This window comes from Mesoplodon bidens (genome assembly GCF_964165515.1).
Source record: "Mesoplodon bidens genome assembly, chromosome: 1".
Classification (NCBI taxonomy): domain Eukaryota; kingdom Metazoa; phylum Chordata; class Mammalia; order Artiodactyla; family Ziphiidae; genus Mesoplodon; species Mesoplodon bidens.
In genome coordinates, this window is record NC_138176.1 from 101,855,419 (window position 1) to 101,927,507 (window position 72,089).

Sequence of the window (72,089 nt, forward strand, 5' to 3'; positions counted from 1 at the left end):
ACTTGCTAATTCCTCATTTCATCGAAAAGATAGCAGCCATCAGGTATCAACTTGTAATTTAATAATATTGTTTTGTCTTCCTTGGATGTACTTTTTACAATGACTTTCCTCTTATGAAAGCTACAACTGTTCAGTTTATGATAGTAATATAAAGTCTCAACTTAAAATAAATATATTTAATTTTTTCGGAGTGAGTTCCATTTGGGGAAAACACTAAGCGAAAAACAATGCAGGTTGTATGTGGATTTCGCAAAAGTCGTGAAAATGGTAGAAACGCTACAATGCCCATTGACCTCTACCCACTGGATGCCAAAGCTTCTCTCCTTCCATTGTTGTGACACCAAAAATGTCTCCAGATATTTCCAAATGCCCCCTAGGAGGCAGGATTGCTCTGGGTGGAAAATCACTGATTTAGAGCAATGTGATCTCTGAGCAATTCTTTTAGTCAGAAGGCAGATAGGGAATAATGGTGGGCTTTGTAGAAGCGACAATGTGAAGAATTCCGGGGATGAAAGCCATCAATCAAAGTGGTATAGCAAGTCAGAGAATGTGGGGAAGGTACATTGTAATAAAGAGAGAAAGTCCCTATGAGGGTTTCTCCCAACCGCTGGCTCATTCAAATATATTAAGATCAGCCATCCTACTTCTAATAAAGGATTCCAGGTCTGAATCCCCAAAACAAGGTTGCTGATGGTCTTTGCCTTTGTAATTTATTTCTCCATCCAACAAGACAGTAGAGGGATATGCGAACTTTCTGGGGGAAAACACAAGCCCGAGCCTGCCAATCTGGCATGCCTCAGTAGGCTGAACTGGCCTGGCTTTTTTTATGAGGTGTTTGGCAGCCTGAGTACTAAATTTCATTCTTTTATGTTTTGGGTGCATATGCTTAGAGGCCTTTGGACAGTTCCCTCTTTTTTAAATAAAGCTAATAAATGCCCATGGGAAGTTTACCTATATCTAAACTGACATACAAAGCTGATACATCAGAGGGGTCAAGCATGAGGATTCCAGAAATTTATATAAACGGAGGAAGCTGGCATGAATTTGGACTGCCTGGAGTTATTACTCAGGCGTTGGCTGTCTTCCAGGCTGTTCATAATTTTAAATAAATTCTGATCTTGATGATGTATACTTATTGATAAAGTTTTCAGAAAGTCATCACCATGCACCCTTTGACTTTGTATCAGTCTGAAATCTCCACAGTTCCTGAGAGAGGTCTGGCATTACATTAGCTATTATCTGTACCACGATTCATCCTTCTATTTGAATCAAGCCTGTGGATAAGTGACTCATTCTGTTCCACTTACCATGGAAGAGACCTGGATGGTTTCAGGAAAACAAGATTCTTGGATCCTGTATCTCAATTCATCACTAATTTTCTTCGGTTCTTTCATTTCTCAAACTCTCAGTTTCTCCTTAATATTAGAAAAGTAAGTGCCTTCACCTATGGATAAGACACTCTTGGCTTTTTCATTTCAAATTCCTGTTCAAAAACATGCCACTTCTTCCGTGAAGATCCTGCTACATCTCACTTGGAACTCTTACCACCCAAATCTTCAAAAAAGTTTGGCTGGCCTACAGGTAGTTTTACAGGATCTGAGAAGCAAGGAACAGGTGCCTGCTATGTTAGTCACTGGCTGTCTTGCTTTCAAAGAACCGGGCTGTATTGTCTCTGAGCCCCGTTCAAAGCCCCTCTGCTCAAACCTCCCTGTTCTCTAGCTTTCTCCACCATTAAAATCTACAATTATTTATATTGTCCTTAATCTCAGTTCTTTATATTTTGTTTGATGATTGTGGTAGGTAGAATAATGGCTCCCCAAAGATATCCACATAATTCTCCGAACCTATATGTTAGGTTACATGGTAAAATGGAATTAGGGTTGTTAATCAGCTGACCTTAAAAGAAGGGTATTATCCTGGATTAGCTAGCAGGGACCAACGAAATCACAAGAGTCCTTTAAATGTGGATGTGAAAGGCAGAAGACTTAGCGTCTGGATGATAAAATGTGAGAAAGAATTGACCAGCCATTGCAGGCTTAGAAAACAGAAGGAGGCCACAAGACAAGGAATGCAGGCAGCCTCTAGAAACTAGAAAGGACAAGAAAATAGATTTGCCCCTAGAGCCTACAGAAAGGAATGTAGCCCTGCCAACACCTTGACTGTAGCCCAGTGAAACCTGTTATTCATGTAACCTGCAGGACTGTAAGATAAGGAACTTACATCATTTTAAGCCACTTGTGGTAATTTGTTACAGCAGTCTTAGGAAACTAATACAGTGATGTTACTCCTGAAAAGGGTAATTAATCACACAGACAAAAAAAAATGATTTGTGAAAGCTCTCTGACTCCCTAACAGTTAAGACAGAATGAGTTAGAATGACATCAGTAGCAACTTTTGCAGGATCTGGAGTCTACCGCGTCGTAGGACGGTTCCACCTGGCAAACCCACTTCCTCTTCACTTTCCTATTCAGTCTAAGTCCAGGCTCCCTCTGTTCCCCAATACCTCCAAGCCTCAATCATTCTCACATTCCCAATCATTCTTTGACACAATAAAAAGTGAAACACTGTTCTAGAATAGACAACAGTAGTTAATAAGCATTTAACATGTTTTTTACTGTAAACTCTCCTCATTTGTGATGTCCCCCATGAATTCCTATTTCCTATGTCTTTCTATCCCCAGTAATCAAGTTCTTTGGAAGTTATTTATTACCAACAATGCTGTGTAGTCTAACAATTTTATTCAGTCAGTCACTTGGCAAACTTTGAATGTATACCTGGTGCTGAGTGGACGCAGGGACAAAGAAAATAGTCTCTCCACCTCAAGAAGTTTACAATTTAATATGGCATAAAATAGGAGAAACATTCATTCATTCCACAAATACTTACTGAACATGTAGTTTACAACAGACAACTCTAATGCAAGACAGAAACTTGAGTTCTATAACAGAGCTACAAACAATAGTGACAGTGAAAAAGAAAGTTCTCTAAATGACAGTGATACAAGAACATGCCAAAGCCAGCTACAGACAAGAACGAGAAGGAAAAACAGAAAAAGAAGAAAATATCTCATGGTCAAAAGATATACAACAAATTCTGAACACTGAAACTCAAATATTTTGCATATAGGAAGGCCTCATACACCTTAACTCAGTGCCCATTTTCCCATATTTTATGTACCATTCTAAAATGTTCACTTATCTTTTATCCCGGCCCACAGATGATTAAAGAGAGAAAGTTGGAAGAGAGAAACTGCTAACAATAGTCACACCAATAGCAGAAATAAATAGCATGTTAGTGTGGCAGCCTCAGAAGGAAAAGAAAAACAATCAAAAACAAATGTTTGCAAAGTGGCCAAATACGTCATAGGCGCGCAGCCTGCACCAATCAATAAACCCTAAGACCATCCCATTCATACATACTACACAGTGACTGGGTTTCCAATGATCCTAAGCAAATGTTCAAGTTCTGTTCCACATATTCTATTTAGGAAAGCAAGGAAGTATGCAACCACTTTTTATAGAAACTGTATCAGAATTTGTTAAGATCTATTTTTTTAATCCATAGAAAATGTTATTTATTTGAAAACATTAATGACATTACTATAACCTTTTGGAAAACCTTGGTAAGAACAAAAAGACAACTGAAATGTCATTAGAAAAGAGGTGGGGTCATAAATACCAATAGAAAAGAGAGTAAATGTTAGAATATATATAACATTTTACAATAGCATATTTGAAAGATTGCCTGATATGAGTAATTTTCTAGGAAAATGGGAATTATACAAAAAAAAATCTCAAAACAAAGTAGAAAACCAAATAAGTTAACAATACAGTGTATTGAAATGTTAAAAATCTTTTAAATTGTGGGGCTTTCTGGAGGAAAATGTTTCCGTGTTCCATGCCCTATGAGCCCACGGGTCACAGACAGCTAAGGAGCATGGGCAGTGGGTCCAAGCAAATGGAAAAAGAAGATTTATTCCAGCACTAAAACATATGAAATATGTCACTGTGTCAGAAGCCAGGCAACAAGGATACCCAGAATATCAGGGCCTGCTATTAGAAAAATCATAGTTCAGAGAAAAAGATTTAAGCAATCATCCTGGGCTGGGAGCTCATTTGCAAATGTCACATCGAAAGTATAACTCTGTTATGAAAAAACTATTTAAGTTCATCACTAATGCCTGACATTTCAGGATGGTTCTTGCCCTGTTTTTACTAATCACACTTGGGGTAGCTCTGTTTTTCATAGGCCCTCTTTATAATTAGAATGCTGAACTTTGTTGAAAAAGTTCCTGGAAAAAGCACTAGAATTTGATTTTCTAGGTAATCTTTAGCAAGTCAGCTAACAGAGGTCCATCTTCAGTTCTTTCCCTTAATATAAATGTAAGGCATTGAAGCAGCCTATGTTTGATGAAGAACCATAAATAATATCAGTGCATTCTGGAAAGAGAAGTTGCTGTGGAATCCCAGAATGGAAGAATCCACCCCTCTGTGCTTCAAAATGGGTTAGGAACATACACTTGTCTTGGTGATCTGGCTCCTACCAAAAAGTGTTCAAATCCCCATACGCAAAAAGCGAACTTTCCACATATTCTGCCTACGCCAGAGAAAAACAAACACCAGCTGACAGATCCAGAATGCATTTCTAGTATCACTAATTATCTCTATCCCCATACACAAAAAAAGAAGGAGCAAATTCTTTAATCATTCTTGTTCCTTACTCTCATCCCAATCTTAAGTACTACGTAGTGAACAATAAAAATAGCTAATATGTATAGACCACTTCCTCTGTTCCAGGCATTTTATAAGGATTATATCATTGAATTGTCACAACACCTCCATTCTGTTGATATTAATCATGTCCATTTTATAGATGAGGACACCATGAGTTGGAGGAGTTGAATACCTTGCTTAGGGCCACACAGGTCAAAAATGGCAGAATCGTACAACAAAATGCCAGAGACTGCCCTCTTAACCACTATAATATTAGTGAACGTGAACATTTTGGAAGCTGTACAATAGCCTGTTTTAACTTATAGACATAGGCACTGGCAACAATTTAAACATTTATCTCCATCTTTGCTAGAGTATTTACATGATCTAAGAGCCTTTACGTGCTCTTAAAAACAATTTGCTGAAAGAAAGGAAAAGGTGCTGAAACCAAAAAAAGGAAAAAAAAAAGTATAATAGGAAAAATATGCTAACTAATCATCCTCCAGTTCTTTCTGCTCTCAAAACTGACCCAAATTTTTAAAGAGGAAATCTTTCCCATTCCCTTAAAATCTGTACTATCTCATTGGTTTTATTGTACATTTCACCCAAGGTCTTGTGTCACCTCAGTTAATAGTCACTATTTAGGGTGTGTGCCATGCCACATGCCCAAGGTAATGAACTGAAGGGCTTCTTGGAAAGAGCATGAACTGATCATTTTCCTTGTCAAAAAAAACAATACTGTTTTGAGTCTTAATTAATTGGAGAGGTTTTACCTTTAGAAGAAGCATATGTTAGTGGAAATAGCACTGGCCCTAAAATCCAAAATTCTGTCCAGAGTGCCATCACTCAAAAGCCATCTCACCTGGGGGAGAATTCATCACCAACTTCTTTAGACTTAAGTTCCTCCTCTACAAAATGGAAATGATAATAACCCCCTTGCTATCTTCCACATTTGTGATAAGGGTCCAATCAATGTAATGTGAACCACACCTATAAAACCCTATGCAATGTAAGGTAGTACTATGATGACGATATACTAAAAATGTGTAAGAAGAAAAGATGGGATGAAAATGTACTGAAAGAGTCATGTGCAATTATAATGTGTCTCTCCTGGGAAACTGAAATATTATAATGGTCACAAGCTATTACTGTAAAGAATCATACCTAGTCCTCTAGCTTTCATGTAACAGCCTTTCACACATTGAGAAAGAGCCTTCAAGTTCACCTAAGTCTTCTCTTCTCTTTGTTAAACGTCCAGAGTTTTCCCAATTATTTCATGTGGGATAGAATTCACAGGACCTTTATCGTCTTTGTCTTTTCACTGAGTTTTGTCAGTGCCCTACTTACAATGAATACAATGTCCCAGATACAGTCAGAAGACCATAGTTATTACTGCCAACTTTGATCTAGGTTACATACTTGCATAAAATGCAAATTTTCATTGCTTTTTGTTGGAATGAACTGAATGTCCCAGGTGTCTTCATCATTTGTGTTTGCCTAACAACACTCACAAAACTTTTTTTTTAAACCCTAAATCCAGGATGTCGCTTTTATCCACCTGAAGTATGATCTTGTTGAGTTCCACCTATCTTTCCAATCTGATGAACTCATTTTGAATGATGATTCTCATCCATCATATAATCTGTCTCTCCCAGGTTTTGTCATCCACAAAATTGATAAGCAAAACTTTTATGTCTTTATACAAGTCATGGGTTTAAAAAAAAAAAAGGTATGAGACATTTTAAACAAATTTAACTAGATTTAAAGCTCTGTTTAAAAAGTTTCTAAATACTGCTTTCCAGCTGGAAAAATCCCTCATTAGACAAAATTCTTTGGGAAAGGATATGAACTAGTCATGAATCTCCCTCCTTATATTCATGGTATATTTCTAGAGCTGTGTTGAATTTCCCAGTGTCTGACAGGTTTTCCAATTTTGATAATACAGACACCATTTTCTTATGTTTGATCTTCTGGATCTTCTTCGTTTCTCCATGATTTTCAAATAATTGCCAAAAACAAAAATTCACTATTACATGTGCTAGGTCTTTTAGTGGCCTGGGATCATGTCATCCATCAAAAACTTGAGGTTTTGTTTTTTAATAGTCTGAGACTGTCAAATGAGTTTTTATTTACCTCAGGTTTCAACCACATATCAAATATTTGTGCTCTAGTTTCCCCAGTCTTAGCACCCTTCCCCCTGAGAAAACAAAATCAAAATCGAATATGAATAGTCTCTGCCTTCTCTCTTCCATCTGTTTGTATCACATTATCTACAACCAGCAGAGAGTTCTTGATTATCTCTTTTATTATTAGAACTCTAAAAGCATCCCTTTGCTGTCTTTCACATTTTTCATAAAACTTGTGGCTTTTTTTTTCCCTGTGTTTGTGCTTGTTTGTCATATTTTTCTCTTCCACCTATATCTGCTCTTTTAAAATCTGCACTCATAAAACTGCGTGTGCACCCACACTTTCCATAACTGAGCATTCCAAATTTCATCCCAAGATACCCCCCACATCCTTCTTGAACTGTCTTCCCTTTCAGAGTCACCTTTCTCTTGTAAAACAATTACCTGGTTGATATCATGTCTGAGCTTTTTGCCTTATTAGAGAACACTATCATAGGGTCATAGAATTCAGGAAAAAAAATTTTTGATAGCAGTAATATAAAAGTAATTTCAAGTATTATTGTAAGTTATTATTAACTATAAATCCACTGGCTTTTAATTAAGAAGGAGAATAGGGGCTTCCCTGGTGGCGCAGTGGTTGAGAGTCTGCCTGCCAATGCAGGGGACACGGGTTTGAGCCCTGGTCTAGGAAGATCCCACATGCCGCGGAGCAACTAGGCCCGTGAGCCACAACTACTGAGCCTGCGTGTCTGGAGCTTGTGCTCCACAACAAGAGAGGCTGCGACAGTGAGAGGCCCATGCACCCCGATGAAGAGCGGCCCCCACTTGCCACAACTAGAGAAAGCCCTCGCACAGAAACGAAGACCCAACATAGCCATAAATAAATAAATAAATAATAAATAAATAAATAAATAAGATGCCTCTCTTTAAAAAAAAAAAAAAAAGAAGGAGAGTAAAAGGAGCAGAAGCATATGTACATATTAATGTAGAAAATATCACCTTAGGAAAATCCTAACTGCCAAATAAACAACCTCAGTATCCAGAAAGAATCCATCAAATTGAAATCACATTCAAAGCGAAATTGTAATATATGGGTCCTTCACAGGGAGCTAGACGGTGTAGGGATTATAGTGGTAAATGAGAGAGAAAAAATCCCTTTCCTAATGGAATTTATATTCTAGTGAAAAGACATGTAAGAATAAGTAAATAAACCATCAAAGTAAACAGATTGGGAATAAGGATAGTGTTCTTTTAGATAAGCTGGTCAGAGAAGGCCCTCTGAAAAAGTGATATTTGAATTTCAATCTAAAGCATGAGAATGGTCCAGTTATGCAAAGATCTGGGGAAAGAGCACTTCAGGGAAAGGGACAGTCAGGGACAGCATCCCATAGCTCAAAAGGAACAAGAGGCATCAGTCAAAGCAAACCTGTTTGGAAAATAAAGTAAAAGTTCAGGAATCCGAAATATTAGAAATCCCTGTGTTTAAGCCTCGAAAACTGCCAAGGAAGGTGATATAAACTAAAAGCACAGTGAAAGAAATACTTGAGAATAAAGTCACATCAAAGTGATCCATATATACATCAACTCTAGCAACTAGCATACCAACAGATACGTTGCTCACACATGACTGCAAACTTCAAATCTATCTTTGATAATTACACGTTTAATGCTTGGGTTGATTGATCACTGGACCAACTCAAACACCAGGTTTCTCTGCCGCTTCTCCACAGTTGCTGAGAACAGCTATCTGACAAGCAAAAATATTACACACCGAGCGTCTGCTATCTTTCCCTCTGTCCTGCCTTCTCAAGAGAATTCTCTGCTGGTTGACACTCAAGTCCTGGGCATTTGCTGAAATGATGAAAGTTATGAGTAGAGAAGGGAATTGGAGACAGTCCAGAAAGAGAAAACTGATTTATATAAAATAGGCCAAAGAATCATCCTCAAAAGTGAAGTGAAGGGCTTCCCTGGTGGCGCAGTGGTTGAGAGTCCACCTGCCGATTCAGGGGACACGAGTTTGTGCCCCGGTCTGGGAAGATCCCACGTGCCGCGGAGCGGCTGGGCCCGTGAGCCATGGCCGCTGAGCCTGCGTGTCCAGAGCCTGTGCTCCGCAACGGGCGGGGGAGGCCACAACAGTGAGAGGCCCGCATGCCGCAAAAAAAAAAAAAAAAAAAGTGAAGTGAAAAATCTAAGAGGTCGAGGAGGCAGTGGGAAAGAAGGGACAGCAGAATGAGGACAAAGCAAAGCTGGGTGGAGTTTTAGAAAAGAGAAAAGAGAGATATGTGGTACCACAGCCATAACAAGTGACCTCAAGGAGGAAAAACACTAAAATTTATTTTTAAGAACTTTTACTGTATATTGTGTGATGAAATTGCTCCCTCTCTGCCTTCTCAAGAGACCATCAGGATAAGCTTGCTTTACTTTTCAAGGTTTTACAGAATATGATTGCGAATGATAGCCCATTCTGTTGCTATTTTACATGCATGTTGGATGTTCTACAAATTCGTGCAACACAGCCTCAGTTGGGTCCCAGCTAGCTGTTGCTTGAAAATATTTCACTTTGCTCCCAACGGATTCTCTTTTCTACCTTCCAGAATGTGGTTTTCAAGCCTTTTCCCTTAGTTCCTGACTTTTTAAAAAATATTTATTTATTTATTTATTTTTGGCTGCGTTGGGGCTTCGTTGCTGCACGCAGGCTTTCTCTAGTTGCAGCGAGCGGGGGCTACTCTTCGTTGCAGTGCACAGGCTTCTCATTGCGGTGGCTTCTCTTGTTGCGGAGCATGGTCTCTAGGCACGCGGGCTTCAGTAGTTGTGGCACGTGGGCTCAGTAGTTGTGGCTCGTGGGCTCTAGAGTGCAGGCTCAGTAGTTGTGGTTCACGGGCTTAGTTGCTCCCCGGCATGTGGGGTCTTCCCGGCCCAGGGCTCAAACCCGTGTCCCCTGCACTGGCAGGCAGATTCTTCACCACTGCACCACCAGGGAAGCCCTCCCCCACATTTCTAACCCTACTGATTCTTAGCCAAGTATTTTGATGATTAATTGAAATAATTGAGGATATCAGAATCACTCACCTTCCAGCCCCTCTTCCCATTCCTTCACCCATCATTTCCTCCTTCTTGTTGGCTTTAGAGGGAACACTGGCTGTCTCCTTTCCTAGTTAACCCCGTACTCCGCATCGCCGTCCCAGCATTTCATGGCTCACCCAAGAAAAGGTGCCATCGGTCCATCCATTTTTTCTTTTCCATACTCTGTCTCTGGGGCAGCCTCTTCTTTTCCTTGTTCTCACCCTGCTTCTTTACAAAATGGAAGTGATCCTTTAGCCCAACAGTTTCATTCCTGCAAACGTATCTTAGAGCAACACTCGCACGATACGCAAACCCGTAATCCAGATACCTTTTCCAGGGTTTCTCCCCCAAAATATTACCAAGGACACAGAGGTTGTCTCTGAGGGACTTTAACTTCTCTCATTTTATATTTGACGGTATTTGAATTTTTACATCCAGGATTTAATTACCTTTTTAAGAAAAACATTAAGGATTTTTTGAGTGCCAACAACCCTTCACCTGTATCCAATTAGCCATCCAATGCTATGGACTCTACTTTTGAGACGATGTTCAAATCTAACCATCCCCTCACATTGTCCTCACTCTTGCCAATGCTCAGCATGTCCCAGATATTAACAGATCAGCCCAGGAGCTCGGTGATTGATTGAGCTTTCCGACTCTACTTCTGTCCTTGGCAATTCACCTTCCACAAAGCTATCTCTTCTAAAATTCTAATTGGACCATGTCCTTGTTAGCCTCAAGGACCTTCACTGGCTTCCCATTACCTCCTAACTAAAATAGAAACTTCTTACAAGGTACGTAAAGCCTTGAGAATATGACCCCAACATCTTTTCATCTCCATTCATCTCCCTTTGTAAAAATTCATTGTGGCCAGACCAGATCTCTCCTTTGAACATGAGCTTCCACTATTTCATCCTTTGCTAGAGCTTCTCCCTAATCTGGAATTCCCGTCCTCTCTGTGTCTGACTACATCCAAACCCTACTCATCCAAACCACACCCACCACCTTGTGAAGCTACACTCATGCCACCCACTCATTAGAATCAACCATTCCTTCTTTGTACTCCAATAGTATCCTGTCTCCAACACTGGACTTATCATACTGTGTAGCATAGTTAGGTATAAAGCCTTACCTCCCTCAAGATTGTGAGTTTTTTGAAGCCAGAGACTAATTTTACTCATGTGTGCATATTCTTTCTACACGTGGCATGTATTAGTTGTTGAATCAATGTTTATTCTGATGAGTTTGATAGAATCACTCATATCAGCTTTGAAGGTAGTTATCTGCTATTAACTTAGCATTATTTTCTATTTTGACTGCTTTAATTTTCAAGCTTTGCACAAAAGTACTACAATTAAAAGCTTAAGTATGCTTTTGAGCTTTGTTTTTAACTTGAGAGGAAAAGGAGCAGAATTGATGAACATTTTGCTCATAAATTTGACTCTTTGAAACTACGTTTAACATGAACAATAACAGCTGCCTTTTACTGAGTATCTATTATATGCCAGGCACTGATTTAGCATTATGCATTCATTATATCACTGCATCTGCTAAAGAAACGTGTGAAGTACAGCAAATACAATTTTATACCCATTTGACATATAAAGAAACTGAGTCTCAGGGAAGTAATCAGTCCCAGATCACAGGGCTCTGTGGGACTGCCAGGCACCAAAGCCAAATTAGCCTGATCCTAGAACCCATGCTCTCTCGAGTCTGTCCCACCATGTCCTCATCTACTGCTCTGGACGGAGAATTATGATGGCTGGGCAGGGACTCCACAAAAGAGAGTAGACTGGAGTGGGCTGGCATCACAGGCTGTGCCCCAGAATGTCCCAAGAAAAATCTTTCGTATTGATTAGCGAAGCATGGAGTAAAGACAGGGGGAAAGTTTGGGGACAGCCATTATGTAACCAGGTATCTGATAATACAAGAAAACCCTTGTCATTTGCAAATTCGTGGTTTGGAACACTTAGTGTGATGAAATCTGCCCCTTCCTATCCAGTGTTCCCTGGTTTAAGCCCCAACCCCTCCCCATCACCTACCTTGAGAAAACCTCAAAAACTGCCCAGAAAATGGCATGGGAGCCCATATACATTTTGGTCATTTTTATCCTTATACTAAACTGCAGATCAAAGGAGGGACTAGGAAATTTACATTAAAATTTTAATGTAAAAGTAGTGTGATTATTTCATGAGTCTCTCAACGTGGCAACCAGGTTTGTGATGTTTTTCCAACCTTGTTTGAAAATGTTCCTGCACTAGATACGAGATGTCTTCAGACTAACACTCTTGAGATAACAAATAGAGAGAGAAGAAATGTTCCGGAGCGAACATTTATAAAACATTTGAGATCACTTGCTCTGTGTTCATTGAGCTTTCATTTCTAGGTGGGCCATTTTGTCACGTGTAAACCAAGAAAGGGCTCTGTTTTATTTCACACAGCCTAAGGCTAAGCTTCTGCTCTATATCCAAATCTAAAGCGATTCCCCTTTTTCCCCTTCTTTAAACTTCTCCTCAGAAGTCCTTCCCTCCTTCCCCTTAAATGTCTCTCCCACAACTAAGTGGGGTGGGGTCGGGGGTGGGAGGAAATCAGAAGATTCAACAGAGAAAAATGCCTCTGAACACAAAGCTAGATGCCAAATATGTCTACTGGAGTAGGATTACCCAACTTTTCCTTATTCATTTTCTGCCTTTATGGTCTTATATGTCTCGTTAGATCATAAGCCCCCAGGGAGAACTTGTGCTTTTAGGATCTATTCAGTACGTAGTACATTACAAATGCAAAAAAAAAAAAAAAAAAAGATGCTTATCTTTAGGAATATGCGATGATGTAAAGTTATAATAGTCATGGAGGAAAAGGACTGACTTATTTCTTGTTAAAATTATCAGCAGTTTCATGTCTAAAAGAGATAAAAGTGTTTTATTCCACATATTAACCTCCAGAAAACCTCACAGGCTAATGGAAGGAGCCTTGGCTGGGTGTCAGAAAATCAAGTTCTAATCCTAATTCTTCCACCGACTCATCCTGTGAAACTGGACCAGTTATTTTACCCACTTAACCCCTTCTTACCACCTCACAGGCATTTCTAAGCATCAAATGAAGTGAATTATGTGAAAGTCCATTCATTAGCTTAAATCAATAATTGATTGACACAGCGGTTGTTATCATTATGCAGTTTGCTTTTTTGGTGATTTCCAAGCGTTTCCCTTTACTCCCTAAAATAACACCAAACTACGAATAATACTGTTTAACAGATACAAATCCACAAAGCACAAAGACAAAGAAACAGCAGGAGATGAGAAATATCAACAAATGTTTGGAAGAGGTAAAGCTAATCAAAGAACCAGAGTGAGAAGAAAGCTGAGTGTGAAGTGGCTAGAGATACAATCAATTCATACCCCCAAACTAGGAAAGGCTCAAGAGCTAGAGGCATTAGTCATCTCCGGAGGGGAGAGTGAGGTAGGGGCTCCACTAAGGGAGTTGAATATGAAATCACTTATACGTGGAATCTAAAAAAATGATACAAATGAACTTATTTACAAAACAGAAATAGACCCACAGACATAGAAAACAAACTTATGGTTACCAAAGGGGAAAATGGGGGGAGGGATAAATTAGGAGCTTGAGATTGACAGATACACACTACTATATATAAAATAATAGATAAACAACAAAGACCTACTGTATAGCACAGGGAACTATACTCAATATCTTGTAACAACCTATAAGGGAAAACAATCTGAAAATGAGTATATGTATGTGTATGTATATATGTATGTGTGTATATATAGATATGTATATATGTGTGTGTGTATAACTGAATCACTCTGCTGTACACCTGAAACTAATACAACATTGTAAATCAGCTATACTTCAATTAAAAATTAAAAAAAAATAAGTCTGAGGATCAGGAGTAATTAGACCTCCTGTAGTCACTTCTACTGTGTATAGAGAAGATCCTGTTTCATGGTAACAGGCATGGTATAGAGAAGGAGATGCTAGACAGAGATCAACAGAGTTAAGTGCAGGTCCAAGTACTGAATGGTACTTCTGCTCCACTCCACAAATTCCTGACCACCTGATACATCCCATGAAGACAAGCATAAAACACGTCCTACCTATGCACGTACCAGTGGTTTAGAAATATGGCAGTAAATGCCAGAAGAACAGCCAAAAACATGAAGAGTGGTTGCCCAACAGGGCTGGGGACCCCTATATTGACAGTAAAATTCTTGAAATACTAATAAATCACTTATGTGTATTACTTGGAAATTTTTAAAAATAATTTTTTAAAGATTTACCTTTCAAAGAAACCAGAGTATAGACTATTAAGAGGAGTGAACATATTTCCCACTTTTGATCTTATTAGCAAAACAAGATTAAATCTAACAGATGGGGACTATATTAAAATTTACACAAAATGACACATGCAAGTTCGCAACATTTTAGGCTAAGTCAGCCCAGTCAGGGCAGAATCACATGTGCTTGACAGCATTTGCTTGATAGTTTATCACCTGTGGAAAGAATGTCTTAGAGACAGGACCATGGGTATTCTGGGACCCGTCCCCGCCGGATGGCCCTGGTGCCAACTTCCTGACCTGCCTTGTCTGCAGAGAACTTGCCCACTAATTAACTCCCTTCCTCTGGCCTCACCTCCTTCTGATTCACTGCTACCCAAGCTATTTCCAAAATGTGGATCTGATCGAGTCACCGTTCTTCTACAAATCCTTTGATGGCCTCGCCTATCCAGCCTGTCTCCTGAGCCTCTCCACCCACTGGGCATACCAGTCAGAAACTACTTACCGTCCCATAAACTTTCCACGTGCTTTCATGCCTCCCTATTTCATGTAAGCTCTTTCCCCTCCCTGCAATGTTCTCTTCTGTCCTTCCTGGCAAAGACTCACTCCTTTAAAATGCCAGTTTAAAAATCATCATCCAGTTTCAACCCAACAGGGCCAATTACTTGCTCATTATTCTATACTCCCTACCTTTATATTCTGTGTTGCAATTCTTTGCTTCAATATCTGTCTCCCCTCCTAGACTAGGAGTTCCCAAGAGCAGGGATCGGGTTTAATCATCTTTGTATCCTCAGTACAAAGCAAAGTGCCAGACACACAGTTAGCCCTCAAGGGGAGTTTGCTGAATGTACCAGTAAGGAGTGAATTAATCTCACATTAATTTGGACCTTGGCCTACCTTATGTTTGAATGTCTATATAATGCTAATGTGAGAAGCTATGATTTACATTCCCTTAGTTGGCTAACATCTGAGCTCCCAGGGCATGAAGTCTAAATATCACCTCAAACACTGGGACCATATGAATGTTCTTCTGCCCTGAGAGATAATAGGGAAGAATACAACCCAGCGGTGAAGCTGGTATGTTTAGCTCTTGGAACAGGTCATTTTTTAATATCCCTCTCCCCCATACAACAAAATTGTTTTCTGACATAAGCATTATTTTCTTGAAGTGCTCTACGGTTCTAGAAAATTACCAATTTAAAATGAAGAATAAATCTTCCTTTTCATTTTCATGATAGAATTCAAATTCAGTAAAATAGTTTATGGATGAACTAGAAGGTCCACTTACCAAACAAAAATATTACACCTTGCAGTCCATACTCAGTTTTCCCTTTAAAATATTAACTACAGACAAAAACTCCAAGCGGTCACAAAGCATGACAGAATTGAAATAACTCAAGTTCCCTTTTTTCTTCTTTATAGTTACATGCTGTCGTGGTTAATTTCTAACCTACTGGGTTTTTGTTTTTTTATTGAAGTAGAGCTGATTTAAAATGTAGTGTACAGCTTTATACATATATATATATATATACACATACATATATTCTTTTTCAGATTCTTTTCCATTATAGGTTACTACAAGATATTGAATACAGTTCCCTGTGCTATACAGTAGGACCTTGATGTTTATCTATTTTATATAGAGCAGTGTGTATCTGTTTATCTCAAACTCCTAATTTATCCTTCCCCTTTTCCTCTTTGATAACCATAAGTTTGTTCTCTATGTCTGTGTGATTTACATTTAACCTACTGTTTAAAAGCAGGAGTATGAAGTACCACTGGGCTGGGAGACAGAACCTGTGCTCCAAGCGAGTTGGAACAATTCCGAACCCTAGTGAACTCACCCTCCAAACCAACATGTGTAGCTGATTTGGCCTGTGGACAGGGCTGACTATATAACCAGGGCTTCTCCAAATTCACTTCTCTGCAGAATGCAATTTTTATTAAAGGAGAGGTAATAAAAACATGTGCAATGGGAAGCTTAGACATATATTCAGAAAACTCAATGGTAACCACAGCAATTGTGGTTACTTAGGGCAACAAAATGTGTGCTTTGGCTGGGGGCTGGGGAGTGGGCCGGAGGCAGGAGTATCTCACCACTGGCCTTGCTTAACATTCTTGGAGCGTGGAGACAGTGAGAAACACGCCAACTCACAGAGGGTTTTATTATTGGTTTTCAACTCTCTGTAGGCAATACATCCCTTTACGGCCTTTCCCCCGGGGAAGACTACAGGAAACCTCTCCTTCCCCCTTCCTCCACTGCATTATAGCCTCTCCCCACTTCCTTCTAAGAGGCGGGGGGGGGGGGCAGGTATACGAGGGGGAGGATCAAAGCTGTCCCAGGGAGAGCAGGGCCAGAGTAGCCCAGCCTGCGGAGTCAGAGCTGAGTTTGTGCAGCCTTCCAAATCAGTGTGACAGCCTCCGCATTCAGACCTCAGCCATCCGCATGCCACCTGCCACAGGGGCCCTGGACAAACTGCAGAGAAGACCAACTTTATCAGCCTCCTGTCTCCCCAGATCCTATTGTATCAGTTTGCTAGGGCTGCCATAATATTGGGTTGGCTAAAAATTTTGTTCAGGTTTTTCCATTACATCTTATGGAAAAACCTGAACGAACGTTCTGGCCAACCCAATAAAATACCCCGGACAGCGTGGCTTAAATGATAGAAATTCATTTTCTCACAATTCTGGAGTCTGGAAGTCCGAGATCAAGGTGTCAGCAGGGTTGTTTCTTCTCAGCCTTCTCTCCTTTGCTCTCAGATGGTGGCTTCTCCCTCTGTCTTCATATGGCCCTCCCTCTGTGTGTGTGTGTGTGTGTGTGTGTGTGTGTGTTGGCCTAATTTCCTCTTCTTGAAGGACATCAGTTATGTTAGATTAGGGCCCACCCATATGACCTCATTTTACCTTCATTACCTCTTTAAAGGCCTTATCTCAAAATACAGTCACATTCTGAGGTCCTAGAGGTTAGGACTTCAATATATGAATTTGGGAGGATACGCTTTAGACTCTAGCACCTGCCCTCTGACCCCAAGGCATTCAACCCAACACCCTCTCCCCCGCTCCAGATCCAAAGCTCACCATTCACTTTCCACACCTGGATCATCTCATTTACCTACTTTTCATTTCCTAAACTCATGTTCTTTGGGTCTCCTATCCCTTTGTCTTGCTGATATGATTAGAGGAATAACCAGCCTTAGCTCACCCAGAATAAATAGCAGGTTTAGAGAAGCTGGATAACTACAGTGACATGATAGCAGAACATACAGTTGGTGGGGATGGAGGTAAGAAGTGTTGGTCTTTCAGGTGCTTTCTGCCCCTTCTACTTCATTTCACCACCATCCCCTTGCTGCCCATCTCATCCCCCAACAAGCACACAGAGTTTTCAGGATGAAAATAAAGAGGCTTCTTTCAATGCCACGTCTCCTCTGCCCCTTCCCACTCAAAGCCTCCCTTACCTCTCTCCTAGGCAGTGGACATGGAGTTCAGTAAAACATGGAATGTCATCTCTTGGAGAGAAAGATTAGGATCACTCAAGAATTACATTGCAAAACACAAGTTCCCACCCTTGTAAGTTCTCTTAGGTATAATGCTTCAAAAGCTACAGTTTGACCCTAAGCACATTGGAATCCTGCCAGCCTCAGGTGTGGCATCTAGTGCCTAAGACGATCATGCCTCTTCACTCTATTTTTTATTATGTAATTAGCAAACTGTAGGGACAGAAAAGTTAGGACTGCATCAAAAAGAAGAACACATTCCCAAACGGGCATTGCCACATGCCACATTATATTTTCTCTCTCAGCCTTTTTGATATCCAAAAAACTACTCTGAAAAGCATATTAAAATAATGAAAAACAAGGAGGAAAAGAAGTGCCGAGTACTTTTGGCACCTTAAACTATAACTTTCCACCATCATATATGCAGTTTTCTTCTTAAGCTTCCTGAGGAAAGGGACTGAGTCTTTCAGTACCATCAGAAACCTTAGCAAAACAAGGTGCTCTGTAGCTATGCAGACCTGAACTAACTTGAATGGAATGAGTATTTATTGGCTGGCCCATAAACACATAAATAGCTTATCGATCTTCACCAGTTAAGTCAGTGACAGAGGATCAGAACAGAGATTTCCATGTGATTATTTCAAACACTAAAACGCTCCAGATTTCTGAGTTTAAATAATTCTTTCCACATTTCAGAAGTGGGAAATTTAAATAGAGGAGAGTTTTTCTTTTATCTATTATTATACCTCTTATCATTATCCCTAAATTCTTTTCCACTCTCAAGCTTGATCTATTCAGCATTTAATTATCCCTCTTGCAACTGAAGTCATCTGTATCCAAGAAAAACATTAGACTCACAATTTAGAGAAGAAAAACATGACATTCTGTATTGTCTTACTTTCAGAAAATAATTCTGTATGCATGTAGAGCTTACTATGAACTAGGGAATAATTTAACTGTCTGACCCTCATATCTAGTTGTTAATTACTTTTTCATTGGCCTCAATATATTTCTATTGTATCAGTGGAAAACTGTAGCAGTCCTCCAGTGACCAAAATTATACATATCAATTGTTATGAATATGAATTAAAAGCTTTGTGTCTTCATGGAAAACCATCTACTTCCTGCTTCAAAGGCACTGAGTTTCAGCGCTATAAAATATTCACTTCAGTTAAATTTTTTTTTAATTTATTTATTTTATTTATTTATTTTTGGCTGCATTGGGTCTTCATTGCTGCACGTGGGCTTTCTCTAGTTGCTGCGAGCAGGGGCTACTCTTCCTTGCGGTGTGTGGGCTTCTCATTGCAGTGGCTTCTCTTGTCACGGAGCATGGGCTCTAGGTGCACGGGCTTCAGTAGTTGTGGCACGTGGGCTGAGTAGTTGTGGCTCATGGGCTCTAGAGCGCAGGCCCAGTAGTTGTGGCGCACAGGCTTAGTTGCTTCGCGCCATGTGGGATCTTCCCAGACCAGGGCTCGAACCCGTGTCCCCTGCATTGGCAGGCAGATTCTTCACCACTGCACCCCCGGGGAAGTCCCAAATTCAGTTAAAATTTTTAATTGATGAGATTATAGGTTCTTTTGCTGCTGTGTTGTTCCACTTCTGGCAAAGACAAATCTTTTTAGATGAAGTAATTGATCTACAACATCTTGTCTGTAAAAGAGCCTATTTCAAAAGAAAATAAATGTTCCAACTCTGACTTCTGAAAAAACACACATTACAGAAAGAAAGCTGTTTGGTTATCGAGGCTTTTAACAACCGAGTGAGCAGAAGCTGGGAGAATCAATCAACCGTGTTTCTTGTGTGTCCAACCCCACCATGGCAGAGACCATAGAGGGGCTTATGAAGAGTTTTCATAATCTTGTACTCACGATGCTTACAGAACACGCTTCAGCGTCCACAAACACACGCACACAAATATAAGACCGTCTGGTAAAGCATTAAGGTGTTTGGAAGAGAAGACACTAACTCTTATTCTTCTGGGCTTTGTCCTTCTCTCTTATTTCCTTCCTTGTCCTTTGAGAACAGAACAGTCAACCAGACAATATGAGGTGAACAGGATTGAGGCCATATTGGGCCTGAATATTATTGTACAAAACAGTCGTTCTTAATCTTAATTGGTTTTGTTACCTCCTGGAATAAATTCACTCATGCCAACCACATAACAAAATATGCAAAAATTTATCAAAGCAAAATTAGTAAGTCTTTTTTTTTTTTTTTTTTTTTTTTTTTTGCGGTACGCGGGCCTCTCACTGTTGTGGCCTCTCCCGTTGCGGGGCACAGGCTCCGGATGCGCAGGCTCAGCGGCCATGGCTCACGGGCCCAGCCGCTCCGCGGCATATGGGATCCTCCCAGACCGGGGCACGAACCCGTATCCCCTGCATCGGCAGGCGGACTCTCAACCACTGCGCCACCAGGGAGGCCCAGTAAGTCATTTTATTTAAAATACGTGTGTATCATTTACCTTTGCCAGGAAGAGGGTCTTCGTTTTGAGGATAACTGCAAATGTGGTTATTCTTTATGTGCTTTGTAAAAAGAAATTCAAGGGGAAGAAATCAACAATTACTGGGTAGCTGGGACACACCAGTAATCCTTCTAAGTGTATGACTCGTATCTTCAAGGTATCACCCAGATACCGATCTAAACAGCCAGGCCCAATTCTCCATCGGAGACTTTCTGAGCACTCTGCCCCTGGGATTCCATTCTCAAAGTACCTGGTGATGATGTGAGCCTTGCACAGTCCCACTTGTGGCGTCCCACTTTCCTCTCCCAGGACCAGGCCTCAGCAGAAACGGGGTCTGGCACCCACCCCTTTCCCTAAGCCCACTGCACAAACCTTTTTTTTTTTTTTTTTGGCTGTGCCACGTGGCTTGTGGGATCTTAATTCCCCAAGCAGAGATTGAGCCCAGGCCCTCGGCAGTGAAAGCGCGGAGTCCTAACCACTGGACCATCAGGGAACTCCCCACTCACCATGTATGATATTGAAAACTTTACTGAATGTTGGACAGATCAGTGGTAATCATATCACGGAACAGCAACAAAACTCAGAAATTAATATCTGACTTTTCTGTTCTTAAACATTTGTCAGCAGACAATGACAAGTGTTGGTGATGGTGTGGAGAAGTTGGAACTTTCATATGTTGCTGATGGGAATATAAAATGCTTCAGCCACTTTGGAAAACAGTTAGGCAGCTCCTCAAAATGTTAAATACAGACTTACTATATGACCTAGCAATTACACTCCTAGTTATATTCCCAAGAGAAATGAAAACATATATCCTGTTAAAGAAGAAATTATTTGACACTTGTTAAAACGGTAAGGAAGATTAGTCAGGACTATTGCAGTAGGGACCAAGACTGTCACTATAGGAGAAAGAGATGGGGCTCAACTCCAAATACAGCAAAGACAGCTGGGGATTTATAGTCAGCGAGCAAAGTGAGGGAGCCAGTGGACGGACAATTATTAAGAGAATACATGAAGGGTAGAGGGAGTCCTGCTAAACTAACTTAAGAGGGTTCCTGCTGAAGGCAGATCAAGGACTTACCCATCAAAAGTGAGGTTGAGGAATCTGAGCAGATATCAAGGGTTGGAGGATTCTTGCTGAACAGACTTAGCAAGATACTTGTTACAACTGGGCTATGCCGGCCTGGCAAGGACAGGGCCAAGGTCAAAGCCTAGTCAAGAAGAGGGATCAGAGGAGCCTGACTAAAACGTTGTCAAGGAGAGGGTTTTGTCCACACAAAAACTCGTACATTAATGCTCTCAGGAGCAGTATTCATAATAACCAAAAAGCACAAACAACCCAAGTGTCCATCAACAGATGAATGGATGAATAAAATGTGGTTTCTTCATACAATGGAATATTATTCCACCAAAAAAAAAAAAAGAAAAGAAAAAATAAAGTGCCAATATGTGCCACAACATGGGTGAACCTTGAAACATGATGCTAAGTGACAGAAGCCAATCACAAAAGATCACATACTGTATGATCCCATTTATATGAAATGGGCAGGAAAGGCCAATCCATAGAAACAAAAACTAAATGAGCAGTTTCCAGAGGCAGAGGAAGGGAGAGAGGGGAGTCACTGGTAATGGGTTCAGGGTTCCCTTTGAGGGTAATGAAAATGCTTTAAAATTACACAGTGGTGATAGTTGCCTAACGTTATAAATATACTAAAAACATTGACTTGCATGCTTTAAAAAAAAGGGGGAATTTTATGGTATGTGAATTATATCTCCATAAAGCCATTATATTAAAGAAGTTCTCAGATGTTTCCACAAGTGAGCCTCCAGACACACACTAATTTGCTCAGTCCTCCCTTCCCCTCTCTTCTTCCTCCCCAGCAACAGAAAAATAATTATCCTCATGTTACCTTGGACAGCAAATCCACTATCTCCAGTTCCTGCTTCCATCCTGAGTTCTCTTCATCAACGCATTCTGATTACAAAACGAGCATTCTGCTGGCACTCTCCTTATACCCCAACAGTCACTAACATGTCCCCCTCTTAAAAAGAGGAAATGACAACTGTTAGATTTGACTTCTATATTTTGCGGGTTAACTCAATAGCAAAAATTTTGTATTAAAATGAAGTGTCTGCTGTAGTTTCAAAGCATGCAATAGGGTTATCTCAAACTTTTAAAAATATCAAAACATGAACAAGAAGAGGAATATCATGCAATAACTACAAGGGTGCTTAATACTTCTGATAATAAATATAACCAAAGGAACACAATAATCATTTATTCGAAATGGGACAACTACAGTCTTAAAGCACTATGATTAAATCTCATTTAACACCTATCAGTATTTATGCCCATTCAGGTTATCTTGAGGACATATTAATAAAATATTAAATGTATAAATAATAACTATACTGAGGGGGAAAAACTGTTATATACAAATCAAATGGAGCGTGACATATGGCTATGTCATAAAATAATTCAGCTGACTACGTACAATCAGCCACAAAATGCTTCTTTTAATGAAATGGCAATGACTCCAGGTGTCTAATTAGACTGTTAGCATGTTAAAATTACAACCATCCAGTATGCTTAGCTTTAGAGAGACTCTATCCTGAACCCTGACTTGTTCCATGTAATCTGAATACTTCAGATGGTGCTGAATTGAAGAACAGGAAATCAGGGATACTGGGATCAGTTAACTCAGAGAAATGTGCCAACAGTAGCTAATAAGGATATATAATCTTATGGAAAGGTCAAATACAGAAGCTGCCCATTAATTATTTTCTTGGTTTACTAAAGAAAGAATAACTGCAAATAGAGTCAAACAATCTGAGAGTTTCACTTAGGATTATATTCTTCTGAAAATAACAGAAAACCCTGCTATATTAACTTAAACAGATAGAGGTCTCCACGACTAGAGTCCAGAAGTAGATAATCCAGGGCTGATAAAGTGGCTCAATGATGTCATTAGGAATCAAACTCATCCATCTTTCCACTCTACCATCCTAGCATGTGGGCCTTTGTTCTCATACTTGTTGCCTCATTGTTACAGAATGGCTACTGTACCTCCAGGCATCACATTCAAGTCTCATACAAGAAAAGAAGGAGTGAAGGCTGAAAGAACTGCAAAACTTTCTCTGAAATGTCTAACAGGTTTCTGCCTGCATCTCATTAGTCAAAACTATGCCAACAGGTATACCCCTTAATGTAAAGTAATATGGGAGGGAGAATTTTTAAAAATCAAGGTCCTCAAGGAAGAAGGATAGAATGGATATTGGGTAGGCAACTAGCACTGGGTTTTACAAATACATTCTTCGTGGTTTGCACGTTTTCTACAAAAACTTTTACATTTTAATTTTTAGGTTTTCATATTGATCATAACATTAATATAATTTGAATATTGAGCTAGATGACCACCTTATAGTTATTGGAGACAGAACTGCAGTGTCATTTGTTTGCCCATGTTTAAATCTATATTAACGGTGGAACTGTTGCTAAATATCATTACTTTAATTGTCATGACCAATGAGAAAAGTAAAAAAAACAGAAGGCGAACAAGATGTAAGTGATGTACTTGGACAAGATATAGATCAGATGACGTTATGGCATGCTATACTGTTAGAAAAAGTAGATAAAATAATCTGCAACATCATTAGACAAGACTGCCTTTGGTGAATCTCTTGAAAATGCACATTTCCAGGCAACGACAAAGAGGTATTTGGAACAGTTTCTTTATTGTTTCCAGTGTTTCAAATCTAGGTAGTCAGAAGAGCCATGCATCTAGAGCAGCACCAGCCCTCTAATTTAGGCATTTCATTAACAACTGTGTATGTTACTGTTCCAAAAGCATAAAAACCCAGAAGTTGTAAAAAAAGAAAGAAAAGAAAAATCGGGCATATGCACATTATTGTGTCTAGCAAAAAAAAACTTTCTTCTGTAGCTTTTTAGTATAGTCCCATGGTGGCTTCTTGGAAAAAAAGGACTATCAACCATAGGTAAAGAGAAAAAAATCACCAACTTCAAAGTCACTTCAAAACTGGCTGAGAAATCTGATGAGCTTCCATCTTGCTGTCCAAGAAGGGTGGCACTGTGTTGTTACTGAGATCTTGCCCGGTCTCAGAGCGTTTTCCCTTCCATGGTAAACAGAACTGGTACAGGCATCATTGCCAAGCATTTTTTTCCTCTGACCAAGATAGCTCGTGGAATCAAACTAACTGTGTCAACCTGCCTGGATTACCAAACGATCATATAACAATGGACAGTGACAGAGCCTCCAAAAGTACAAAGCATAGTGGCTCCAATTTTTTAAATCTAGGAAAGGAAGGGCTTCCTTTTATTTCCTCCCTTTGGAGAAAGCCATTCTTTGAAAGCTCTACAGCCTCCTGGAGCAGTTTCAGTGGTTTTGAACACTCTGCTCTTCTGTTGAAAGCCCCTAAAATTGAAAAATGCCATTATATGAAGAACTAGCCACCATCAGTGGGACCATGCCAAGTACCAGGTTTCAAAATGAACATAAAATGGCAGATTTTTCCATCTAAGAGTCATCTGCCTAATGAGCCCCAAGCCATGTTCAAAATCCCCCCAAGCCAATCAGTCTTTTCTTTCTGAGTTATATTTTAATCTTTTTCTTGGATAAATGTTCGTGAGTCGTCCCCTGCCATGTGCTTCACTGGTGTACAGCCTCACCCTCCCCCATCCCACCCCACCCCCCATTCTTCTGCCACGGAAGAAAGCATGTAAGCCATTTAGAAGCTGTAAACACTCAGGCTTCATGAAAATTTCATATGGACAGTATGAGGGAAAGATGTTAACCAACACACCACTACTTAATTCCTGGTGGAAATGAGCTTCTAGCTGAGAGTTTCAATTCTTCTGGGGTCCCAGAATACACAAGAAGATCCATTTATCACTGTGAGCAACTCTGTGTAAAATCCCATTGACTTTACTCCTTTTATTTTTTAGATTTTTCATACCAAAACTGGTTTAAATCTTCTCGGTCTCTCCTCCTCATCCATAATTTCCTACACAATCTCTTCCAGAGGCTCCAAAGTCTCCTTTATTTTCTCCCTGCTCCTCTGCCCTCTCCCCTTTTTTCACGCAGCTGGACCAATCTGAGTGCTCTCCAATGCAAATCCACCATTTTGGAACCTTTTTTCACTTCACCCAGCTGATCAGCTCAATCTACATAATGGAAGGCAGGGTGTAATACCAAACAGGTATCTGCAAAGTTTACCTGAGGATAGTGGAGGGGGGAGAGGCATTTATATTGAAACTTCATTAAATCTTTGTTCACATATGGCTTTGTAATACCATCTGGACTTCCACTGATCCAAGGGCATCTTTTCCACATGAAGGCCACCTCTCTTCTTTATTCACCAGCCAGCATAATTAAAGTCATAATGTTTACTGTCAACTTGGCCGTCAATACCATCAGACACTGAAAGAGCAGGATTTGGTAATAACGTGGTCAGTCAGAATATGGCCTGAGTCTTGTTTTAGGCTACTATCTAAGTAAAAACTCAAAGTTTAAAAAGTTCTAGTGGATAAGTCACAAATCCCCAAGATTGTGTGACCAGCTTGAGAAACTGTGTGTTAGAGGGTCTCTAAGGTCTTTGCCAGCTCAGATGTTTGCTGTCTCTGAGTGAACTGAGGTAAGTCAACCCAGAAAGATGGTCTGACGCCTGAATGCCACCGTCGACCCTCTTAAACCTTAAATCACTTCTTTCTTCATGGACTCTGAAGTCGAATCCAGAGATTAAACAGCTTTCTTAGCAGAAATAACAGGAGATACATCTCACAACTGGCTCTAAGCAAGCTCTGTGGAGTTTCACAATGACACGTTTCTAAGGCAATGAGAGGGAGGAACGCTTCCATTTTATAAGACTTTGTTCATAGGGCGCCATGGGAAGTGGCTGACCAGTCAGGCTTCTCTACAGGATTCACTGCAGGCGTTGGTGGAGAATCTACCACGGAAACGAGGACAGGCTTCCCATGCAAATACTTTCCACCCACCTGTCCTGGGGCCTGAAATTCATACCATAAAAACTTTGATTATTCCACTTCCAGTTCTTCCTTGTAAACAAATACTCTGGGGAGGGGTGACACTTTCACAAAACATTAGCTACGTCCTATTGCCAAGCCCTCAATGTGCTCTGTTGCTTCGCCACATCACTCCTACAATCCCATGTGCACTCCTCTCCCCTTATCATCATCCAGTAGACCCTCCAGGGTTCCGCTCAGATGCTCACCTCCTACTGGGACCTTCTTCCACTGCAGTTTAGAATGAACCTCCCCACACCAGAAATACAGCTACACGTGGAACAACTCCTACAGAACACCTACTGAACGCTGGCAGAAGACCCCAGACCTCCCAAAAGTCAAGAAACTCCCCACATACCTGGGTAGGGCAAAGCGGAGAGATCCCCACACAGAGGATCGGTGCCGAGCGGCACTCACCAGCCCGAGAGGCTTGTCTGCTCGCCCGCCGGGGCGGGCGGCGCTGGAAGCTGAGGCTCGGGCTTTGGACACAGCGCAGGGAGAGGACTGGGGCTGGTGGCGAGAACTCAGCCTGAAGGGGGCTCATGTGCCACAGCTAGCCGGGAGGGAGTCCGGGAAAACTCTGGAGCTGCCGAAGAGGCAAGAGACTTTTTCTTCCCTCTTGGTTTCCTGGTGCGCAAGGAGAGGGGATTAAGAGCGCTGCTTAAAGGGGCTCCACAGACGGGCGCAAGTCGCGACTGAAAGCGCGGAGCCCAGTGACGGGCGTGGGACGCTGGGGCTGCTGCTGCCGCCGCCAAGAAGCCTGTGTGCGAGCGCAGGTCACTGTCCACACCGCCCTTCCGGGAGCCTGTGCAGCCCGCCACTGCTGGGGTCCCGGGATCCAGGGGCGGCTTCCCTGGGAGAACGCACGGCGCGCCTCGGGCTGGTGCAACGTCACGCCGCACTCTGCCGCTGCAGGCTCGCCCCGCACTCCGTGCCCCTCCCTCCCGCCCGGCCTGAGTGAGCCAGAGTCCCCGAAGAGGCTGCTCCTTTAACCCTGTCCTGTCTGAGCGAAGAACAGACGCCCTCCGGCGACCTACACGCAGAGGCGGGGCCAAATCCAAAGCTGAGACCCAGGAGCTGTGAGAACAAAGAAGAGAAAGGGAAACCTCTCCCAGCAGCCTCAGAAGCAGCGGATTAAAGCTCCACAATCAACTTGATGTACCCTGCATCTGTGGAATACATGAATAGACAACAAATCATCCCAAATTGAGGAGCCAGGAGTCAGTGCTGTGCCTCTGAGGTGGGAGAGCCAACTTCAGGACACTGGTCCACAAGAGACCTCCCAGCTCCACATAATATCAAATGGCAAAAATCTTCCAGAGATCTCCATCTCAACACCAGCACCCAGCTTCACTCAATGACCAGCAAGCTACAGTGCTGGACACCCTATGCCAAACAACTAGCAAGACAGGAACACAACGCCACCCATTAGCAGAGAGGTGGCCTAAAATCATAAAAAGTCCGCAGACACCCCAAAACACACCACCAGACGTGGACCTGCCCACCAGAAAGACAAGATCCAGCCTCATCCACCAGAGCACAGGCACTAGTCCCCTCCACCAGGAAGCCTACAAAACCCACTAAACCAACCTTAGCCACTGGGGACAGACACCAAAAACAACGGGAACTACGAACCTGCAGGCTGCAAAAAGGACACCCCAAACACAGTAACATAAGCAAATGAGAAGACAGAAAAACACACAGCAGTAGAAGGAGCAAGATAAAAACCCACCAGGCCTAACAAATGAAGAGGTAATAGGCAGTCTACCTGAAAAAGAATTCAGAATAATGATGGTAAAGATGATCCAAGATTCTATTTCCAAGATCCAAAATCTTGGAAATAGAATAGACAAAATGCAAGAAACAGTTAACAAGGACCTAGAAGAACTAAAGATGAATCAAGCATCGATTAAAAACACAATAAATGAAATAAAAAATACTCTAGATGGGATCAATAGCCGAATAACTGAGGCAGAAGAACGGATAAGTGAGGTGGAAGATAAAATAGTGGAAATAACTGCTGCAGAGCAAAATAAAGAAAAAAGAATGAAAAGAACAGAGGACAGTCTCAGAGACCTCTGGGACAACATTAAACGCACCAACATTCGAATTATAGGGGTTCCAGAAGAAGAAGAGAAAAAGAAAGGGACTGAGAAAATATTTGAAGAGATTATAGTTGAAAACTTCCCTAATATGGGAAAGGAAATAGTTAATCAAGTCCAGGAGGCACAGAGAGTCCCATACAGAATAAATCCAAGGAGAAATACACCAAGACACATATTAATCAAACTGTCAAAAATTAAACACAAAGAAATCATATTAAAAGCAGCAAGGCAAAAACAACAAATAACACACAAGGGAATCCCCATCAGGTTAACAGCTGATCTCTCAGCAGAAACTCTACAAGCCAGAAGGGAGTGGCGGGACATAATTAAAGTGATGAAGGAGAGAAACCTGCAACCAAGATTACTCTACCCAGCAAGGATCTCATTCAGATTTGATGGAGAAATTAAAACATTTACAGACAAGCAAAAGCTGAGAGAGTTCAGCACCACCAAACCAGCTTTACAACAAATGCTAAAGGAACTTCTCTAGGCAAGAAACACAACAGAAGGAAAAGACCTACAATAACGAACCCAAAACAATTAAGAAAATGGGAATAGGAACATACATATCAATAATTACCTTAAATGTAAATGGACTAAATGCTCCCACCAAAAGACACAGATTGGCTGAATGGATACAAAAACAAGACCCATATATATGCTGTCTACAAGAGACCCACTTCAGACCTAGAGACACATACAGACTGAAAGTAAGGGGATGGAAAAAGATATTCCATGCAAATGGAAACCAAAAGAAAGCTGGAGTAGCAATTCTCATATCAGACAAAATAGACTTTAAAATAAAGACTACTAGAAGAGACAAAGAAGGACACTACATAATGATCAAGGGATCGATCCAAGAAGAAGATATAACAATTGTAAATATTTATGCACCAAACATAGGAGCACCTCAATACATAAGGCAAATACTAACAGCCATAAAAGGAGAAATCGACAGTAACACAATCATAGTAGGGGACTCTAACACCCCACTTTCACCAATGGACAGATCATCCAAAATGAAAATAAATAAGGAAACACAAGCTTTAAATGTTAGATTAAACAAGATGGACTTAATTGATATTTATAGGACATTCCATCCAAAAACAACAGAATACACATTTTTCTCAACTGCTCATGGAACATTCTCCAGGATAGACCATATCTTGGGTCACAGATCAAGCCTTGGTAAATTTAAGAAAATTGAAATTGTATCAAGTATCTTTTCTGACCACAATGCTATGAGACTAGATATCAATTACAGGAAAAGAGCTGTAAAAAATACAAACACATGGAGGCTAAACAATACACTACTTCATAACGAAGTGATCACTGAAGAAATCAAAGAGGAAATTTAAAAATACCTAGAAACAAATGACAATGGAGACACGACGACCCAAAACCTATGGGATGCAGCAAAAGCAGTTCTAAGAGGGAAGTTTATAGCAATACAATCCCACCTTAAGAAACAGGAAACATCTCAAATAAACAACCTAACCTTGCACCTGAAGCAATTAGAGAAAGAAGAACAAAAACATCCCAAAGTTAGCAGAAGGAAAGAAATCATAAAAATCAGATCAGAAATAAATGAAAAAGAAATGAAGGAAATGATAGCAAAGATCAATAAAACTAAAAGCTGGTTCTTTGAGAAGATAAACAAAATTGATAAACCATTAGCCAGACTCATCAAGAAAAAAAGGGAGAAGACTCAAATCAATAGAATTAGAAATGAAAAAGGAGAAGTAACAACTGACACTGCAGAAATACAAAAGATCATGAGAGATTACTATAAGCAACTCTATGCCAATAAAATAGACAACCTGGAAGAAATGGACAAATTCTTAGAAATGTACAACCTGCCAAAACTGAATCAGGAAGAAATAGAAAATATGAACAGACCAATCACAAGCACTGAAATTGAAACTGTGATTAAAAATCTTCCAACAAACAAAAGCCCAGGACCAGATGGCTTCACAGGCGAATTCTATCAAGCATTTAGAGAAGAGCTAACACCTATCCTTCTCAAACTCTTCCAAAATATAGCAGAGGGAGGAACACTCCCAAACTCATTCTACGAGGCCACCATCACCTTGATACCAAAACCAGGCAAGGATGTCACAAAGAAAGAAAACTACAGGCCAATATCACTGATGAACATAGATGCAAAAATCCTCAACAAAATACTAGCAAACAGAATCCAACAGCACATTAAAAGGATCATACACCATGATCAAGTGGGGTTTATTCCAGGAATGCAAGGATTCTTCAATATACGCAAATCAATCAACGTGATACACCATATTAACAAATTGAAGGAGAAAAACCATATGATCATCTCAATAGATGCAGAGAAAGCTTTCGACAAAATTCAACACCCATTTATGACAAAAACCCTGCAGAAAGTAGGCATAGAGGGAACTTTCCTCAACATAATAAAGGCCATATATGACAAACCCACAGCCAGCATCGTCCTCAATGGTGAAAAACTGAAACCATTTCCACTAAGATCAGGAACAAGACAAGGTTGCCCACTCTCACCACTCTTATTCAACCTAGTTTTGGAAGTTTTAGCCACAGCAATCAGAGAAGAAAAGGAAATAAAAGGAATCCAAATTGGAAAAGAAGAAGTAAAGCTGTCACTGTTTGCAGATGACATGATACTATACATAGAGAATCCTAAAGATGCTACCAGAAAACTACTAGAGCTAATCAAAGAATTTGGTAAAGTTGCAGGATACAAAATTAATGCACAGAAATCTCTGGCATTCCTATATACTAATGATGAAAAATCTGAAAGTGAAATCAAGGAAACACTCCCATTTACCATTGCAACAAAAAGAATAAAATATCTAGGAATAAACCTACCTAAGGAGACAAAAGACCTGTATGCAGAAAATTATAAGACACTGATGAAAGAAATTAAAGATGATACAAATAGATGGAGAGATGTACCATGTTCTTGGATTGGAAGAATCAACACTGTGAAAATGACTCTACTACCCAAAGCAATCTATAGATTCAATGCAATCCCTATCAAACTACCACTGGCATTTTTCACAGAACTAGAACAAAAAATTTCACAATTTGTATGGAAACACAAAAGACCCCGAATAGCCAAAGCAATCTTGAGAACGAAAAACGGAGCTGGAGGAATCAGGCTCCCTGACTTCAGACTATACTACAAAGCTACAGTAATCAAGACAGTATGGTACTGGCACAAAAACAGAAAGATAGATCAATGGAACAGGATAGAAAGCCCAGAGTTAAACCAACGGACATATGGTCACCTTATCTTTGATAAAGGAGGCAGGAATGTACAGTGGAGAAAGGACAGTCTCTTCAATAAGTGGTGCTGGGAAAACTGGATAGGGAGATGTAAAAGTATGAGATTAGATCACTCCCTAACACCATACACAAAAATAAGCTCAAAATGGATTAAAGACCTAAATGTAAGGCCAGACACTATCAAACTCTTAGAGGAAAACATAGGCAGAACACTCTATGACATAAATCACAGCATGATCCTTTTTGACCCACCTCCTAGAGAAATGGAAATAAAGACAAAAATAAACACATGGGACCTAATGAGACTTAAAAGCTTTTGCACAGCAAAGGAAACCATAAAAAAGACCAAAAGACAACCCTCAGAATGGGAGAAAATATTTGCAAATGAAGCAACTGACAAAGGATTAATCTCCAAAATTTATAAGCAGCTCATGCAGCTCAATAACAAAAATACAAACAACCCAATCCAAAAATGGGCAGAAGACCTAAATAGACATTTCTCCACAGAAGATATACAGACTGCCAACAAACACATGAAAGGATGCTCAACATCTTTACTCATTAGAGAAATGCAAATCAAAACTACAATGAGATATCATCTCACACCAGTCAGAATGGCCATCATCAAAAAATCTAGAAACAATAAATGCTGGAGAGGGTGTGGAAAAAAGGGAACACTCTTGCACTGCTGGTGGGAATGTGAATTGGTACAGCCACTATGGAGAACAGTATGGAGGTTCCTTAAAAAACTACAAATATAACTACCGTATGACCCAGCAATCCCACTACTGGGCATATACCCTGAGAAAACCATAATTCAAAAAGAGACATGTACCAAAATGTTCATAGCAGCCCTATTTACAATAGCCCAGAGATGGAAACAACCTAAGTGTCCATCATCGGATGAATGGGTAAAGAAGATGTGGCACATATATACAATGAAATATTACTCAGCCATAAAAAGAAATGAAATTGAGTTATTTGTAATGAGGTGGATGGACCTAGAGTCTGTCATACAGAGTGAAGTAAGTCAGAAAGAGAAAGACAAATACTGTATGCTGACACATATATATGGAATTTAAGAAAAAAAAAATGTCATGAAGAACATAGGGGTAAGACAGGAATAAAGACACAGACCTACTTGAGAATGGACTTGAGGATATGGGGAGGGGGAAGGGTGGGCTGTGACAAGGCGAAAGAGAGGCATGGACGTGTATACACTACCAAACGTAAGGTAGATAGATAGTGGGAAGCAGCCGCAGAGCACAGGGAGATCAGCTCGGTGCTTTGTGACCGCCTGGAGGGGTGGGATGGGGAGGGTGGGAGGGAGGGAGATGCATGAGGGAAGGGATGTGGGAACAGATGTATATGTATGACTGATTCACTTTGTTATAAAGCAGAAACTAATTAAAAAAATAAATAAATAAACTTAAAAAAAAAATGGATAACCAGTGGACCTACTATATAGCACAGGGGGCTCTGCTCAATGTTATGTGGCAGCCTGGATGGGAGGGGAGTTTGGGGGAGAATGGGTACATGCATATGTATAGCCGAGTCCCTTTGCTGTGCATCTGAAACTATCACAACATTGTTAATCGGCTATACTCCAATATAAAATAAAAAGTAAAAAAAAAAAAAAAAAAGAACATAGGGGTAAGACAGGAATAAAGACACAGACCTACTAGAGAATGGACTTGAGGATATGGGGAGGGGGAAGGGTAAGCTGTGACAAAGTGAAAGAGCGGCATGGACATATATACACTACCAAACGTAAGGTAGATAGCTAGTGGGAAGCAGCCGCATAGCACAGGGAGATCAGCTCGGTGCTTTGTGACCGCCTGGAGGGGTGGGATAGGGAGAGTGGGAGGGAGACACAAAAGGGAGGGGATATGGGAACATATGTAGATGTATAACTGATTAAATTTGTTATAAAGCAAAAAAAATAAAAAATAAAAAAAATAAAAAATAAAAAAATAAAAAAAGAATGAACCTCCCTCTTCGCTCACTGTTTACACTTTTAATCATACATTGCTTGTAGTTGTTAACTTTTTTCTCTCTCTCCAGCTAAATCTCAAATATGCTGTAAGGTCTTTGAATTCAGAGTTTAAGTTGTTATTCCTTTTTTGTTTTGTTTTTTTTTTTGAATATCCTAGAGCTAAAAGTTAATCACAGGGGAGGAAATCAGGACTAGGTGGGCCCCGTAGCATTACCACCACAGTGGACAGAATTACAGGAGGCAACAGGGGACCCTCCCCACCATCCTGCCTACGGCTCCTCTGAGCTTCTGATTTTCTTTTTCCCTGCAGATTTGGCTGAGAGGAAATGCCAAGGCTGCCCCAATGTGACAACCTAATGCTACCCTGAAATGTTTGGCCCTTTTCTTTCTCCTGGCTTAATCAAGATTTGTCATCAAGAACTACCTAGGAAAATGTATCTGCTACCTTACTGTTTGCCTCACCTTCAAGGCAGATAAGCCATTTCCAGGACAGAAAGGCTAAGAAGCTGCTTTTGTAAAGAACATAACGCTAGCTTGGCAACCGCACATTTGCACAGACCTCTTTCCTCTGGTCAAGAAACAGACCCAGGAACACAAAGTACCGTACATTCAGAAAAGGTCCAAGTCCTTCATCCATCCAAAAAGTCTCTCAGTTTGACTCCCTGACCTGTATTGTGAAGGGTCAGGGAAACTTTCTGCATTAATTATGTATGAGGAATCCTGGGGAAAGATTGAGCCAACAGCCAAATACACACATGCTGTTCCTCGGGCCCCTACAACCCCATCCAGAGCAGTGACTCGGGGAAGCACTTAAGACCGTCCTCAATTTCAGCACAGCCGCATAGAGCGGGGAATGTGAATAAGCAGAGGAAGATCAAAGAGCAAGAGATAAAGCCAGGGGAAGAGGCAGAGGCACAGAGAGAGGCAGATAAAAGAGAAATGAGGGCAAAGGAGAGCAAGGGAGAGGAGGAGGAGGGAGGGAGCCTGGGACAGAGAGAGACACGGCAGTAATGAGGTAGTTCAGCCTATTTCATTTCCTCTCCTTGATATTTAACCATCTTTCCCCAGAGTTCTCGTCTTCCTGGCTGAAGTGGGTGGGACGCACTGGGAGTGAGTCTGGGGCCCTGGGTTCTGGTCCTCACTGGATCTTCACTGGGTCCTGCGAAGGCTTCTCTGAAGTCCAGACACTTGAAAGTATCCACTCCAGTCGGCTCAGCTATTCCAACGAAATCCATTTCCATCAAATTATCACTTCTAACAGTGATCGAAAAATTAACGACTTCTTGAAGGGACTATTGTATTTAAACATTTCTAGCCTGTTGGTGTGATGTGTGTCGGCGAGAAAGAAACATTGACTTGGAGCTGCAGCTAATGCTGGATTTTATAAATATCCTGTCGGATAAATAATGGCTCTCAATGGATCCAATATGATGTACAGTTCTAAAGCAAGCAGGGTTCTGCCGAGAAGCTCAAAGGAAAGTGCTATCACAATACGGTGGGCTGAATAATGGGATTTTCGTTTATCTTTCCTACCAGAGAAAGGAGCAGTGGAGGGGGCTGGCTCAGCAGGCACCAAGGAGAAGGTAGATTGATCATCAGATTCCTCCAAAGGTCCAAGTCTCGAAGGCCTCAAGCTGAGAGTCTCCAGCATACCAAAGAGCAAGCAATGTCCATGTGTGAGTGCATCTGACCACTGGGCAGCCAGGCAGGGCACTCGTGGGTTGCTCCTGCTAGAAGGAGCAGAAGCCCCTCTCCGCTGCGGAGATCTGTGGGCCGAGCAGGAAAAGCCCCAGGGTCTGGGGAGCTGCAATCAGGATCGAACACTGTAGTGACTGGGGCAGTGTAGACAGTTCAACTGTTAGGGAACTGCTGACCAGATCTGCCCACCTGGGCCAGGCAGGATGATAATGCTGGCCTGAGCTGTCTCGCAATAGGAGGTCCCCATAAAGAACGCGCTGCTGCTGCTGCTGCTGAAACTAACCAGGAGAATTTGGGAGGGGCCAAAAGGAGGAGGGAAGAGACGCTCTGCCCTACCAACCTCCCAGAATCCCCCTCGCTGGAATCCGTCTTGGCTGAGTGATTCGCGTACCACCAGGAAGGACCCTGAGTCAGAGCAATTGGCCAGGGACAAGCGGGGAAACTCACCCCCTCACCATAAAACCCGAGACTGTGAGCCACGTGGCAGAACAGTCCTCCTGGGTTCCCTCACCCTCCGGCTCTCCACCCGGGCGCCCCTTCCCAATAAAGTCTCTTGCTTTGTCAGCACGTGTGTCTCCTTGGACAATTCATTTCCGAGGGTTAGACTAGAGCCCTAACTCTCCTGTTAGACTAGAGTCCCCCTTCCTCAACGCGACCACCTATGTTAGGTCTCATCGTCCCTCTTTCCTGTCCTCCCTCCTATCATTTACCCTTTCTTCCATTTCACTGCACATAAGAGAACAATTCTTGCTATGGACTGAATCATATGTTGAAACCTAACCTCCAATGTGAAGGTATTGGGAGGTGGGGTTTTCAGGGAGGTAATTAGGTGGTGACGGTGGAGCCCACGTGGACGGAATTAGCACCCTTATGAGAGAGACTCCGAAGAGCTCCCTCACTCCATCCTCCACGTGAGGACATAGTGAGAAAAAGTCTGCTGTCTGAGAACCAGGAAGCAGGCTCTCACCAACCACTGAATCTGCTCACACCTTGATCTTCAGCTTTCTAGCCTCCTCCGAGAAATAAATTTATGTTGTTTACAAGTCACCCAGTCTGTGGTGTTCTGTTTTAGCAACCTGAACAGACTAAGGAAACCTCATCAGGAAACGCAAACAACGTCATTTTGCTTCCTGTTTAGAGTTCCCACAAGTATTAGGTGAGGGGGGCAGGTAGATGGAGGAATTACAACTGTTGGATGCAGAGGAGATGGTGCTATTGTCTGTGGACTTCAATTACCCATGGACAGTTGAGGACTGACCCTGTTACACTGGCATGCCCACACTTCATCTTCAGAAGACATTTGAAGATGAGAAGTCAGAGGACTTTAAAATCCTAAACAACCTCATTCAAAGTGAAACAGTCACTTAGTCTGGACTTGGCTGAGCTACTCTGGGTTTTAATGTAGCCTTCTATTTAAAGCAATTGAGAATCTCTGCTCTAACAGATAAAAAGAGTTGAAAGATTAATTAAAATGTGGGGCAGAGAATGCTCTACCATATTTCACATGGCGACGTGGCAAAAAGGGACCATGCAAATCAACAGTAATTCAAAAGACCTCATCTTAACTGAAATCATTTTTGTTCAAAAGTTAAACTTTTGAACAAAACTTTTCAGAATAAAAGTCCCACTTGCTAGAAGGCTACCACTGTACTAAATTTCCTCACTTAAGTTAGATGTCCCTATGTTCCTGCTAAGGATTCTTCTAGGCTGCTAGTGACTAGAAGGGAAGAGAAACAATTTTCACACCCATTTTCTGGGTGTGTATTTGGCTGAAGCAAGAGAAACTTCACTTCTCCCACCTTCCCAGACATCGCGACCTTGAGTTTATAGAATGACCGTGGCATCACTGTGTATCTATCTATATTTACAATGCCTTCTGCAAGGCAGCTCTTGCCAGTGGTGTGGCCTTTGCACAGCCGGCGAAGACACAAAGTTTGACACTGCTTCTTGTACCAGGCACGGTCACACTGCAGAACCAGGAGAGATGACTCTTCTACCCTGTACAACTGATGCCAAGGGGCCTCAGTCCCAGACAAACTCTGATGGCTTTCAGAAGAGAAACATGACGGACACATCACTTGCCTGGGTATTTCATGTTTGTAAAGGAATTGGTCTCCAATGGCCCCCTGCCTCCCAGGTGCTTGGCTCTTTGGACACATTTTTAAAAGTTAAAGAAAGAAAGAAAAGAAACTGGTTTATATTTCTAGGGCATCTACCCACCTGTCTGAATTGAGCTCATACAGTCTGAAAGCTAGGAGTTGCCTTGAAACCCTCGCTGTTCACGTCTCTGGCCCTCTACTTTGGTGACCACTAACTGTTCCATCACGCAGAGAGTGGGAACATCCTCCCATCTTCCATGAAGCCATCCTTTCAAATTCTCACTGTTCATCTTGCAGACACAAGGTCATCATATGCCAGGAAAGAATGTTGGCCCCCGGCAGCCGCACGACCGGTGGGTGGAATCCTGACCCCAGCTCCAGCAGTAGCCTCTCCTGACACTCAGCAACCCGCCCTCCCATGCCAAATGGGACTGATGCCCACCCCATCCTCCTGCTTTCCTCTTGAGGACTCTGAGGGGTGTGCAGCATCAAGCAAATGTGTGGTGTTTCCCGTCCCTTGGTCCACTCAGGCTGGTCATCCTTACAAAGATGAGAGCCTGGCATCCAACAACCACTTCCTCCTGGATGTTTGAGGCTCTATTGCCACACACTTCCCTTTCTCTTCATTCTCTGGCCTTGGGTACTTTTCTAAATTGAGACACAGTTTCTGGAAAGTCATGTCGCGTGACTGGCAAGGGGAAAAATGTTTCCTCCAAAAGTTATGGAAAGACAGCTCTGAGAGACGGCAGTCCTGTTCGCTCATTAAACCACTCTCTATAGTACTGTGAGCTGCACTAAAGATACAGCAAGGGACAACAGGCAAGGTCCCCACTCTGGTGCAACCTACATCCTAATTTGAGGGGAGGACAGGAGAGAAATAGAGAGTCAAAAAGGAATAAGGGTTTCCCTGGTGGCGCAGTGGTTGAGAGTCCGCCTGCCAATGCAGGGGACACGGGTTCGTGCCCCGGTCCAGGAGGATCCCACGTGCCGCGGAGCGGCTGGGCCGTGAGCCATGGCCGCTGAGCCTGCGCGTCCGGAGCCAGTGCTCCGCAACTGGAGAGGCCACAACAGTGAGAGGCCCGCGTACTGAAAAAAAAAAAAAAGGAAATAAAAATAAACCGGATGACCACACGCTGTGATAATCCCTAAAGGCAGACACAAGCCCCAAGTCTGTCACCACTTTGGGGAAGGGGCAACAGCAGCACACATAACAAATTCCGTGGTCACCCTGCAGTGACCCTTCCACTCCTCAAAAAGTGACTTTATGGGGGTTCCTTTTTGATGGGCAGAGGAATGTCCTGCTGTGATCCCATCAACCACTGGGGGTCGGCAGGGGGGTGAGAAGCTGATAAATGAAGTGACCTCTCTCTCTGTAAGCAAAATGCCCAAAAGTAGGGTTTAGCATAGTCTCTTCATCATATTTGTGTTCATCAACAAGCTTATGGGTCAAGAAAGTAATAAGGACTAAAAAAATGCATTATTTCTCTTGCTTTCACGATTTCATCCCCATTCCTAGAGACCTTCCCCAATTTTTCTATCAGACTTTAGGGATATCAAAATAAAATGTTGAAGGGTTGTTTCCCTTTTGCTTAGTTTTCTATGTCTTCATAGCTCTCAAAGCATTTTATCTTTTCCTTCAAAACGTTTGCAGGCCTTGCTATCACCCACAAACGATCTAATTTTGACCCTCTTATTTCCCTTTGAAGTGATTTTCTATACTCTTTATCACAGTTCCTCTGGTTATGGTATTATCTTCTAACTTGAAATAATCACTGACACTCTCCCTCTACCCTCAGCCCTAAAACCACAAAGGACCCCCCAGCTATCCTGACTTCTAATTTGAAAAATACTTTTCTCTGTTGTCCCCACCATAGATTATATCTGCTTCTTTGTTCTTCTCCAAGATCCTGCGGTCAACTGGCAGCAGAGCTGGGAACGGCAGCCACTTTTCCAGGTCCTCAGCCCCATATCCTGCTCGCCCTTCCCCAGCTGACCGTAGGCATCTTACCCAAAGTGAGCAATAGCTGTTCTGGAAAGCTTTTCCACACCAGCAGGCAGGCTTTTGAGACTCCAAAAGGAAAGCCTAGGAAAAGGCGATAATCCTCACTCAAAGTTTTCAGCAGGAAATGGAATCTCTCTAAGAGCAGACAGCCACACCGGCTCTAAACAAGGACAATAAGAAGAAACGCCCCAGGTCTCTAGCTGCTCCCCACTGTAAGACGATATCTCCTTTCACGGCAGCTGTGGATGGCATTTCAGAGCTTCCCATTACTATGAGCTCAGAACAAATCTTTAGTCTCAAATAAAACATGAGAACTTTTAAGTATTCCAAAGCCTTAAAAATACAGCTCCGGGGGACTTCCCTGGTGGTCCAGTGAGTAAGACACCACACTCTCAATGCAGGGGGCCCGGGTTTGATCCCTGCTCGGGGAACTATATCCCACATGCATGCCGCAACCAACAGTTTGCATGCCACAACTAAGAAGTCCACATGCCACAACTAAGAAGTCCACATACTGCAATGAAGATCCTGTGTGCCACAAGTAAGACCCGGTGCAGCCAAAGTAAGAAAGAAAGAAAGAAAAGAAAGAAAAGAAAAGAAAAGAAAAGAAAAGAAAGAAAGAAAGAAAGAAAGAAAGAAAGAAAGAAAGAAAGAAAGAAAGAAAGAAAATCTTAAAAAAAAAAAAAAAATTCCAGGACCTTCCTAACAAGGCCCCAAGCCATCTTTCCAACATTATCTTCTTTAGCTCCCCTGCACGCACACCAAACTCCCGCCAAAACACCTGAAGCGTCCTTCACTAAACAAACCAGCACTTTCCAACCACTGAGCGTCTGCTCAACAGACTCCTGTCTTGGAAGGTTCCTCATTTTCAGCATTCATCTGAGGGTCCTTCAACTGCCGCCTCCCCTGTGAATCCTTCCCCACCCCTCAGCCAAATCAGTCTCCCCCATTCTGTGCTCTCCTAAGATGCTGCTTATAGGTCTACAATAAAACCGGTCAAATTCTGTCTTGTAAAATAGCTGTTGACTATAAACTCACTGAGGGTAAGTCCTGGGTCTTAATGATCCTGGTTTTCCCTCTAGCATTCGGCACATGTAGTCAGCAATATCTAAATATTTGTTGAATGCAAGCGATAGTAAACAGTGACTCTTTCTCTTTAACGATAGTTTGTGGAGGAAATAAATCTTCTCTTGTGAATGTGTGATCGTCTCTTCTCCGTTATGAGCTGCTAGGACACTAAGCAGAGTGCCTGGTGCATAGTAATAATTTCATACATGTTTGTCACTGTTGAAGGGAGGAAGAGGATGGTGATAGAATAAAGAGAAAGGGAAAAAGAGAGAAATGGCCACTGTGATGGTTTAAAGATGACCATAAATTCTTCAATGCTCCTCCCACGAAGAGGTGTGGTCTATGTCCCCGCCCTCTGAATGTGGGCAGGCTCTGCTTTGACCAATGAAATGAAGTGAAACTGACACTGTGCAACTTTCCAAGCCAAGCTCTTACGAGACTCTCGCAGCTTTCACTGCCTGTCTGGAACACTCATTCTTGGAACCCGGTTGCCATGCTGTGGGACCTCCCACAGCCCAAGGAGAGGCCTCTGTGAAAATGAATCAAGGCTCCAATCCAATGGCCCCAGCGGCGGCCCCAGCTGACAGCGCACCAACTTGACAGGCATCTGAGTAAACCATCTTGGAAGTGAATGTTCCAGCCCCTGTTGAGCTGCCCCAGCCTGAGGCCACTGGAGCAGAGCTGTCCCCACCCAAACTGCAATTCAGGAGCAAATTCAATGAGTGTTGTGATTTCAAGCGGTTGAAGTATTCGGATGGCTTGTTAAAGAACAGCAAATGAGGGCTTCCCTGGTGGCGCAGTCGTTGAGAGTCCGCCTGCCGATGCAGGGGACGCGGGTTCGTGCTCTGGTCTGGGAAGATCCCACATGCTGCGGAGCAGCTGGGCCCGTGAGCCATGGCCGCTGAGCTTGCGCGTCCGGAGCCTGTGCTCTGCAACGGGAGAGGCCACAAGAGTGAGAGGCCCGCGTACCGCAAAAAAATAAAAAAGAACAGCAAATGATTGGGAAAACTACTTCGCTAACTTTCTTTTCATCTTTTAAGGCTGTGGTCTCGTATTTTGAAAATCTAAACGTTTCCTAGATTTTTTCAATGTTCATCACATATTCATAATATATCAGCCTGGCCGATTAATGAATGAGCTACTCTTTTTGAGTGAATTATAAGCCGGGTATGGTATTTAAACTGCCCTCCATCAAAAACTCTCTCTGCGTGGAGGATGAGCCTGAGCAGGATGTGGGCCTCCCACCCCCGCTTCAGCTAAAGCTGCTTCTCACCCCTCGGTTGTTATACAGTGAGTTCCCCTTAGGAATCCATTTGAACAAAGGATTCTACTGCAAAACGTCTGAAAATTGCTGTTCTAGAGCATTAGGCCCGGCAAATCTGAGGCTATGTTCTCTGCTAGTAGGTCCGATGACTTTCACGAACCAGCGGAGCAACTGCTTAAATTGTTTTCCATTTACAGGCAAAACTCAACTGAAACCCTTGTTACGGTTTCTACAATCTTTCCTATGCTGGGTGGGCATTTTTGCTTCTGCCTGGGATACCTGGGACATGAAAGGCAACTCCTGTTGCTTTCAGAATCTCCCTCTATAATTGGCAAAGCAGTGACACCTGCTTGGAAAACTTCCTCACAGGAGTCATGGATGACATTTCTGGGAAAGATTCCAGAATGGCACATTGGAAATTAATAAGTGTACCAAGCAAATGGCTCCTGTGGAAGATGTACCCTCTCGTTCATCCAGCAGAATGGTACCGTTAGTGTAATGACCTTGTTGTCTCCTTGGGCCATCACTAACTCTACATTGAAGCCATTTGACATTATTTCTTCTAGGCTTGCTTTAGACATGAGGACCCTATATATCCCCAGTCAGGGGTGATTTAAAGACATACAGGTCAGAAATGTAAGTGTTTGGGTTGGAAAATGACCTTGATAGTCTCATCTGACTTTAGGGTCAGATTCTAGTAACAGGACCCGACCCTCCTCCCATAACTAGGTACCCATATTCCTCCCCAGTTTCCAACCACTGAGTCTCAGCCTTGGTCCCTACCTCATCCTGAGTTTCCTGCAAACCAGAGTCCTATCGTTTTTTCGTCATTCAGTCTGGGCTCTGACAGACTCCTTGACAATGGTGGATGCCTTCCTGAGTCTGAGCATCTTGTTTCTTCTAGACTTCTTGCCCTTGGGCTGCACCTCCCTGCAAGGACACCAGTGGTCACCTCTTGCTGGCCGGCTTTGACACTGGCACTTCTCCAGCCTGGCACACAGGGTGGCTTGCTCCACCTCTTGGGGCCCACCACAAGCATGTGAACTGTTCCTGGGATGTTGTAGGGCTACGAGGGCTGCCGTAATGAAGAACCACAGACCAGGTGGCTTAAACAACAGAAATGTATCATCTCCCAGCTCTGGAGGCTAGTAATCAAGATGTCAAGATCAAGGTGCTGACAGGGTTGGTTCCTTCTGAGGGCTGTGAGGGAAGGATCTGTCCCAGGTCTCTCACCTTGGCTTGCAGATGGCTGTCTTCTCCCTGTGTCTTCATATCATATTGCCTCTATGTGGTATCTCTGTGCCCGAATTTCTTTTTCTTATAAGGGTACCAGCCATACCGGATTAGAGCCCACATTAAATGACCACATTTTAATTTAATTACCTCTGTAAAGACCTCATCTCAGGCTTCCCTGGTGGCACAGTGGTTAAGAATCTGCCTGTCAATGCAGGGAACACAGGTCTGAGCCCCGGTGCAGGAAGATCCCACATGCCATGGGGCAACTAAGTCCGTGCGCCACAACTACTGAGCCTGCCCTCTAGAGCCTGCGAGCCACAACTACTGAAGCCTGTGGCTCCTAGAGCCCATGCTCCGCAACAAGAGAAGCCACCACAATGAGAAGCCCGCGCACCGCAACAAAGAGCAGCCCTCGCTCGCCACTACTAGAGAAAGCCCACGCACAACAATGAAGACCCAATGCAGCCAAAAATAAATCAATAGAAAAAAAAAAAAAGACCTCATCTCAAATACAGTGACATTCTAAGATACTGGAGAGGGTGGGAGGGAGGGAGACGCAAGAGGGAAGGGATGTGGGAACAGATGTATATGTATGACTGATTCACTTTGTTATAAAGCAGAAACTAAAAAAAAAGATACTGGAGATTAGGACCTCAGCATATGAATGAGGGGTTGCACACAGCATCCTGTAATAGATGCCACCCCTCTGGTTTGCTTCATCCCACTGTCTACTTAGGCCTGAGCTTGAGAGAGTTTAAAAGCACCGATTTTCAACTCAACCTCACTCCTGTGATGGGGAAATCCCAGCTTAAATTTAAATGGTGTCCACAGCTTGGCCTCAGATATGAGTGTGTCTGATCGTATGGTGAGGCAGGATTGCCGAGAGCCTATTTACACCTGACAGGCTGGGTAATTTCCTGGAGTAACTGACCCAAAAAAGGACTGGAAGACATGTGGCCAGTGGGAAAGAGCATGGTGGCTGTCACCTGGATACTTCTTTCAACTCCCATAAATTCATATGGTGGGGTCTTCCCTGGTGGCACAGTGGTTGAGAGTCCACCTGTTGATGCAGGGGACATGGGTTCGTGCCCTGGTCTGGGAAGACCCCACATGTCGCAGAGCGGCTGGGCCCTTGAGCCATGGCCACTGAGCCTGCGCGTCCGGAGCCTGTGCTCCGCAATGGGAGAGGCCGCAGCGGTGAGAGGCCCGCGTACTGCAAAGAAAAAAAAAAAAATTCATATGGTGGGGTGGGGGGGTGAGAATAGACTTCAAATTAAACCTGAAGGAGCTATGTTTATTTTTAAAATATTTTTATTTTACGTTTTGTATTTAATTAATATTTATATTTTAAATATTTTTTAGTTTTTGAAGCATAAGCAGTGCTGCCTTGCTACCTGGCTAATAGAGAATAACATTATTCTTATTTCTGTGCTTAAATTAGCATAGCTGGGTACACTGATGCCTCAGAGAGCACAGTAAAGCTTTGATGACAAGCCACTCCAGTATATCAGCTAGATGTGAGGCCAGCAGCGGCACCTGCTGGCTGCAGTAATACCCAGCCAAACGGGAGCAGGTAGTTCAGTACCTACCAGACACCTCGCCACCCTGGTTCATGAGCACACATAAGTCACATCATAGAAACTTCCAGAAATTTGGGGGGGAGGTGGGGTGATTCAGCAAGGAGCTAGTTGTACATGTCATAGCAGGTAAGAGCAAGAGTTAACAAAATGCAAATTGTCTCCAAAAAATGAGTTTTTTGTGCCTGGCTAGATAACTAGGGCTACCAAAGTCACAGTTAAAGAAAGGATTTCTAGAAAACTGAGATTGTAAAAAGAGGAGCTCCTGACTGATGGCAATGCAATTTCAATTTGGCTGTAGCTAAGTCAGAAAGGTTGTGATTTAATGTTAGCATCTGGTCAGTACCTTTCTTCCAGGAACACCTTATTACAGAGATGCATCCTTCCCATGTCTTTGAACACTGTAGGCTGTCTTCTTCATTTGGGCCATGGAATTGGGTGTTAGGAAAGTCTGGCAAAGAGATACGTTTGCCATCCAACCCTGTTTTTAAGATTTCATTGAAGAAAAGTGATCGTAGTTGCAAACCTCTTTGGTTGGCTTCATTTGGAAAAACAAAACTCCCGGAAGAGGGGCCACATGAGCCTCAAGAGACCTCCAACAAATCCAGTGGCCACCCAGTCCAACTGCATAAAATCCAATAGTATCATTGTGCCCCACTGTCTCTTATTTGTAGTTGGTAGTAAAAACCGGTGCTACTTGCAATGAATCCATCATCCAAGGTGGAAGGCTTATGACCACCTTATTTTCCTCGTCACAAAGTACGTGAGAAAACCAAGTTGAGAAGGGAAACAAAGGGCAGAAACCCTGAGGCTAAATTACAGGTTTATAGACCCATGAAATATTATTAGCCTAGTCAAATTCCTACTAAGCTTCTGCATTCTGTCTATTTAGATTCTCTGCGGCATCAATGGGGCACGATGCTCTATGTCTGGCTGCCTCGTGAAGTTATTTAACCATCGACACATTCTAGCCAGCTGTGGCAACAATTTCCACAGAGGTTTTACATTAGTTTAAATTAGTTTTCAAAGCTTTGCAAAATTCTTTAGTCTTACAGAAGTATACTACTACACAGAGATGGAAAGTTTTATCAAGGTTGTTTTTTAACAGAGCTATGACTGACTGGTGATGACTAACGTGGACCCCCAAGTTCAATTACCTGAGCACTTCAGTCTTGTAAAACACCTGACCTAGAACCTGAACACGATAGGCATGCAACCAGCATCACTTCCCTTACCATTCAAGGTGACCAGAGCATGGGCTTCTATTCAATCATGGCATAAATTTTTAAATAAAGCCCTTACTTCTGACAGAGACTTTACGTTTTCTGATCAAATTTCACGTCATTTATTTTTATATACAGTATGTCCTTGTTGGTTATCTATTTTAAATAGAGCAGTGTGTATATGTCAATCCCAAACTCCCAATCTATCCCTCCCCCTCCCCCCCCTTGGTAACCATAAATTCATTCTCTAAGTCTGTGGGTCTGTTTCTGTTTTGTAAATAAGTTCTAAGGAGGTCCTTCTGCTCTGCTACTGTATGAATAAAGCACCCAACTGAATTCACCCTTGGCTACAGAGCCAGGCTTGTCAGTCAGTTATGCAGAGATCAGAGAGTAGGGCTGCAGCTCTGGAGAGCAGGACACAGAATTGTCCAAGTCTAATTTGAAGCCTGGATAGCCTTGAGGCAGCAGCTGAAGCGGAAGATTAGGGCAGACTATAGTCCAGGGAGGGGGACTTCCATTTGCCTCCACATGCCTTCCGATCTTGAGTAAAAAAGGCAGAGCCACAGAAAGTGGCAGGCATACCCTTGTCCTCTACCTGGGAGGGGCCACAGGCTCCCTTGACCTTCAGCTTCTGGTGGAATTTAGCCAACAGGGAAGCCTGCTAGAAGATGGAGGGAGAGAAGAAAGTCATGGCAAGGTATCCATCCCCTTGGGTTATTCCAGCTGCCTGCAAACCTCCACTGGAGGTTACAGGGCCTGTCAAGGCAGCCCAGCCTACAGAACTTTCCCCCTCCAGACTGCAGGAGCACCGTCTCCCCTCACCTTTGGGGTTTATAGGGATGAGAACTGTCCCTGGGCACTTTACCATTACGTGCAGACTCCCTGTACCCTACCCACATCTTTGTAGCTTATCTCTTTATCAAACCATCCTCAAGTTACCCTTTACAAATAGTAGAAAATAAGTGCTCCATTTATTAGGAAATTCTTATTGTACATGTCAGTACAGTGAAGACTTGTCAGCCACATTTAGATGTATGACATGAAATGAGTCACTACAGACATCTTTGGACATGATGTCCAACTCACCCATGCATTGTTTCAACCCGTATTTATTGGCTGATGTCTCTGTGATGAATCAGGCACAGCTTTATGCGTACTGGTGAGCACAGCACACTAGCGGGGCAGCCCCAGCTCTCGCACGCTGGAGAGAAGTCACTTGGCTGGCCATGTATCTGATCTCCATGCCCTCTTCTCCATGTCCTGCTGGAGTCAGGCCTCCATGACTAGAAGCATCTACATCTGTGTCCCCACCTGGCATCTCCCCGGTCCATCCTTGGCACTGCCACAGCACAGCCTTGAAAGCACAGAGCTCATGGTGGCACAGCTGATACAGGGAGAATTATCAATTCCTGAGCATGCTGGGAGGTCCTTGCCCATCCTTCCATGCCATGCTTCCATCATACCAACACTTGTCATTCCTCCAAGCTGCCAGGCTTTTGCACGCCTCTGTGATTTTCACACACTGTTCTAGCTGCTGTTTCTCCATTATCTTCCTGGAAAATTCCTAACTCAAGTCAGTCTACAAAACCTTCCAGGGACCAGTGGGTGGGACTTAAACACTCCTTCCTGTGTGGTCCTACAGCAGCCCATGCACACCCCTGTCCCGTCACTCATAGTTTGCTGCAAAGTTGGTTTATTCTTTGTCTTTCCTACTATGCTCAGGTTGTGAGCAGGGATCCTGTCATCTTAATTATGAAGCAAAATGCAACTGTAAAAGCTTCCTATAGCTGTCTCTGCATTCTAGGTGGTGCAACTGATATATCTTTCAGGAAAACTTGTTTTTTTTTAAATTGGGGCTAACACTGTAGTGTGCTTTTTAATTTGCAAACCAAATGCCCAGCGTCAGATATGAAAAGACAGATGAAGACAATAAGAAACAAAACAGTGTTAAAAATCAAGCCCTTGGGGGGCCTGGGGCACCCATGGAGAATTTATCTGGCTGCTAAGATAGTTTTCCCTGCTCTTTCCTCATGAGGAGCCTGAGGCTAAGGAAAGGGAAAGCCTGGATGGGTGGGAACTGACCCACTAGGAACATCGGTTACTGTTGGAGCAGTGATAGCCAACATCTCACTAAGATGTTCCTCTTCTATGTTATAATTCTCTCACGAGGACTTCTAAGATACCACTGTGACCTATTCAGCCCTACCCCCCAATAGCAGTCTTGGGGGGGCAGTGAAGGAAGACAATGTGTTTATGCTTTGGAACAAACCAGACCACAGACAACTGGAGCATCAGGGGTAGAAGGGAAAGGAGAGGAGGTGATGAGGGGAGCCCAAGACAGAGCAGAGCCCAGAGAAAGAGGTGACCCAGGTGCCAGCAGCAGGCGTAGGTGCCAGCAGCAGGCGTAGGTGCATCCTCACACAGTCCTTAGAAAGGGGGACTGGATTCCTGCAGTTCACAGAATAAAGGCTCGGGTCACTTTGGCTCACAAAGTGAAGAGTGACCCTGGAAGGCTGAAAATCTTTTATACAGTTGAGTTACATTCATACTTTGAACATTTCACATGATTCTGGGCACTTTGAACATGCTTAAAAAACTATTTGACAACAGGATGGATAGATGGATGGATGGAGGCATGGATGATAAAGGAATGGAAGCTTTGCTTCAATGCAATCTCAAGCATTTGCTCTTCCTGACAGCCCCACCATGTTTCTCTTTCTTCTCGTTACTTTGTTCTTAAAGGCCCCAAGGAGCTGGAGAAGAGGCCGAAAATACAGAGCACAGGACCCCGCAGTGACAGGTCCAGGGTAATAACCTTGGTAAAAATGGGGGAAATGATCACCTAATTAGTACAAGACATCTAAGAGCTCGTCTGGATCCCAACAGGCTCTCGCTCTCACCCGGGCCAACAACCAGCCTCACCTCCGCAGCTGGAGCAGACAAAGCAGGTCATCCTTTCAGAGGCAGCAACCAGTTTGTTCCTGGTTCTCACTTTCCTGGACCACTAGAATGATGCTGAGAGGCTGAAGGCCTAATCTCTGCAAGCCATGGGGACAAAGAAACAGAAAGCAGCCCTGAGGAGAGGGAAATGCTGTATGTTTTGGGAGGCTCTGGGAAAGGAGAGCTGGGCTGGAGAGCTTCTAGGCCAGAGGTTTCAAGAGCCTGGGGTCAGTAATTCAGTGCTGGGGAGCAACTCATTGGAAGTCATTGCATTTTGTCCTGGGAAGCCCAAAAATTTTGCGCTCTCCGAAGTGGCTGAGAAGGCCAAGGCGCAGTAAATGACAGCCCACACAGGAGGCCCAGATGCCCTGTGTGCTCAGAAGGATGGCTGGGACCCAGCTGAGTTGTCCGGGCCAGGGCTCGGCCAGGGGCTCGCTCACGTCCACACACCCGAGCTGCCTGGGAATCGAACTCAGGCCTGGCAAAGGAGGCTGGCATCCGAGCTGTCCCACCAAGGGCAGTTCTCCACTCAGCTCTTTACTATTGTAAGTACTTCTGCCATAGAATGTGAGAAGCAGAAAAGGTCAGAGTTGTGAGCTGCCCATTACTGCTCATGGCTCAAAGTCTTGACAAGAAATAGGAAAATGACAGAATTAGTGATGAAACAGGAGACAGAACACAGGCGAAATGACAGACAAGTAAGGTTTGACAGTATGTTTAGATATTATACTCACTGCCTCTCAACACAGATGGGGGCAGAGTGACAGATACTGGGACACAGGAGAGACCCTTAGGGTAAACGCATCCCAATACTTTAATCTCTCAGGACAATAACATTGAAACACAGGTGAATGTTATCAGCAAAAGGTTAGTTGTTGGTTAAAAGAATTCATATTTGGAATTTGTTCCTGTGAGCACTCTCTTTTTCCGAGAACACAAAGAACTTTACTTTCTAATGTATTTAGAACTGTTTCTCAGTAGATTTCCAAGTTACAAACCTGAAAGTATAAATCCTATGTTTGGATTTTCCTAGCTACAAAAAAAAAAAAAATCCAAGATGAGAGACTGGCACCTGTTTGAGAATATAAGTGAAGTCTTGAGTAGAAAATAAAACTCATGTATCCATGACAAATATAAATTCATCCCAAAATCCAAAGTGGTTAATATGTACTGAAGTATTATAGAGATAGGAGGGAAGAAAGGGAGGGAGGAGGGAGGGGAGGAGGGAGGGAGGGAAGGAAAGCATAGGTTTTAGAAATCTCTAGACCCGGGATTGATTCCTGAACTCCCCATCTCCTTTGCAGCCACCATCAACATGTCACTGACCCTCTCCAAGCCCCACATCCTTCCCCGTGATAATGGTGATCATGACATCGAAGAAGATAAGGTTGGGGCTTCCCTGGTGGAGCAGTGGTTGAGAGTCCGCCTGCCGATGCAGGGGACACGGGTTCGTGCCCCAGTCCAGGAAGATCCCACATGCTGCGAAGCGGCTGGGCCTGTGAGCCATGGCCGCTGAGCCTGCACGTCCGGAGCCTGTGCTCTGCAATGGGAGAGTCCACAGCAGTGAGAGGCCCGCATACCGCAAAAAAAAAAAAAAAAAAAGAAAAGAAAAGAAGAAAGAAGGTAAGTTTAACACCTAGCATGTAGCAGGCACTCAGGAAGTATGAGTCCCCTCATTTATTCCTTCAGAGTGGCTTTGGTAATCAACGCTGGATTCTTTTCATAAGGTCCTAAACTTCAGTTTGTGGAGGCTGAGCAGTCATGAGCCAGCAAACAGAAGTGAACTAATGAGTAAAAATGAGGCAAGCAATCCTCAGAAATGGAAAATTGTTCTCGGTCACTACAAAAATGGAATGAGTATTTCGTGCTGTTCTCTCCCAGCGGATGGAGCAAAATGCCCACGGATGCATGGAGAGCTTACTAAGGAGGCCCTTGAAGCCCCCCTGAATTGTGACAGGAGGTACCCCCTTCTCAGCATCCACTGCTGCTTGGAAGCAGCTGACCAATGAGCCATCTCCCTTTCACGTGTAGAAACGGAAGCAGAGACATCCTAATAACCAACACGTTCATGATATAAGTAAGGGGGTAGACTCAAAACACTTATTTGGTGTAGACTCAAAGCACTTTTTTGGTCATCCAACTTTAGTTTAGGACAGGGGTTCCCAATATTGAAAAATATGAAATGTCTCTTGCCATACCAACTCCCCACATGATAGGAGCTGGCCTTTTACTAGCTATCCATTAAGAAAATCTATAATCTTGAAAAACAATTGTGAATCTTCATTTTAGTTAACCCCAGGGTATACACATAAGTTGAAAAATAATCTTGACATTTGTGTGTAAAATATGATTTATCCCACCAACAGAAGACACTTAGTGCGAATACAGCTTTCTGGACCCATCGCAGTAATGTTGTAGACAAACTCCTTCCAACTGGAGATGCAGAGCCCACAGATGACAGGCCACCCACTGGGGCACTGAGCCTCTGGCTTCTTTTATATGAATCTCCATCAAAAAACAAAGCTGAGGATGAGTAAGAATTTGGGCAGTTTTGAAGCAAAGGTTTAAAAATAGGAAAATGAGGATGGACCTAGAGATGATCATACTAAGTGAATTAAGTCAGACAGAGAAAGACAAATATCATATGATATCACTTATATGTGGAATCTAAAAAAATGATATAAATGAACTTATTTACAAAACAGACTCATAGACTTCAAAAACAAACTCACGGTTACCAAAGGGGAAGGAGAGGAGGGATAAATTAGGAGTTTGGGATTAACATATATACACTACTGTATATAAAATAGATAATCAACAAGGACCTATTGTATAGCACAGGGAACTCTACTCAATATTCTGTAATAACCTATATGGGAAAATAATCTGAAAAAGAATGGAAATATGTATATGTCTAACTGAATCACTTTGCCGTACACCTGAAACTAACACAACATTGTAAATCAACTATACTCCAATATAGAATTTTAAAAATTTTTAAATAGGAAAATGAGAACATTCAAATACTGAGAGTATTTTTATCCCTGATATCATTAATGAACCAAAGAGGTTTTTTGTAAGACCAATGTTTAAGATTATTCTCTTTTTTAAAGAAGAGATCAAACATTGTAGTATCTGTTTTCTGAAGCACTAGAAGAAAACAACAATGAAGAAAAGACCACTGTTTTCAAAAGGACTTGTTGTCACAATAACATAGCTGATCTCAGTGTCTTGGAAAGAATGCTGATTAATTCTTATCAATTATAACTGCTAAAAATGAAGTTCTGTATTGTTGGGTGAAATTTAAATTTGCCCTAAGAGGCAACAACTCATAAACTAGCCCAGTGGAAAGTCCTTCAAATCCAGCTGTTAAAACAGAAGGAAAACCTCAGACACTCATACAATTATTCAGCATGACTGGCTAAGAGTCTCAAGGGAAAACCAAACATCTGACTAAAGACTTCCTTTTACCGCCTGAATCTCTTGAAAAGGACACACACACAAATCCCCAACAGTATCCACTTCCAGTCATCACAGGATCGAACCCTCTCCTCCAAAAAAAAAAGAGAGACAAAAATGCCACTTTCATGGGACCATTCCCAGGGACCAGGTCCATGGTTTCAACACATATGGTGTGTCACACCGCATCTCCGGTTAAAGTAAAAGTTGCGCATCCATTCCGTCCTGCTGGAATAACTTGAGCATCTGCCTTCCATATTTGGTTATGGTCTCTTGTCAGCAAATACGGCAGCAGAGAAAGAAGGCCCAGCAAAATAATTCATCGGGGACCTGTTTACATTTGTACTGTCAATTCTAATAGGTTTTTTTATGGAGTTAAATTCTTCTGCCCTCATTAGAGTCATGATTGCCTGTCAGTGAGTCTGATGTGCTTGAATTCCCAAGAGGGTGTCAGACTCTCTAACTTGTTTCTTGCCCAGGAGGGATCAAGGACAAGGCACAGTTGAAAACTTTACACATCAATCCTTGAAATCATGGGATAAATCCCTCCCCACCAATAAATAATTGTGCTTCACAACAAGGCTACTCAAAGAACTCTTGGGGTCCTTCCAATCTCAGGCACGCACAACATGGAGGGTGCTGACATAACCAGGCTGACCTCGCCTTATAGGGAGAGCACCTGCTGGTTTCTCGCATCTTCTTGGAACAATCAGCAACAATAGCAACAACAATAGAATATCAGTCAGTCATGGTGTCTTCGTTTATGGAGAAAATGAAGAAGGATTGCATTTTAACAGGAGGCTAAGAGAAGTGGGCTGGCTGAATGGAAACCCTCCTTCTCATCACGGTCCAAATTCTTCACCAAGAGATTTGAAATCAACTATATTGGAAAAAAGTTCTCCTATTAAAAGCAAATGGAAGCAACCTAAAAGTCCATCAACAGATGAATGGATAAAGAAGAAATGGTACGTATATACAATGAAATATTACTCAGCCATGAAAAAGAATGAAATAATGCCATTTGCAGCAACATGGATGGACCTAGAGGTTATCATTCTAAGTGAGGTAAGTCAGAAAGAGAAAGACAAATACCATATGATATCACTTATATGTGGAATCTATAATATGACACAAGTGAACTTATTTACAAAACAGAAACAGACTCACAGACATAGAGAACAGACTTGTGGTTACCAAAGGGGATTTTGAGGGGGTGGGAGAGATAAACCAGGAGGTTGGACTTAACATATACACACTACTATGTATAAAGTAGATAAACAATGAGGACCTACTGTATAGCACAGGGAACTGTACTCAATATCTTGTAATAACCTATAATGGATAAGAATCAGAAAAAGAATATATATATATATATATATATATATATATATATATATATATATATATATATAACTGAATCCCTTTGCTATACACCCAAAACTAACACAACACTGTAAATTAACTATACTTCAATTTAAAAAAAAAGCAAATGTAGCCTAGAAAGAACAGATTACAAGGATATAAGGATGGGATTTGTTTGCTTGCTTGTTTATTTGTACTCATGACCTAGGCAGGGAAGCAGTTTTGCCTGAGGACTGGCTACTGTCTGGTTGTCTGTTGAAATGACTTGATATTCAGCCTCATCTCTTTAAGGATATAAAGCAAGAAAACAATGCAGATGATGTCTCTTTTCCTTCCTCTACCTCCTTTTCTCTCCTATGAAGTCTCCTTTCTTATTCTTTCTCCCTCTCTCATGCTTCAGTCTCTGCATCCCAACTTTCTTGGACAACCTCTCTGTACTTGGCCTCCAGACAATTCCTTCTGTTTTGATTTTTTTCTTTCCTTTCTGACTTCAGGATGCCTTCTGTTCTAACATCCCTCGTTTCCCCGCCACTCACCGGCTCACGGTTTGGTACCCAAGCTGTTTTCTGTTCACTGGCAGCTAGCCTCGAATTCCATTCTGCCACAGGATTTAGCTCTAACTCAGGCAGTAAATGGGCTTTTTACAGATCTAGCTTAAAGAACACTCTCCATGAGCTGCATTCCTGGGGACATTTTTCAAGGGTGTTAGCAACTAGGCTGTATGCACTTGCTTGTACGACAGCAGACTGGTTGCTGTTTCTGTCGCCTGAAAGACCCACGTTAGGGCTCCAATTAACTAGCAAGTGTAAACCCCAGGAACCAAGAGACTTTCTTCAGACTTTTTTTTTCTCTTCTCTGTTTGTATTATTGTAGCGAGTAGGGCGTGAGGTGCACAGGTCTGAGTGTCAGCATGGTGGAGGCAGCAGGAAAAGAACGAGTTGACAGGTCAGGTAGGATGCTGGAGGATGGGGAAGACGGACGTCATTGATTGTGACTTCAGACCTCAACCTGGATGACTCAGCCATTTTTCTTCCATTCTTACCTACATGATATTTTATGTCCTATCCCTTTCTTATTGGGTCTAGAGTGGACCATGGACATTTGGATCCTAAGGCACTCTTTTTAAAGGGCTCTTCTTGACACACAGGCTGTCAACTGGCCTTATATATGCATTAAATCTCTGAACAACTTTGAAAACCTACACTAAACAGAGCATTTGACTTCCAGGTTGGATCGCTATGTAGGAGGCGTCACCATGGCAAAAATCCATGGCGATGCAAGACTCCAGTGTCTAGAGAAGACACGCCAGCCTAACTCATTCTGTTTTGAGAGAGCACAGTTTCCATGGTGATTAAGGTCTTTCACCCCATGGGGAAACAAAGAACTATGGCAGAATATGTAAAACTCCATTCTCCTGTCCCTCCTTGGATGCCGATGAGGAGAGACAGGGCCAAGACGCAAACAAGAGGGCACGGTATATGGTGAGAAACAAGAGGGCCTGGTGAGATGTGGTGAAAAAACTACATCAATAACAGAGGAACTGGGGTGCTCACCATCCCTTCCATATCATAGCGCAAAACAGTCAAGCTCCATCATAAAAACTAAAATCATTCATGGAAAGGAAACATCTCCCCTGGACATTGTGGGTGCCATCTTTCACTGGCCCCAGGGAACTACTGGATTGGCCACAAATTTTGTTTGGGTTTTTCTGTAAGACAGTATGGAAAAACCCGAATGAACTTTTGGGCCAGCCCAATATTTAATTTTAAGTTAATTTAAATTAAAAATGTAGTTCTTTCATTGCACCAGCCACATTTCAAATGCAAATAGCCGCACTGAGCCAATGCCTGCCATGTTGGACAGAGCAGATACAGAATATCTTTATCAGCACAGCAGGTCCTATGGGAGGGTGCTGCCCTCGTGTATTCTGATCCAATGGTGTGCTCTGACCTGTAGCTCATTTGGTAACCATTCTCAAGACAAAAGAAATCTATGTGCGAGAAGGAAAAAGCATCCACTACACGTAGCGCAGTCTGAAAGGCTCCAACGAAAGCACTGAGAATTTGTGGGGACACACCCACCCTGGGAGGATGCAGAGATGGGAACACTTCCTCGCAAAATGGATTGCTCCTTCTCTTCTGCCCGAGGGTCCAACTGGGAGCAGAGAGGTGAGGATTAATTCCTCATATAAATGAAGTGGGAAGGGAGGGCTATCCCAGCACTGAAGGCCTCGGAAGCCAAGAGTGCCGATGTGATTAAATAACTGAACGGTCTCACCCTTCCCAGTCAAGCTAGATTCCAACGAGGGTAACGAATCTCCACAGTGCCTGCTATTCCCTGCCCTGTGCATACTTCTGCTCTTGTTCAAAGTCAAGTTTCCCAACCTGCCTGTTTCTTGCAAAGAAGAAAAGGGAGGAAGAAGTGAAATAGACTTCCTTATAGAAGGACATAAACAGAAAATTACTTTCAAACCTAGTGTTTATGAATCTCCCTCCAAAAATGGTGGAATTCACACTGTAAGTGTATGTAATGTTATAAGCACATTTCAGAGAAACAAAGATGTTTGGGGTTTATAGCTATTCTTGGAGGATGAATTTCAGAACTTTCCTTCAAGAAACCCTCAGCCCTTGGAATTCCATGAGCTCAGAAACAAAACAAAGGCTGGAACAAGGAAGGAAGACAAGGCAGGTGCCAAGGTTAGCCTCAGTACCCGAGAGAATCATTGCTCAAGAGCAAAGCCAGAAGGTGGGGAGGGGCCGTCATGGCACATGTGTTTAAATTCATTTATTCACTCAACGAATTCATTGAGTGCCTTCCACGCCAGGCATATTCTAAGAACTTGAGACACAATCCCCATACTGGTGGAACTTACATTCCTAAAGCCGATGGTTAAATTTGTTTTGAATCCACCCACACTTTATCCAGTAATAATATGAGTCAATTTAAAAGATGCAACATTTGAGCATCTATTTATTTTGTATCACTCCCTATAAAGTGATGGCTTGACTCCTATAAAGGTGTGTTTGTGTGGGTGCATGAAAGTAACTGTGACCCCCAGGAACTTCCCAGAATCATGCAAATTGTGAGCCTGACTTCACACCAAGAAGGAGAGAGGACAGAGCTTTCCAGTCAGCTCTATACACATCTACCAGCTCCACAAAATGACCAGCAATGCCAAGGCACAGCCAGCTGCCAGGTCTGTCTCTTCCTGGCGGGAAGTAGGTAGGCAGGTAGCTGCTTTCCACAAGACAAGGACAGTGAGAAAAGACGGGAGAGCCAAACAAAAAGTGAGAAAAGGAAAAATAATCTTACTGCATTTTCCACCACCCCTAAGTATGTATTAATGAACCGATAAGGTATGCCCTGGAGAGTCTTAATACTACAATATTAAACTCTGTACACCAAGAAAAGCAAAGATGGCACTTTATAACAAAGAGAGTTTGGGTTCTGTGTTGTTGGTTTTCTGGTTCTCGCGAATGTTCTGGTTTTTAGCTTTGCTCACTTGGATGTATTTTCCTTTAAAGGGCTGCTGGCCACAGAGACCATTTTCCAACCGAAGTGCAATGCTGCCCCCTGGTGATAGAACAACGTAAGAGCACCTGTAGAAATCAAGAATCTCCGAGGCAAACTTCCCTACAGTTCTGCCTAGATTTCATTTTTGCTATCTTTTCATCCTCCAAAGTGCAAATAGTTCATCCTTAAAGATCCTCTGCACAGAGATATTTTCTGGCTCAACCTGGTTCACACCAGTAATCAACATAGCGCTTTATTCTAAAATATGAACTGTGTGGTGATTACAAAACCAGCAGTGGTGAGGAGAGGATTTCTCTCCCTTTTTGCTTATAAATTAAGTGATCTCCCCAGAGAAAGCTCAGAAATCAGGCCTATTTCATATAACCTTTAGAATCCTGATTGGAATTCTCACTGGTAAGACATTTACTGAGAACTCAAGCTCAAGGAAATCAATGCCTGAGTCTGATAGACATTCAGCTCCCAGACAAATGTATCTGATTTCAGATCATCCTTCAATCTTTGCAGCGGGAGTAAACCTGAGACCAAAAACTCTGAAAACAACAATGCAGGTGATACACTGCACTATAAAAAACCGCCTTCCTGTGTTGCATGAAAATACAACTGCTATCTTAGAGAAAATTATGTCATATGAAAACATGTGAGGGGTTCAGTGGAGAACTCCTCCCTCCATGATTAGCCAAGGTCAAGTATTATATGATCTCCGTTTTCCTCAAACCATGACTCCAACTACCTGCATCAAAATAATCTGGGAGTTTGATAAAAATGCAAACTTGGGGGCCCAATCAAGCTCTATTAAATCTGAAACTCTGGGTATAGGATCTAGAAGCTTCTTGGTAAAATGTGCATACTAAACTTTGAGAACCAATGAGTAAAATTTAATAAAATTTTTTAAATTTCCTTTAAGGAAATTTTCCTATTCAGGAATTCTCAAACATTATAAAGCTACAGAATAACCAAAAAAAAATAAAATGATACCTATCAATTAACATATTTCCTTGATTTTCTACAAAATTAAAGGGTATCACTTAGCCATGCAAGGCACTCTCCAACCAGTAGACAATGATAACAGCCAACCCAAATCACAAATACCATTTGGTCGTTGCTGGTGATCATTTCTAACTGTACTTCTTACCCTAAAGCCATTCTTTCAAAAAGTCCCATCAGGAAGTCACATGAAATGATTCATTAGGCAGAAACATTCACTAAATCAGAAGATAAGACAGGCTTGAGTACCACACAGCTCTCTGCCCTCATAGAGAAAGACCTGACAAAACCAAACAAAAAAGAAAAGGAAACAAAAAATATATATATCCAAGCAGCTAGCACTCCCTATTTTTCACCCCTTTTGAACTCCATGGCTGGCCCTGGTGCTACCTCCTGCTTCCCTCCCTTCCCCCTGAGCCCCAGTTCTCAGCCTCTCTCTGTCCATATTTCATGGCCACTTGTCACTGGGTCCGGTTCCAGGGCTTGGTGAAAATGGAGTGTACTCTGGTCCTGCCAAGCCCGGGCTGAGATGCCAGCCCAGTCAGACTATCTCCTTGCAGGCTGTAGTGCTTGGACGGGTGCCAGTACCAATGGGTTGTATTTCATGTTCCCCTTGACTGCCTGATGAGCCACAGAAGGGGGCAGCGAGAGGTGGAAAAGAGCTGTGTCTTTGCCTCAGGGAAACTGTGTGAGGCTTAAAGAGGGTCTACCAGCTCTGTGGGCCATCCCCCTCAGCCGGCTCTCAGCCACCAGCCGAAACAGCCAAGTCCCCCAAGTTTCACAGCCCGTGTGTGGGGAGGGCAGTGCCTCAGCTCCACCAGGCTGGGGTGGCCAAAGAAGCCAACCATGAAAAGGAGTCTCCCTCACACTCACACAACAGGGAGAGCAGCCTGATGGGGAAAACTAGAAAGATCCACAGTGGTCAAGCTGATGTCCAAGAGCAACAGCTGCAGGGGAAGTTCTAAAAGCATGAATGACATTAAAAGCCTTGGGCTTCCCTGGTGGTGCAGTGGTTAAGAATCTGCCTGCCAATGCAGGGGACACAGGTTCCAGTCCTGGTCCGGGAAGATCCCACATGCCACAGAGCAACTAAGCCCGTGTGCCACAACTACTGAGCCTGCACTCTAGAGTCCACAAGCCACAGCTACTGAGCCCACATGCCACAACTACTGAAGCCTACGGGCCTGGAGCCCGTGCTCCACAACAAGAGAAGCCACCACAATCAGAAACGCGTGCACCACAACGAAGAGTAGCCCCCCACTCGCCGCAACTAGAGAAAGCCCACGTGCAGCAACAAAGACCCAATGCAGCCAAAAACAAATAAATTAAATAAATTTTTTTTAAAAAAAGAGCCTTTTGGAGGATGTGGAGAAAAGGGAACCATCGTACACTGTTGGTAGGGATGTAAATTGGTGCAGCCCTGTGGAAAACGGTAGGGACATTTCACAAAAAACTAAAAATAGAGTTACCATATGATCCAGCAATTCCACCCCTGGGTATATATCCAGAAAAGAGGAAAACTCTAATTCAAAAAGATACATGAACCCCAATGTTCATAGCAGTACTATTTACAATTGCCAAGGTATGGAAGCAACCTAAGTGTCCATCAACAGAGGAATAGATAAAGACGATGGAATACTACTCAGCTATAAAAAGGAATGAAATTTTGCCATTTGCAGCAACATGGATGGACTTGGAGGACATTATCCTAAGTGAAATAAGTCAGACAGAGAAAGACAAATACTGTATGATATCATTTAGATGTGGAGTCTAAAAAATACAACAAACTAGTGAATAAAACAAAACAGAAGCAGACTCAGATATAGAGAACAAACTAGTGGTTACCAGTGGGGAGGGGCAATATAGGGATGGGGGGAAAAGGGTTATTATGGGACTATATGAAATCACGTGTGTGAAACTTTTTAAAATTGTAAAGCACTATAAAATTTAAAGAATCTTTCACTCGATAAAAATGAAAAAAAGAAAATAAACTTTTGGTTTATTCTGAGGAGAGATACTGGGGCCATGTCAGGTCTGTTTGTTCTGGGAGAGAGATCAAATACTACAGAGCACCCTTTAACTTAATATAGAATTTCAATACATCTGCTGAAGTGGTTTCTAAGTCACAGCTACCCAGTGACAGCAACGAGAGGCCTAGGACAAGAATTTACCTCAGAGGTTGGCTGTTAGGGTTTATGTCTGGCTACAAAGAGAAGCAAATTGCAAATTTAATGATAAAACATTTTAGAAGAGAGAGGCTTTTTTATGAATTACAATAAATATATATCAATCCAAGTATTTTCCCAGAGGTAGGATTTGAATTTTCCTAAACCAGCTAATGTCTTTGTCAATTCTCCATTTGTATCTGGCCTATGTCACATCTTAAAATCCATACCACTTTATATCTCTCCTTAATTGCTCCACATGGGTAACTTGCATTTAAAACTAGTTCCCTTTGCCACCTGACCTTTAAAAAAAGATTAGAAAGTAAATTTTTCATCCTGAAAAACTACTATACTTTCATACACATGAAATAAACCATGAAGAGCACAGTCGAACAGAAATTCGATTAATGTTTTTGCCATTTTCAAGCCTGAATGAGACTGAAAACAACTGTTTCAAGCAAAGATTTTTAAAAAAAGGAATCCAAAATTGTATTAATATTGCTTATTTGTAAAAACAGATTTTCTGGTCTGCTTTTGCTTTTTGTTCCTTCGATAGGCAAAATAATGCCTCCCCTCCCCCGCCCGCCAAGACTATCCACATCCTAAACCCTGGAATCTGTGAATATAGGCAGATTGCCCTTACATGGCAAAGGGACTTTGCAGATATGATTAAGTCCAGGACCTTGAGTTGGGAAGATTATCCTGGATTATCTAGTGGATTCGAAGTAATTACAAGGGTCCCTCTAAGAGGGAGGCAGGGCAGTTGTTCAAAGGAGCTGCCATGGTGGAAGCAGAGGGAAGAGTGATGTACTTGTCAGCTTTGAAGATGGAAGGGGGCCCCCATCCAAGGAATCTGGGTGCTTCCAGGAACACAGCCCTGCTGACACTTGATTTTTGTCCCGTGAGACCCATTTTGGACTTCAGACCTCCAGAGCTACAGAATACTAAATTTGTGATTTTTTTAAGCTGTTAAGTTTGTGGTCATTTTTTCAGCGGCAATAAAAATAGAGTCTCCAAGCCCTTTCTGAAAGGAATGATGACAACCATTCTCTATGTAGCAAAAACTGATAATACAGCAGTGGTCAAACATTCAAAGTCGGTCATATTCCTGGGCATAATTAGAATCTGACACATACTTTATAGCTATAGGTGCCGACTACCAGCGAAAAAACAAACTACCACTGAACATTTTACTTTTTAAAGTAAAAATTATTAAGGATTCATCAGAGACAGCACTGGAATGATGAAATCCGTTCATGGAAACTGACTTGGCAGTTGTTCTGGTGATTTTATCATTTCTTCTGATCTTCATGATTAACAAAGAGTGGGCAATTGACCCAGAAATAGGTCTTTTTTGTTTGTTTGTGTGTTTGTTTTATTGAAGCATAGTTGATTTACAATGTTGTGTTAGTTTCAGGTGTATAGCAAAGTGATTCAGTTACACACACACACACACACACTCTTTTTTATATTCTTTTCTGTTACAAGTTATTATAAGATGTTGAATATAGTTCCCTGTTCTATACAGTAGGTCCTTGTTTTTTGTTGTGGTTTTTTTTTTTTTTTTGAGTATAGTTGCTTTATACTGCTGTGTCAGCTTTTGCCATACAGTAGTTCCTTGTTGATTATCTATTTTATATATAGTAGCATGTATCTGTTAATCCCAAACCCTTAATTTATCCCTCTCCTTCCTTCCCCTTTGGGAACCACAAGTTTGTTTTCTTTGCCTGTGAATCTGTAGAAACAGGTTTTTTTTTTTTTTTTCAAATGAGGGAGAGAGCTCCACTAAAATGGACTTCCCGACCTGTATATCTACCAGATGAACAAGAATTCATTTTGTTGCTAAAAACGGAAGAGGTACATGCATCCCAGTCATAGAAGACCATGGAAGGGATGAGCACGAGGGAGAAACATCACAGAGCACGTACCTCCCTTCCACAGAAGGAAGATGACGGCCACGCCCTCACCAAGAAGGGACACCAGGGTCTGACTTGACATGAGGAACCCTGTCTTTGAACTGGACTCTTAAATATGGACTCTTTCATGCTTCCCTGGGGGCACAGTGGTTGAGAGTCCGCCTACCGATGCAGGGGATATGGGTTCGTGTCCCGGTCCGGGAAGATCCCACATGCCGCGGAGCGGCTGGGCCCGTGAGCTATGGCCGCTGAGCCTGCGCATCCAGAGCCTGTGCTCCGCGACGGGAGAGGCCACAGGAGTGAGAGGCCCGCGTACCGCAAAAAAAAAAAAAAAAAAAAAAGGACTCTTTCTAGGCTAGCTCAGGGAGAATAGGCTGGGAGGTAATAACCCAGAGTGAAGGGCTATCGGATACCTCTCTCTTTTTTTTTCTTTTTTAATTAAAGATTTCTTTTTTTGATGTCGACCTTTTTTAAAATTTTTAAATTTAATTTAATTTTTTTATACAGCAGGTTCTTATTAGTTATCCATTTTATACATATTAGTGTATATATGTCAATCCTGATGTCCCAATTCATCACACCACCACCAGATGGACCATTTTTAAAGTCTGCACTGAATTTATTACAATATTGCCTCTGTTTTATGTTTTGGTTTTTTGGCCACGTGGCATGTGGGATCTTAGCTCCCCGACCAGGGATCGAACCCGCACCCTCTGCATTGGAAGGCAAACTCTTAACCACTGGACTGCCAGGGAAGTCCCACCTTTCTCTTTTATAATCAAGATCCTGGACACTCCACTGATGCACAAATACTTACTCTGATATTTGAAAGTGGGAAATACTCTTCAGTGTCTTTTAAAGACTATTTTGGTCCTTCCCAAGCCCCACTGAAATATTAAACTCCTAAAAGCTTTCGTTTTCAGTAAAGTTTCACTTCCCAAACAGTTTGACTTTTGTTTTTCTATCCAATTTTGTTTTCTTGGTTTTTAGATTAATGGTGTCTTGAGAGCTGGCCAGGAGTAAGAAGGGTGTTTTTGGGAGAGAAGGTGGAAAATGAAGAGGCAGTGAGGGACCCACTCGAGCAATCATACAAATAAATCATCTGTCTTGGGGCTCAGATGGGGAAGGAGGGAGAGAGCTGCATCCTGCCCTCAGCCCAGAGTAGGTCTGGTGCAGCAGATGCTCTCCAGTTCTGAGGGAGAGAGAGAAAACCCTCCTTTCTCTCGAAGCAGTAAGTACAGAAGAGGAGGTCGTGTCCATCTCATTAGGAATAATAGAGAGAAATTGCTTACAATCATCTCTAATGGGTTGCCAGTTTTCCAACAATGGGCTCAGCAATTAGTTTGTTGATTTTTAACCTAATGCAAAAATAATAATCACCCTCTGAGTGAGCCTTGGATCTGCCCTTCCACCTTTCACCTGAGGCTCCCGAGGCCCCAGGTGCCCTGCATTGGTCTTTTGACATTTGCCACATCTGCTTCTGACCAAGGAACTCATCCACCTCGTACAAGGTCTCTCAGGAAATCCAGTGGAAAAACAGAAAGAGACTCACATAGACAACAAACTTATGGTGACCAAAGGGGAAAGTAGGGAGGAGGGAGAAATTAGGAGTTTGGGATTAATAGATACACACTACCATACCTAAAATAGATAAACAACAAGGACCAACTGAATAGCACAGGGAACTATATTCAATATCTTGTAATAACCTATAATGGAAAAGAATCTGAAAAAGAATGTATGTGTGTGTGTGTGTGTGTGCATGACTGGATCACCTTGCTGCACACCAGAAACTGACACAACATTGTAAATTTACTATACTTCAATTTCTAAACATGGTTTTAAAAAAAGGAAATCCAGTGGGAAATCCTGGATGTTCACCCTTCCCACTCTGGTTCCTCCAAACCTTCCAAAAAATACATTTTCCCTACCTTTTGAACCATAAGTTGTCTTTGGTTTTAGCCTAGGCTAAACCAGAGATTGGCCTCTTAAAGTTTCCGACCTCTGACCTCTTCATATTAATTTCATGGTTAAGAAGCTGCGGCTTTCTTAACCATGTCGAGAAAATCTCTCCATCTCGCTTCCCAGTCCTCTGACTGTCCTAAGAAGAGAGTGCAGCCCTGTCTAACCCTGGTGGGGAGCTGACAAGCCCAGACAGGACCTCCAGGCTGTGGGCTGGCTGAGCCTGGAGAGGATGAGGACGAAGTAGCCAGAGGAGAAGGAGGTGGCATCCAAGTAGCCACCTAAAGCAAAGAGCCCAGTGGTTCATGTCCTGCACTGGCAACAAGAACCCACGTGCAAGGCCTGGCTGATTCCAGCCATGAAATTTCTAGCAAATGCCTTCAGTGCCTTGGTGTTCCTCTTTCTCTCCCAGGAGACAATAATGACAAACCCTGTGACCATCTCTCCTCTGAGCACTTGAGAGAAAACACACCGTGAATCCAAAGCCCAGTAACCATGTTATTAATATTGCCACCGCACTGGTTGCCTTCTTTCCAAGGTCGAGATGCTTGAAGGGCACCCTGTCCACCTCATCACAATGGTGGATGGCACGCTAATGGAGTAGAGAAGGTGTTCCGGCCAAGGACACGTGGTGAACCAACAAATTCCTCCTCTTCCTCCACCTATACGTGAACCTACCTTTCTAGAAAAAAAAGGGCATGATGGGAAAGCAGGAGAGTCCACTGCTACAACAGTCCCCCTTGCTACCAGATGTGCTCTTCTCCCACAGCCCTTCTGTAATTCTCCCGTCCTCGTGCAAGTGTCCCTTAGAGAAAATCATCTACCAAGAGCTGATTTTACTCCGTGCCAGGAGATGTGATGACATTCCCACATCCTAGGAAACTTCTCTGACCACTCTGTGGAAACCACCGACACCATTATCCTGTTTGCATCCTTCCTGGCTCATACTAGAGTTTTAATTATGTGCTTGTGCACTTATCCCGCAACAATGGAAGCCAGTTATGATTACACCCATCTTACAGGAGAGAAGCCTGAGTCTCAGAGAGCTGGAGTAATTTTGCCAACAGAGCTAAACAAATGTGGAGGCCAAGATACAACCCCAGACCTCTGGGACTATAACCCTGGACCATCTTTGTCAACACAGGATATTCTTCCTCCTTACATCAGCCAACCCCATCCCTCCCAGAGTATGTATGTAATAGATATATACACCCCATCCCTCCCAGAGTATGTATGTAATAGATATATACACCCCATCACTCCCAGAATATGTATGTATGTGTATATATATATATATGTATATATATATATATATATACACCCCATCCCTCCCAGAATGTGTGTGTGTGTGTGTGTGTATAACTGAGTCACTTTGCCGTACACCTAACACAACATTGTAAATCAACTATACTTCATTTTAAAAACTTAAAATTAAAAACATAAAAATAAAATGAAGGTCACCTTCAAAATAAATAGATTAAAAAAAATAAAAGAAGCCCAAGGTCCACCTCCTCCCTGAAGCTTTGCCCATTAATTTCTCCACAATCGCTGACCTTTTCAGTAGACTCTCATCTTTACTTACATAATAGCTTACATGTGGGCTATTTGTCTACCTGAGTTATATACTGATTACAAAAGAAAGGAAACTGGAGGGAGGGAGGGAGGGACTCAGGAAGAGAAAATGGAGGTAAATGGATTTCAGAACAGGAGGAGGTACTTGTGCAATGCAGCCTTGAGAGAGATAAAGGATGCTGAGGAGAGAGGCCAGCTGAGTCCAGAGAGCTCCTTCTTCCCAGGGGGGAGGAAGGAGCTGGGATATACAGACTCACATTCACACATGGGTTCATTCTGCCTGGTTCTGCTGTATCCCCAAACGGAGTTCCCACGGATGGATGTACAGCGAGGCGACCCTGAATAGTGGGCAGGGAGAGGGGAGAAATTCCTGGCTTAAAGAGAGATACTTCCTGAAGCTACACCAAACCATGGCACCACCTGAGGTTCCCCACATTCTTTCTATTGGAATCATCCCAATCCCTCAGCGCTTCAAGTCTACAAACAGCCTGGGGTGGGGAGGGAGGGAAAAAGCAGGGGAGGCAAAGGCAACAGACTGTAAAGTCAAGAGGGCAGAAACCCTGTGCCTTCTTAGCGCACACCTGAAATGTTGAGGGCAGGGTTGTGCTCCATAACTGCTCTGCGTCTGTGTTTTCCTATCAACCCCTGCCGACCGCCTGACCATCTGCACTTTAGCAGAGGACTTCTGATAGGTACAGGCACAGAGCCACTAGTTCTTCACGCTCCCTGGCTCCTGCATCTCAAGATAGCACCATTACTTCTTCAGATCCCTTTACTCCACCCCAGTGGAGGGGCTTAGCTCTCTCAAGAGTGAGCAGAGAAAGTAGGACTTAAAATGCAAAGTGGAAAACAGCTCTCTGGCTATTCCACACGTTATTATAGTGTGGCGAGATTTCAGGAGCGTCTGCACATGCAGCTCAGCCCTATCACAGCATAAAGCAAGCCCAGAATCATTTATGGGTTGAATGCCCCCATCGCCACCTTAACAGAGGTGGGCTCGTCCGTTTGGCCCACATTATGCAGCACGAAAGAAAGAGACGTAAAGAATCACCAGCTCTTGATTCCATTACATTTGGGAAGAAGCTGACACTGACAAGGACCCTTTTCAGCAAGGGATTATATATCACACCAGAGAAATGCATAAAAGACAAATGATCCCTGACATCACTGTGCCTCCATTGACCTGCTCAAGGTTTAAAGGCGGCTGCAATTAGAGACCATGGTCACAGATCTGCTGGCAGCTCAGGGCGCCTGCATTTACTTTAATCCTGCAGAAATGAACCGGGATGAATTTGGTGGGCACAGACTTGGTCTAAGTTTGAATTCTGTGGGTCTGATTCCGATTTCTGGGAGTTTGGTAATTTGTTTTTGTTAACAAGATCTTTCTCAGCTTCTTCAGTGTTTACAACAGAAGATCTAATTTGGGCTTAAAACGCTCATGAAAATTAAGTGCATTACTTTAAGAAACGCAATTGGGGAGAGATGGAGAGGGAAAACGATGCCACATGCCACAGATTTAGCACGTTTGCACATTTGCAGAGGTCCTCCCAGCTGACGGCAACCGACAATCATAGACACCACCGCTCCAGCCCTTCCGTCAGACCTGACTCTCCAACCTGGGGACGTGTTAAGAGGTCTATTTTACTGCTTTGCATCCTAAGAGACCTTGAAAATCTATTTGGGGTGGGAGCATCAAAGTTTTCTTTATTATAGCACTTAAAAAGCATACAAGCCACCTGAAACAAAGCTTCTGGAGCACCGTGGAAACGGCTGCAATATGAATGGTTATTGTGGTGCCTTTCTTCTATAATAAGAGTAGTTTTCACGTATTGAGTGCTTTCACGTGCCAGGCATCACTGAGCACTTTCTTTTTCCCAACAACCTATGAGGAGGTTGAAGCACAGAGCAGGAAAGGAATCTTAGCAAGCCACACAGCTACTCAATGGCAGATCTAGAATTCAAGCCCAGCTTCACTGGCCCTTAACCCCTCACCCATCACTCTGATATGCTGCTTGCTCTAAATGTCTTCTTACACCACCACCCCCCAAAAAAATTAGAGAAGATCCATTAGATTATGACAGCCACATCCACTGCACATAAACAATACTTAAAACACCTTTCATTCATGAGTTTAGTAAAAGCCAGCCAGGTGAATTTCAAGCCTATAATGCAAAGGATGGATCGGTCCAAACAGATTCCAGAAATATGGGTGTGGAAATATGGGTTTTTCTTTTTAAAGAAAAAAATCCAGCTTATTCAGAGCACAGCGAGTTAGTGTGTTGCCTCCAGGGAACGGTCAGCCGACTGTCTCCAAAGAGACACTTCACTACACAAAGAGTGGATGCCGGTCTATCTCAGAAGTAGCCGAGGAATAGCAATCATGTAGAAAAACGGAATCCCAAAGCATTAATTTCCAGCAAAAATTGACCTGCCTGTGAAAACTGTCCACCTCAGTCTCCCTTTTCTGCTGACCCATAGGGAAGTCAGCTCGTAACCAGTAGGGGGTTGGTGAACATGGAATCAGAATATACGTCCTGAGATGCAGCTTTCATGGCATCTCATGATCATGGCTCACCAAGGATCTAGTTCCACAATAGGGATGGCCTCGTGAATCAGGCCTGAATTCGACTGGCTGAGATTTCCTCTCGCTTGGACGAGACTTTGAGGTGGGGAGATTTCTGTGAGCATCTGTGCTCTCTCTACCCGTGACTGAACAACCCTCTTCCTCCTTAAGAAATTCTGTCAAGTTACAACCGATTCCTTGCTTTCCTAGGAATCGGTCTGTTTTTATTAAGTGATGTTCATATATCTGTACTCTGTTCTCACGGGGTGAATTTTAAGGGTATCCTAAGTTAGGTTCCTGGGGAAGGTAACTTTGAGGGAGAACGCTGGTTAAGGGGCACCCTTGGGAACACCACCCGTACAAGGTGGGGGGAAGAAGCATGAGGGGGCAGAGGAAGACACCGGGCAGCAGTGCGGCCCAGTGAGGACCTCAGCCACCCCCTCAGGGCGCCCTGGAGCTGGGAAGCTGGGATGACCCTTCAGAGTTGTCCCAGGTTGGGATGAGGAGGTCAGGCCTTTACACTCCTGTAGCCCTCAGTCACGGGCTGTGGACCACCCTGGAAGTGGGCAAGGTGGATCTCTAGAGCCCAAGCAGTCCCCAAAGGAAGCAGAAAGCTGAGCTCTCTGTCAGCAGCATCTGGGCAGTTGGGAAAATAAGTCTTTCACTCCTGGAGGGGCAGATGGGCAACACATCACATCATCCTCCATGAAGGAGAACCCTAGATTCCTGGAGAAAGCCTCACTCGTTCCCTACCAAACTGAGAACCGGAGAAGAACTGAAGAGGCGGTGGGGATGGGAAGGGCTAACCAGGGATCAAGTCCGCCCAGCCCCAAAGGCTCGGAAGGATAGGAATGCCTTCCTCGGGCCAGGGCTGCCCAGGTCTAGTCTCCCCTCCCAGGTCTAGGGCTGCCCAGGTCTAGTCTCCCCTCCCAGGTCTAGGGCTGCCCAGGTCTAGTCTCCCCTCCCAGGTCTAGGGCTCCCCCAATCCGCCCTCTGGCACATCTCACCTTCTGCCCATCCCTCCGAGGGCTAGGCTCTCCTTCACCTCGAGACCTTCCCACACGCCATGCCTCTCCCTCCGCCTGGGACGCCTGGCCGTCGCCTCTCCCCTCACCCCACCTGAATCCTATTCCCCCTCAGGTGTCAGCTCAGAGCCCAAACCCCTCCCCTGAAGAGATGAAGTCCACCTGCTGGATGATTTCAGCTCCCTTCACTTCTCCATCCTGGGTAGTTCTTCTGTTTATTTCTAGACCATCCCAATTTCCGCTAACCCCATCAGCTTGGTAAAGGAAGGGACGGCGTCTGTTTTACTCACCATGGTTTTCCCGGTGCTTGGCACAAAGCCTGGCAACGAGCAGGCACTGATGAACACTGAGTGAATGAATGAATGCATGCATGAATGATTGAAGGCATAAATGAATGAACTCTAGCAATTCAGGGCAGCACCAGCAGGGTGAGAAGGGCCCCAGAACAGACCTCCAGTTCTGAGATGGTTCTAAAAATGATCCCACTCCAGAGATAACCCTCCAAACCCTGAGTTAGGTGCCCCAGCAAAATGCTCCAGCAGCGCCATTCTCCTGCCAGAGCCCTCGATTCATTCATTGCCTTGTAATTGCCTGTTCACTGATATTTTTTCGTCCCCACTACATTGCAATATCCATGAAAGCAGAAGCCATTTCTATCTTATTCATCATTTTATCCCCAGCACCTAGCACAGGGCCTGGCATATAATGGGTCCTTGAGAAATACTGCTTGATAAATAAAACAGAGAGAAATGCATTTATTAAGGAGAATTCAGTGAAATATTTTCAAATTTACACTGGCATTAAAGTGAAATGTGATGGTGTTTAACTAGCTTCCAATAGAACTGTAAACAAAAGAGCAGGGATTTGGGGGTCTTCTCTGAGGAATGGGGAAGCCCTGTGAACCCACAGAAGGGACCCCCCTTCCATGTGAAGCATAATGAAGCACCTGACACATCTGGTATATTTCAGTGATAGTTATAATGATAGCCACGCTATACCAAGGACTCACTGAGAGCTCAGCAAGATGCTAGGCACTTTATAAGACAGTATTATCTCTTTCCATGGATAGAAAATCACTGCAATGCAAGATTATCTCCATTTTCCAGATGATGAAATCAAGGCTTAAATAGATGTCACCTGCCCCAGGTGATCAAACTAGTTAGAGGGAGAGGAAGAATCGAGAACCAGGCATGCCTGATTTCAAAGCCTCTGCTCATCTTCAGAGCCATGGTAAGCTCTCCCTTCTACAGGATACAGTCTCTCCAAACAAGTGAATGCAGTGGGATGTTTAAATATGAGCACAAGAGTTGGAAAGATGGCGGCGGAAGAGCCAAGAAAAAAGATCCCTTTGGTTCCAGAAAATCTCCTGAAAAAGAGGAAGGCTTATCAGGCCCTGAAAGCCACCCAGGCAAAGCAGGCGCTTCTGCAAAGGAAGGAGCACAGGAAAGGAAAAGAGATCAAGTTTAAGCGACTAGAATGGTTCCTACATGATTCTTGGCGGCAACTACGTGACAGGGTGCGACTCAGACGACTAGAAGTGAAACCTCATGGCTTGGAAGTGCCAGATAAACATTCCTTGGCCTTTGTTTTACGCATCGAAAGGATTAATGGGGTGAGTTTACTGGTGCAGAGGACCATTGCAAGACTTCGCCTGAATAAGATTTTCAGTGGTGTCTTTATGCAAGTAACTCCTCAAACCATAAAAACACTTCGTATAGTGGAACCTTATGTGACCTGGGGATTTCCAAATTTGAAGTCAGTTCGGGAACTCATCTTGAAACGTGGACAAGCCAAGGTCAAGAATAAAATCATCCCTTTGACAGACAACACAGTGATTGAGGAGCACCTGGGGAAGTTTGGTGTCATTTGCTTGGAAGACCTCATTCACGAAATTGCCTTTCCGGGGAAGAATTTTCAGGTGATCTCAGGGTTCTTGCGCCCTTTCCAACTCTCAGTGGCCCGTCACGCTACCAAGAATAGAGTGGGCTTCCTCAAGGAAATGGGCTCACCTGGCTATCGAGGTGAACGCATCAATCAGCTCATCCAGCAGCTGAACTAAACCCAGCATATCTGAAAGCACAGTGCATTGGAAGCATGTGTTTTTGTTTTATGGAATTGTTACCCAGTATCTTCAAGCAAGATTATTTTCTGCTGTATCTTCAGAAACTGGAGGGGAAGGGTCAGTGAAAAGATGGTGATGTTCAGGGCAGGCACTTTTCATCCCACTTCAGTTCCAAGAAAAACTTCCTGTGTGTTTTCTGGAAAGACCGCCGTCCACCTCTGAAACCAGCAAAGGACCTGTGCCATGGAGGAGGGAGTCCTGTTTTATCACACCTATCCTGGGATTTAATGTTGGTGAACGAACGAATACCCACATATGAATACAAGACAGAAGTGGACCAGGCCCAGGGGCATATTGAACCTGGGGTATCCAAGGGCCTTGTTTTGGAAAGAACTTGAAATACAATTAGAAAGAAGTGTACAAAAACAATGCCCTAAAAAATAAATAAATAAATAAATAAATAAATAAATATGAGCACAAAATAATACTGGGGTTACTTTAATTAAGCTTTTTAATATCTTAACACCATCCCAATTTCCACCATATCACACCCACAAGGAAGGCAGAGAGGAACTACATCTAGAGGACTGAATAAAGCATCCACTTGGAAATCTTGACAGTGGTCTGTCAGCGATTCCAATGACTTCTCTCTATATATCTATTCAACCAAGTCCCACAGGCAAGGTGCAAAGATTTGCAAAGCTCATGTGGAGTCTAAAGATTTTTCTATATGCACCCAAGGCAACCTACTCACGTTGAAAGTGTGTGTGTTTAAAATGCATTTCTGGCCAATCTGTG

General features: G+C 42.9%; 1 protein-coding gene across 1 annotated transcript; it reads left to right on the forward strand.

Moving 5' to 3' along the window:
- Positions 1-70,536: 70,536 nt before the first annotated feature.
- LOC308617835 (large ribosomal subunit protein uL30-like) lies at positions 70,537-71,834 on the forward strand. Its single transcript, XM_081235232.1, has one exon. The coding sequence runs from the start codon at positions 70,545-70,547 to the stop codon at positions 71,286-71,288; it is 744 nt and encodes a 247-aa protein (XP_081091358.1). The 5' UTR covers positions 70,537-70,544; the 3' UTR covers positions 71,289-71,834.
- Positions 71,835-72,089: the final 255 nt, after the last annotated feature.

Coding starts and splice junctions, on each gene's coding strand:
- LOC308617835 (XM_081235232.1), top strand. CDS start 70,545: ATGGCGGCGGAAGAGCCAAGAAAAAAGATCCCTTTGGTTCCAGAAAAT.